Genomic DNA, 72,089 nt, shown 5'->3' on the forward strand with positions numbered 1-72,089 from the left:
TGTGGTTCTGCTCTTACATACCTTTCACCTAGGGGCTGTAGTCTCATTGATTAAATGTAAATATCAACTTCTGGTAAAGAGAAAATATCTGCTTTTCAAACAGGAGAGCTCTTTGAGAGTGATCATCTATGATTACAGTTAACCATAGGTTTCTTTCCACATTTGGTAAGCCCCTCGCCCCTTTCTCTTTCATTGGCTGAGGAGACAAATTGTAGGGCAAAAAAATGGAATATGGCCAGTAAGGAGAAGGTGTTTGCCCAGCTTAATGCCTCCATGACAAAACAACTAAAAGTTGATATTATCAATGGTTCCTATGGACTTGAAAAGTTCGATCAGTTTCTCCAAAAATTTCAACTTATTTGTACCCTTACATTTGGTTTTCCTAGAATGAGAAACATTGTTGTGAAAACTAGATGGTTTGATAGGGACTACAGGTTCTTGAAGACCCAGAGATCAAGAGCCTACCAGAACTTTAAATGTACCAACTCTTATTACTCTCTCACCTTTTCTCTAAAAGCTAAGAAGCAATATAGGGCTGTACTTAGAATGAAAAAGAGGCATATAAAGCCAGGACTTGGTCCAAGATACTGCAGGTTTCCATTAATCATAACAACAGATCTCTCTGGATAATAATTAATGGTTCCATAAAGAGTTCAGCTGCCTGGTAGGGGTGTGCATAACAGGAAAAACAAGCCAAAATTACAAACAAATTTTGCTGGTTCAGCTCACTGTAGTGGATTCTAGAACGTTGAACGAAATGTGGGAAACCAAGCTGTGCGTTGTTTTCAGGCTGGGCGTTTCAGTTCAGTTCTTACTAGTGGGCTGGCAGCAAATAGGCCAGTATCATTATGGAGGGAAGGGGAATGAGCCAATTGAAAACAAAGTCATCTGTTAGAGGGGGGGGGCAAAAATGAACATATTGGGGAGGGCAGTTCAAAGGCAATAGCATTTTCTTTCAGCCAATGGAAACTTAGGAGGAGAACTGCCACTCTACTCCTTCTAGCCCATTGCCTTGGGGGGAAGGCAAACTTTTTTTCCTTGGCCAGAGAGTGGGTGGGGAGGGAGGACAGGCCTCCGGTAGAGCAAGCAGGAGTCCCTCTCCTGCAGTAACAGGAAACAGCACTGCAGGATGCCAAGGTAATTGTGCAGTGCACAAAACTTAGTGGGTTGATGGAAGGAGGAGGAGGAGTGCTTTCGCTGCCATTCTGGGGCCATTGAAAGCAAAGCCGGCTACCTCAGAGTGCCATTTCTGTCTCTCCCCCTCACCCCAGTAAGAACAGTCAGGGAAGCAGCAAAGCGCATGTGTTGCCACTGCTGAAATTCAAGATATATAACAGTAACAAAACAGACAAAACCCAAAATGGTCCTGGGGCCACTGAAAACAAAACATTAACGGCAATGGCTTCATTTCAAAACCCCGAATTCGGATCTAAAATGGCAACATTAAAATTACACACTCCTGCCAATTTAGAAATTTATCCACGGGGTCTGGGAATATTATTTTGAAAATTTGTTCAATGATCTCAACTCAGAGCCAAGCTACAAGTGACACCATACACAGGTTGGACACTTGTCAGCTTACCTCAAGTTTTGATGGGAAATGTAGGCATCTGGGTTTTACAGCTTGGCTCTCCATTACAGCTACAAGACCAGGATGCCTACATTTCCCATCAAAACTTAAGCTGACAAATGTCCAACCTGTGTCAGGCGTCACTAATAGCTTGGCTCTAAGTTTCAATTAATGATACTTTGGAGAAGCCCGGGGAGGATCTGCCTGTTTGGGATCTAGTAATACTGGACAAATTGTTGGTTAACCAATTAAAGACTGGTGAAGTACCTTAACCAGATTTGGTGACACTTGATCTTTAAAAGCTGATGGTGGTTGGTGGTTGCCCATAATTGCTGCCTTGTTTAATACTGATGAAAAATATTCTCTGCAATTCACCTTATCACTGCAACATTGTAAGCTAGTCACAGCTTTTGAGCTACTATCAAAGTCTGCCCCACATGAAGTAGTTTACAGTAATGGAACTGGACATGATCAGAACATCAATAACAATGAAGAAACCATGCTTCTCAAGGACACACAGCAGCTGGAAAACCAAGCTGAATTGGCCAAAAGTGATATGTGCCACAAAGGAGACCTGTTTCAGGTGGTTAGCTAAGTTGTTCTATAGTAGAAGAGCAAGATTTGGGTCCAGTAGCACATTAAAGAATAAGCACAGACCTATCAGCATCCCAAAGCTATAAACTTGTCTTTTTAGGGGAGTACAATTCTATTCAAAACAGACTGACAGATTTAAAGCATAAAAGCAAGTTACAGCTGTTTTTAGATCGAGGCCAGTAAGACAAAACCAAATGCGGTAATATGAAATCATTAGACACATGATAAGTAGTAATCTTCATAGCTTGAATTTCTGCAAATGGAAACTAATGGATAAAGGCTATCAGCAGATCAGTTGTTTATCCACATTTGGAAAAAGTATCAGGGAATAAGACAGAGCTATAATTGGATCCAATGTGCCATGAAAAGAAAGAGTTTGGAGAAGTATATCTTCCCTGCTTTCTCCTCCTGCAGCAATCCCCTGCAGAGGCCCTAAAGCCATTGGTAAGTATCAGCGGATCCTCAAAGACACTCTGACATGCAGTGTATCAGGGTGGATTTGATTTAAATTGAATCGATTAAATCATGATTTAAATCACAATTTAAATCACTAGTCAGTAAGACTAGATTTAAATCATGGTTTTCTGCATAAAGACTCCTCACACTTAGCTTCTTGTGCAGATCTACTCCCAACAATCTTCTATTTATTGAATTTTTTGAAACTTAGCACTTAAGAGGTAAGGGATTGGTTCTGTGTACAAAGATGTGCAAAGGAACAATGGGATTAAGTCTTTTTTCAACTGTGTATGTTTATTTTATAACCTTTTGCTATAAAGATGAGATGTGATTTCTGAAGACACAAATTCAGTTTTGAGAACCTTAAAACCAAGCATCTGTGATAGTATCTTCTAGATAGAAAAACTGCCCGATAATCTTACAGAAACCTCTCGAAGAGCATGAGCTTGACATTGTGAATGGATTAATGGAATTCATTTACCAAAAAATTTAAACATTCCATTTTATGTAGCTTCATGCTAGATAAAAACTAATCCTATATAGACCTTTGAACTAAAATGTATCTTAAATAGAAAATTATCTTTAGATAGATTTTTCCTCAAAAAAACATTTTATTTAAAAATCCGATTTAAATTTTAAAAATCCAATTTTTAATTTTTTTAAAAAAAATCATTGATTTTTATCCACCCTGCAGTGTAGCACTGCAGCAAGGAGCAGGAAATGGGTGAAATCTCCCCACTAGTTCTGATCTCACATGAGTGGAGCAAGTGTGGAGAAAGAAGGTTGCTTTGCTTCCATAGAAAGATGGTAAATTGTGTCACAACAATAGCAGATGTCCTTCTAAAAACCTACTTCGTATGGTTATAGTAATGTACAACTCCTTTTTTTTTGGCCTAGGGAGAACTTTCCACCAAGGGCTGACCTTTTCTGTCTGCTCAACCGCCCCTGTAGTTGTTTGAGATATTAGGGAGAGCTGCAGCCTGTTGCTGTTTTGTTGGCTATTTGTTTGTTTGTTGGGATATTTTGTATTTATTAGCTGCCTTAAATAGTTTTTTTAAAAACAGGAAGTTGGGAAATAAATAAATACCATAGCTTAATCTTGTATGCAACTATCACTGCTAGAATATACTATTGATAATCCTGGAGAATGTCATTTATTCCAGCAATAATATCATGAAAAACAAATTTCTTGAGTTTGCCATTTTGTCAAAACTAATTATATTGGCAAAGGACTGTGGCAAGGAAAGCATTCGGAACTGGATGGCATTTGTTAATTACTGGCAAAATAAGGTGCCCACAGATACCTCACTTATTTTTGATTTATTGTCAATAATGCATGCCTTGATTTTTACACTTTATGAAAATTTAATAAGATGTATTTTTTTAAAAAATGAATCCCCCTCAACACCATCTTTCATCTGCAGTTGCTAAAAGTAATGTTCAGTTTAATTTGGCAGGATAACTAACCGAATTGTGGCTTTGACTGGAAGCTGGAGTGGCTAAAGATTTCTTTTGAGATGTTGAGAATATTGAACTGAAGGAAATAAATAGAACAGGAATATCAATAAGGAACTAGAAAACTCAGTTAGATGCCACAAGATGAAAGAAGGCAGGGCGCTGGCATGTGCAAAAGCATGGTTTTTAATGAAGTGAAGACGGGGATTACCTTCCTGGCAATTGCAGATTTGAGAGTACCATTAACAGAAAGCAGATTGTCAGTTATCTAGTTTTATTATTATTCTTTTATTACCAATGAATTGTTATCTGGGTTTTCATTCTTATTATCTCAGGCCACTTCGGAAAGAAGAAGAGAATGTAAAATCCATTTCTAGTTCCAGAATGTGAAAGTAGTTATATAAGGCAACAATGGATTTAGTTCTGTTTTCCAGTGGCAATGGGTTATCTGGAATAGATTTAGAAAAGTAACAAATGGAGGACCTGACTGATTCACAGAGAGGAGAATCCTATCCTCCCTCCTGCTTGCCTGCCAGACCAGCCAGTTTTCATCCAGCCTGCCTACCTGCAGTGCTGCCAAAGCTCCCCCCTCCCCTGCCTCCCCCTGGTCTCCCACAGTAGTGAGGGGGGTAGCAGCTCCTGCTTTTCCTCCTCTGCCTGTCCACCTATATAGAGGCAATGTTGGCAGAGCTCGCAGCAGCAAAGGAGGGTGAGCAGTGGTGGGTCCTGACCTGCACCCCCCCACACACACACACACCTGCCTACTGTGCTGCTGCCTCAATGGGGGCAAATCCCACTTCTCTTCCTCTGCCTGTCTGCAAGGAAGAAGCAGCAGGTGGAGGGGATGGCATTGGCAGCCTCAAGTATTAGAGAGGGCAGGGAAAGTAGAAGCTCCTGCTCCTCCTCCCCCACCTACAGTGGTGCTACCTCAGCAGTGGGGGAGTGGAGTTGGCAGTTCCTGCCCTCCCCCAATCCCCACCTGCCAAACTACCTCTTCTACCTGCAATGAACTAAGGCACTTAAATAAAGGTGCATTGTCTGAGCTTCCACAGACAGCGGTCCCCTGTTTTAGGAAATTTAAACTCCCATTTTTTAAACATTTCAGGTTGGCCCCAGACCATGGTTTTAAGTATCTGCAGTTGAGGCCATGTTAAGAACTTGTGGGAGGGAGCATCCATTTCCCCCAGTTTTGATTCCCCCTCTTCCCAATAGGCATGGGCACAAATTGAAATATGAATCAAATTTCATGACGATTGGGCTGATTCATGTATCGTGAAAATGCATTTCGTGGGGCTGCATTTTTCACAAAATCCACAACTTTTGGGGCTGATGGTTTGATTCATGAGTGCTTCATACTGCCAGACAGGCTGGTGCCGATCCATTGATTCCCTAGGCAACATAGGCCCGGAATGTCTGCAGATCTTTTGTTGCCATGGAAACTTCAATCTTAACTCACATAACCTTGATAGGCAGCTCTCCCTGCCACCCTGAGAGCTGAGCAATGCTGGTCTGTGCAAGTTTACATGGGAACTGTAGTCAGAGACTCCTTCCCCTCTCTGTTTCCCTTCTCCATTTTTAAGAACGGGATGGTGGAGTAGCAGAGGTGGCAGCAGCCTCAGCAGCTCCTTCTGCCGCTCCTCACTGCTTGCCAGCTTCAGAAACCCCTCCATGGCTCTCTACCTCCCGTCTTCCTGCTGCTCTGACATGCCTTCCCACCCACCCCCTGCCCCCAAGCTCCCCGGAGTGGATCCTGAGTGGATTCACTGTACTTGGCTTTTCCTTTGAGAACTTGGAGGTGGGGGGAGGACATGTCAGAGCAGCAGGAGGATGGAAGGACGGGAAGGAAAAGTCAGCAAAGAGAACCTGAAGAAAGGAAAGCCCAAGTAGATCCGCTCCACTTGACTTTTCTTCCAGCAGCAGCAGAAAGCAAGAGGCCAGGAGGACGGGAGGGAAAAGTCAGCTACGAGAGCCTGAAAAGAGCTACTTGGAGGGTGGCTGGAGGAGAGCCTGCTGAAGTCTCCCTGAGAGTTTGGCATCTCTGGGTATGAAAGGGGCCGTTGAAGTGCCCTGGGTTCTGACAAATCACAAAACTAATGAATCATATCATGAAACCGGACAATTTCATGGAAGTTTGTGTTCTGTGATTCATGGAACACGACGAAACATGAAACTCTCTTTTAGTTTTTTCCTATTTTGTGCCCATCTCTACTTCCCAACCTCTTCTCTTAGCCTCTCTCTCTCTCTCTCTCCCTCTCTCTCTCCCCCCTCCACCTCTTACTTTCTGTCGCTATCTTTCTTCCTGTCCCCTTGCCAACTGTCTCTCTTTCTCCCCCACCCCATCTCTCTTTCTCTCTCTCTCTCTCTGTCTCCCTTTTTCTTACCTTATTTCTTTCTCTATGACTCTACACCACATCTGCTGGCATGGCCAAGCTGTCCCACTCACATGGTGGTAGCAGGTGGGTATGGTGGGTACCATGGTAGGAAACAGCGGCAGGTCCCATCGCAGGGATGGCTCCTCTTCTAGTGGCATGGCAGATGGTGATTCTTCCAGCTCCTCCTCTCTGCCCACAGCACCACCCCCTCTGAGGCTGGTGAGGAGATACGATCTGGCAGTGGCAGCAGCCACTCTGTGCAAGTGCAGAGAGGTTTGTTGTGGGGAGGATTAACCTCCCCATCTGTTTGGGATAAGTTTTTAGACATCTGGATTGAGGCAGGTTAGCGCTGCTGGCGTTATTGGATCTTTCAGCAGCATTCAACACGGTCAACTATGAATTGTTGATCCACCACCCTGCTGATGTGGGGACATGAGGGACTGCCTTAAAGTGGCTTGTCTCTTTTCTCCACGTTTGGGGGCAGAGGGTGGTGCTAGGGAGAGGGTGTCTGCACGCCAAGCATTATTATGCAGCATCCCCCAGGGGGTGATTCTTTCCACATTATTGTTCAATCTATATGCGCTCCCCTCACCCAGCTGGTACGGCGTTTCGGACTGGGTTGTCACCAGTACACTGATGACACCCAGTTGTATCTGTTGTTGGGTGGCCAGCCTGGCTCGGCTCCAGAAGCCCTGATAAGAGCTTTGGATGCCATGTCCAGTTGGGTGAAGCAGAGCAGACTGAAGTTGAATCCCATGAAGATGGGGGCCCTGTACTTGGGCCATGGAATGTTGGAGGGGGGATCCAGCTTCTGGCCTTCGATGGGGCACCACTTGTGCCCGTTTCATTGGTCAGAAGTCATGGCATGATGCTGGAATCCTCTTTATCAATGGAGGACCAGGTCGCGGCAGTTGCCCAGTCTGCTTTTTTCCATCTTTGGCAGGCCAGGCAGCTTGCTCCCTGTCCCTCGACCCATGACCTGGAAACAGTGATCCATGCAATGGTCATCTCCAGATTGGATTACTGTAACTCACTCTATGCAGGGCTTCCCTTGAGTCTGACCCAGAAATTACAGCAGGTCCAGAATGCTGCTGCCCGTGTCCTGATGGGTGTGCCTTTCAGGACATGTGTAAATCCAGTTCAATAGCAGCTACAGTAGCTTTCCATGGAGTTCTGGATCAGGTTCAAGATTTTGGTATTAACCTATAAAACCCTAAGCGGACTGGGACCAGTATATCTGAGGGACTGTCTCTTTCCATATACTCCCCAGAGGCTGCTGCGATCAGCTGGTAAGCACCTACTGGTGGTCCCTAGCCTCAGGGAGGCTTGATTGGCCTCAACCAGGGCCAGGACCTTTTTGGTCCTGGCCCCAACCTGGTGGAACTCTCTGTCTGAGGACACCCAGGCCTGCCAAGATCTTATCTCCCACAGGCAGGCCTGTAAGACAGAGAAGTTCCACCAGGCATATGGTTGAGACCATCAGGGATTCCATCAAATGAGCCTCTCTCTTGGTCTCCCCCATGTCTGTAGGGGGGTATTGACTATCTACCCCTCCATATATGAGCAACCATGCGTGATTAAGCTGCACCTCCACCTCTGTCAGATGCTATATGGTGTTTTATACAGTGAGCAGGTGTTTTATTAGATGGCTGTGTTAAACTATTGTGATTTTATATATATATATATATTATTATTTTAGGTTTTTAAGCAAATGTGGGAGCTGCCCAAAGTTTGCAGGAAAATCTCTCTGCAGATGAAGCCATGTTGAGAATTAGTTATATTGGTATTAAATACAAGAACTCAGGCAACACAATGAAGTTGATGGGTAATAGATTCAGGATAGACAAAAGGAAATACTTTTTAACCCTGTGAAGGATTAAAATTTGGAATTCACTGCCAGAGGGTTAGTGAGGGTTATAAGCATGGACGGCTTTAAAAGGGGATTAGATGAATTCATGGAGGTCCATCAACGGCTACTAACCATAGTGACTAACCTTCATATTCACAGGCAGTAAACCTCGGAATACCAGTGCTGAAAGGCAACAGCAGGGGAAGGATATGCCTTGTTGTTGGCCTCCTGAGTCACTAGATAGCCACTGTGTGAGACAGGATACTGGGCTAGGTTGTTCATTAATCTGATCCAGCAGTGCTCTTCTTATGTTGTCATGTCATATAATTTAGGTTGGGATAAGATTTACTACTGATATTCTATAGTATCTATAATGTGTATGATATGCTCATTTGTCAATTTGTGATGCTTAACCATCAAATGCTATGGGTTGTATCCACTTTATGTTGGAAGAGGGAGGACAGGTGATCTCACTCAATGTTTCTCCTTTATGCAGGTTCCACCCCCATTACTTTTCATTCACAATAGTCTAGTAACCACCAACATTAGCTTTCAGAAGTCCAGGATGCTGCTAGATAAAGGAAAGGGCAGGGACTTATCCTATGGCAGAAAGCCGGCAGGACCCAGCTCCATATTTCAGTGATAATGAACCATGTTGGTATCAAGGGTTTACAATTTTCTGAGTTGGTTTATCCTAATGGGCCACTATTCATCTTCTTTCATTACTCAAGAACAAAAAGGAGAAAACTCTGTTTCAAGGCAGATGTTCGTTTCACACAAATTGATGATTTGGGGTAGGGCCATAGCTCAGGAGTAGAGCATCCCATTTGCAGACAATGGGTCCCAGTTCAACTCCTGGCTTCTCCATCTAGAAGAATCCAATAGTAGGTGATGTGAGATCCTGGAGAGTCACTGCTAGTCAGATTAGACAATACTGACCTTGATAGACCAATGGTTCATGTATAGGCTAAGATGAACCACCCAAGCTTAGAAACTGCACAAACATTACTAGAAATAAAAGTTCTGCTTCCCTTCTCAGCTGTGCTAGAAGCTATAAAGAATGCTACTATTGGAGCTGTGAGTGCAGAGGCAATCCCATTGTATTTTATTACAAGTACTTCTTTAAAAGCCATTACAAATGATATTGCAGAGGGAATTTTTTATTGTTCTCCACTGTATTACATACCAGTTCAAACAACCCTCCTGAGAGCAAAAACTGTCTAGTGCCAATCTTCTTTGTCGATTCCCCCAGTTACAACAGATGAAAATTATCTTGACATTCTGTGCATTTGTCGGGATGTTTTCCATTGCTGCTGTTGTAACCTCCTTTGAGGCATCATGCTGAACACAGATTCAATTTCTGAAGCACCTGGAGGGAGTGTCAGCTCAGCATTAAGGAACCATGCCAAAGCTTTACTCTGGTAAAGTAGAACAAAGAAGAGATTCAAACTGCATTGTTAGTCAAGGAAGAAGAAATGTATCCTTAAACTCTTGGCAAGAAGTAATGAGATTTTCAGTGCATGCTTAAAGTTTGGAATGCTGAAAATAAGAATTGGAAAGGCCAAAACATTGTGATTAGCCCCTGCGGAATTCAGGTAGTGCAGCGTTGTTTTTTGGTTGTTTGTTTTTGCCGTGTCATTGTTTCAATTCTTTGTGGGAAAATAATTTTTAAAAATCTTTTCAGTAACAAATCGGTGAAAACTTGGGATGGGGAAGTGTTTTGAATCTCTAGTAAAAACACTCCCTGCCCTACGCATTTTAAAGTTCTGATGGGGTGAAATGCAAGTGTACTACATTTCTTAAATTCCACAGAGAATCCAAACACAGCTCCTGCTGAAAGAAGAGGTTGTGGGTCCAATCTAGTATGCCAAGCCAAGAAAAGTATGTCACAAAATCCCATTCTAAACACCCTTCAGTGGCACATTGGCTGTTCTAGCTGACGTAGAACCACACTGGAATATGGACTATAAGAGCGGAACTACAAGTGACAAAAGGCACAGATTGGACACTTGCCAGCTTCTCTCAAGTTTTGATGGGAAATGTAGGCAGCTTGGCGGAATGTTGGACAAGTGACAGTTGAAAAGTCCATTGGACAGCAGTCAGAGAGTCAAGCTGCAAGACTAGGATGCCTACATTTCCCATCAAAACTTGAGGGAAGCTGACAACGGTCCAATCTGTGCCTTTTGTCACTTGTAGTTCCGCTCAGAACCATGAATGGAATTATCATAGAGTTCTGGTCCTTCACAGTTCCTAGAGTGTGACAGGGAGAACTTAAAAGGATGGACTTTTAGGTTGGGGAAGTCCATTGAGTTCTTGTTTGAACTGAAAGTGATGTGTATGTCTTATTTAGCACAAGAGCAAGCACAATTCCCTACAAGTCTGAAAGATACTCTGGTAGCATAGGCCAAAAAGATAACGAAATATGAAATAGGAGCCCCATCACCTTCGAAACTAACAAAATGTACTGTGTATAAAAAATGTGGCCTAGAAAATGAGGGGAAGCATCTTGAGCGAATGTAGCCTAGCAAAACTACTGGTAAATTCTTCAAAGGAACCAGGGCATCAAAAATGGTCAGACCTTTAAGAGACAATCCAGAGCACCCAAACCTATTTTGAATGGAACCAAATGTTTCTTTCTATGTACTTGTGAATGGTCACTGTCTGTATACTTTTGAATTTTGCATAACAATGTGACAAACGATACTTTCATGCTTTTGAAACCCACATTTCACATTCCCCTCCCCCTCCTCTGATCGTATATCTACCTGGTGACTGAGAACTTATTTCATGCATCTGACAAAGTAGGCTTTAGTAATTCAGTTAGTATTTATGGTACCACAAGACTCCTTTTTGGTTTTGCTGAAATAGAATAACATGGCTACCCTATTGGAATTTTGTTTCTATTGATAATACTGGGTTATCTTGTTTAAGTCTATGTTGCTCTGAAAAAGTACTCAATGGGACTGTTGCTGGAGACATGTTGGAAGATAAAGGGAATTCCCATATTGACTGGTGCTGGAAGAATTAATTGGGTACGATTCCATAAATTGTGTTTTCAATGGATCAAACCATCATGCATATTTCAGAAGTAGCTCATGAATTTGTTTCTGCAGCTGGGGCTCATTAGAAAGATTCAGCTGTTGGTATGCACTTGTCTGGCATTTTCAAACAACTTACTGCTGTGTTTCAAATCTACAAGCCCTTTTCTCAAGCTGTTTGGATTGCTTTATGGTTACCACCACCATCCACTTCTCCCATTTTTCAAAGAACTAATCTTCTTTGGGCTCATGCTTTTGAGCACCTTCTCCTCCCAGTGACCTCAGTGGGAATGATTATAGATGTTTAGCAAATCTCAACGTGCAGCTTCTGATTTATTGGATAATTTTGCACCTGAAGAAATTCTGTTTCTTGGTCAACTTCACTGAATTGGTTTATACAATACAGAAGCATAAACAGCTTATATTTGATCTGTTACTATTTTTATTGCACTATTAAGCCATCAAATCAAGTGACAAATATTGCACTATTTATTAACATCTTAAGTTAATGATTAGGGAATCTGCATGGTTCTTGCTCTGTTCTTGCTCTAGTCACAGTGTGCTAGACAGACAAATACTTCTCAGCTCTTAAATTCAGCAAAAAATAAATATCTCCACTAAGGAAAAGATAATCTTTTTACTTTTTGGTTGCACCTAAGCATCAGGTTTCCCTATATCAGACAGTTTGCTATGAAGGGTTGGGTGGCATTTTTGATTACTTAAGGTTACCTCCCACGCACACACTTGCCTCTGTTTCCCAGTGTCTATAACAGTGAAACCATCTCTTGGAAACGTTCTGTTTACTTATTTTTAGAGGAAAGTGTGAATCTTCTAATTTACATGATACAAAGTCTCCAAGGCCATCGTGAGGATTTGCAATGAGTCTTCTGGCCTAGATGTATGCAGGCCCCATTCTGATTGCAACTGCACTGAAAGAAGCCGCTTCAGACTCCCCCTCCATGCTATCAGGCCAGTTTTCTGAAAAATCTGGCATTAAGCAAGGTCAGGCTTGGTTAGTAATTGGATGGGAGATCGCCAAGGAAGACCAAGGGTCACTATGCAGGAATGCAATGGCAAACTATCTCTGTTAGTCTCTTGCCTTGAAAACCCCAGCAGGGGTTGCCATAAGTCAGCTATAACTTGATGGTAATTTCCACCACTACCATAGTAGATTTTACTCCAATAGAGGGAGTTACCTGTTTTAGATTATCATCATGATACATTGCCTGTCCCAAGTCTGCTAACTCCAAGTGCTGCTGTTGAGGCTTCTGGACAGGCTGCAGCCAGCATGACATGGGTCAGCCTCTCTCTGCAGCCTTCCTTGTTCCTGAAGTGTTAGTTGTCAATGTGTTGTTGTGAAGATGTTCCTACCTGAATCATACAAGTCACTAGTAAACCTTGCTGGAAGGGTATAATGTGGATGTGAGGCAAGGAGGAAGCCATTGAGACAGACTCAAGTTGCTCTCTCCCAAGCCTAGCTTGATGAAAGAAAACACCCCCCCTCTCTGAGCATACTGCAACTTATAGAGAATTTGATGGAGAAGACAAGAATTTTCATTATACAGGCATAGGAGTCTACAGAAGGAGCTTTGTTACATAATCCATTAGTCACAAAGAACACAAAAGAATCACAGACATATTAGGAACATAGTGTGGATGTATATTTCCAAACTTACCATTCCAAAGTTTGTTTAGTTGCACAAAGCAATATCCCTTGTGGTGGTTGTTTCCAATGCTAACTTTAAAAGAGCATGTTGTTTAATGGGGATACCAGGGAGTTGTGGAAGAACAATGAATGCTGAATTGGTACAGTCACAGCTGCAGGTGTCTCTTAATATGAGCTGAGGAAGTATTTATAACTGTGCCTTCAATATAGAAAAACATCTTACATCTTCCAGGATTCTCAGCAAATCTCTCCATCACTATGTTATGCACAAACTTGTGCCTTAGGTGTCCCTCTCGCCAATCACAATAAGAGACACACACACACCACGGAGTCCTGTAGAATGAAGCAATATATGATTGTTTAATTTAAACAATGGAGGAGCCCATTTTCACAGGAGTAGGTGGTCTCCTTGTGTCCAGAGCTCATCAAAATTACAATAGAAATACAGGCAATTAATACTTTCAGATAATCATAACAATATTACAGTATTCTAATATATGATATCTTATTGGCTCGTAACATATCTAGGGTCAGTTCTGATTTGAAGATGCAATTCTGGGCTGGCCCCTCTATTTGGGGGAATTCCAATCTTCACAGGGTTTTTTTTTCTGCCCTCATTTTGGAAGGACACTGTCTAACCTTTTACCTACTTTCTTCTTGGCATAATACTTTCAAGGGCACCAATGAGTCTCAATCTGGTGGATAGGAAGGGATGTTTTCCTATTCGTGCCCTTTTCCCCAGTTTCTTATCAGCTTTAAGGAAGATAATACCACAGGTGGCCAAAACCAGCTTGCTGCGTCAAATCAGTTTTCTACAAAAGGCTCTCTGGTACTGATTTCTATTGGAATCTATAGAATAATATAACATATAATATAAGTGCAGCCCTAAAAGCAGTATATCAGTTCTTACAGAGTTTCAAGTCTTCTTGTTTCAAGTGTCAAATTCTTACAGGTTACATTACAAGTAGTACTTTGGCTCCTGAGCATAGAAAAAGTGCAAAGTATGTAATACTGAAAAAGCATAGGTTTAGTATATAAAAATAAGTATATAAAAAACCTCCAAATTTATATCCATCAACTACAACATATAGGTGTACAGTTAACTTGTTCTTATGGTTTCTTATATATGAGTGGGACCAGTCATAGATTATCAGGTGCAACAGCATATATTAAAAACAAATTTGTAAGTGTTATGAATGGAGATTGCAGAATTGGACTTACAATGGGCTTCATTATCCTTTAAAAGCTGAGCACATCTCTACTCAAGGAATCATGGTACAGAGTGACTTCTCCATCAAAGTCTGTGTGACAGAGCAAGCAACCAACTATTGGTAACTATTGTACTTGCTTTAAAATTGGTGTTCGGAGTTATGATTGGCAACTGTCAATGTTTGACAACTGTCTCTTTGAAAACATACAGAGATAGTTACAACAGGGCCATTTCCACACAGCTCCCCGCTGCTCATAACAACCCGGAAGATCGCGCAAAAAACGTGGAAGATCGCATTTTCTCACACGAGATTTGCGTGACGTCACGTGATGTTGCGCAAATCTCGCGCGAGAAAACGCAATCTTCCGCATTTTTTGCACGATCTTCCGGGTTGTTAAAAGCAGCGGGGAGGCGTGTGGAAAGGCCCAGGTTTCCATAAGTGAAATCTGCATACAGATAGTGCTATACTTTCAGAGCTTTTTAAAAAGTTGAATATAAAACTTCAGCACACATATGTCTTTTATTTTTATTCTTTTTTCCCTTCGAGTCAGAGTTTGCATTTTTCCCCTTCAACTATGTCATACTTTCGTTCCTTGATATGCCATTCTGTGCTCTGAACTGTTCCAATGGGACTATCCTAGAGAAACTGTGGCCTAACACCTGCATTAGGGATCCATGTTTAAACCCATGCACACATGGAACTCTTAAGCAAGCAGGCTGCTCCATTTTAATGGCTGCATTTTTCTCCTCTTCCTCAAATTGAAAGGGATGAGGCATTCCTTTTAAGTGAAGACAGATCCACATGCATGAATACACTCCAATACTAGTCACAAATCACTAGATCAACAAATCACTTAAGCCTATAAAAAGACTTTAGATTCATAAGATTTCTAAATTGCCTTGAGAAGATGACTGTGGAGAATGCCATATTGATCTTACACACTGAGGAGATGTATAAACGATAATTCAGGGTTCCTTTTTGTACCAACTAGACATTCCCCTTTCTTGCAACAAATCTGTTTCTGCCTTCTGCTGATCCCTGCATTTCTCTCTGGCATTCTAAATGAAAACCTTTTCCTCAGTGACCAAAATGGCCACTTTGGATACCGCATGAGTGATGTTTTTAATTTCTCTCTGTTACTTCAGACATGTATTGGGGAACAAATGGCTATAACTGTATACTTATGAAGACATAAATAAGCATGCAGCTTGCACTACCAGCATCTAAAGTAAGTAACATTTAGTAAATCAGGTGGCTCTTAGTGACCTTGGAAGTGACTAGTGAACCATGTAAGCTAGCACATGAGAAATGATATTAAAAACACCATATATTTCCCACTCAACCAGAGACTGAAAGCCAATCTACTTATAAACTGCTTGCTTTGTTCTTTCCCTCTACAACTGCCAAAAGAGTCATCTTTCTATACTTTCCCTAGCCATGAATACTCTTACTGTATCCAATTTGTATAAATTATGTTTAACATTTATTCCTATGCTGATGTACTGTTGATTCTAACATCACCCACATGATATTCTGACTTCCAAATGTACAGATAAGCATGGCATAATTAAAATCCCAGCAGTAATCGTAATCCTGCATCCCAATTCCCTGAGATAACAAGAAGTGAAGCCATGGAAAGGGCATGAAAGCATCAAAAGACCCCCTTGAGGAAGCTGAATCTCCTCAGTCTGCAATCAGCAAAGAACTTCCCAGAGCCTCATGGTATTACTTGTATCGCAAGATTTGGCTTGTGAACTTTCTCCTCAAGCACAGCATTTTCCCCTCAGCATATCTTGCCACCACCACCCCACCTCTTCCATGGCTGCTGTAATGTTTTGACATGTAAATAGTTTATATTTTATTTCTGCTGTTTAATGTGGGGTTTTGAATATAAGTTTACTGTGTGAGTTAGGTGTTCTATGATTGGACAGTAGCTATACCCTACAGGGGTGGAGTGAAGTGCAGTTTTTGTCTGAGAGCCAAGCTACAAGTGATGCCTTACACAGGTTGGACACTTGTCAGCTTACCTCAAGTTTTGATGGGAAATGTAGGCGCCCTGGTTTTACAGCTTGGCTCTCCATTACAGCTGCAAGGCCAGGATGCCTACATTTCCCATCAAAACTTGAGGGAAGCTGACAAGTGTCCAACCTGTGTAAGGCATCACTTGTAGCTTGACTCTGAGTTGGAGGGAAAGTTTTTCAGTTAGTCTCTGTGTGTCTCAGAGAGAGTTTTTTATGTCTAAATCATAAGTGATTCCTTCTGGTTCAGTCTGGTTCAATTTGTGTGGAAGTCTGAGTGTTCTACTTTGTGGAACACAGCCTAAGTGGCAACAGGGGGAAAGTCTAGTTGTCAGGATAGATCTGTGGAAGCCTGAGAGAGTTTGTGAGTCTCTCTACGCGAGACCTCTTACATGAGGACACTCAAGTGAAAGGAGTCGCAATGTTAGCCACCTCCCTGAAGGGGAGGTGAAATTGACAGCCTTAGGGGAGGCAAAGATGAAATAAACAAATTCTCTGAGGAATGATCTTGTGTGCTCTAGAGATGTGAAACTGACAGAGCCACACTTTCCAGCTAACATTGTGTCTCTCTTCACTTGAGCATCCTCGTGTAAGAGGTGTCATATAGACAGGCTCTCAGTTTGTGTGGGTGAGAGAGGAAAATTATTCTGTGAGTGAAGAACAGTATGGAAAATTAGTCTTTGTGACTAGGTCCATGAATATACCTTTAAGAATATATAACTATTTTGAAACCATCAAGCTTATGAACTTATTCTGAAACCAATACACTTATCAATACTCTGTACTTATAAATCAATTCTGTTTCTGGTTAAGCAAAACACCTGTTTCATCTGGAATATTGGATCCCTTTTTTTCCTCACAACCACCCCCACAAGCTGACTGTTCTGTCATACTACTATCCATCTAAGCCTTCCTATAATACCAGTTAAACTGAAAAGAGCAAAGGTGAACACCTTTGTTGGCAGTGAAAACCTTTTGGGAACACTGAAAAGTCAGGGAGGCAGCAATATATAGGTCACACACAGGGGGAAAACACCACAGGTTGTGTCAGTGATAGGACTCAAACCCCAAAGGAAAGGTATTCTTGATGTAAAAAAAGCCTGAGTAAAGTAGAGAACACCTGAAGCTCTGTATGTGTGGGGGGAAAGGAGTGCTGGTTGTGACCAGGGCCCTCCTGAGGTAAAAGTTTAAGGTAACATAAGGAAGAGCTGAACTAAAAGTCCAAGGCTGGTTTTAAAAAAAAAACAACCCTTACAGCTGCCATTTTCTGTGATGAGCAGTATATTTCTGTTATCTTGTCATGTTTGTGGAATGCTCTTACCTCTTCTCTACTTAGCATCCAATCTGATGATTCTTGGCGCCAGCTTCAGAAATGGTTGTTTGCCTGGTGTTTTAACTCTGCTGTTCTATTTCTCAGTAGCTATGTTAGTCATATCCTCACCTGGCCAGTAGTGGACTACTACCAGAAAATGGCTATTCCTCTCTCTATTAAAGAAAGGCAGTCAATTTTTCACAACACTTTTTGTTGGAGGAAGGGAAGGAAGGGTGAGTGACCCTACCGTGTTTCAATGAGCTAGCTACATGTGTAATTTAGTAGAGCTGTCAACATGTATTACTGGAAGAATCTACCATGTGTTTCTTCATTTGCTTGTTTTGCACCACAGGCACAAAGACTAATGTTGCCACAACATAAAGATAGGTGGAAAGCTTTTGAGACTGTTTTCTAAATCCACTTAACTACATAATGTAACATTGCCTTTCAAATGTTTCACTAATGTTCTCTTCCGTTGTGTGACAGAATGTTAACTGCACCCAGATTAAACATCACCATTGAATGAATGCTTTGAGTACATGAAATGTCACTGCAATGTATACATGCATAATTGAACAATAAGAGTTTTCATCCAAGCTCTGAAACAATTATTCTCTTTTTATTCTTTAGAAATCAGAGTGCTTGCAGATTTTATACTCGGTGTATTCTATTATCTCACTAGTGAAGTTAAGACCACAATCTAAGAAATCATATTACTTGTATGCCTATAAGAGAGAGAGGTAGATGCTGGATTGTGTTATAATAGTAGGCCACTGACCATGTTTGCATTAATAATACCAATCGATTTATATACCACCCTTCAGCACAACTTAACACCCACCCAGAGCAGTTTACAAAGTATGTTATAATTATCCTCACAACAAAACACCCTGTGAGGTGGGTGGGGCTGAGAGAGCTCCTGGAAGCTGTGACTGACCCAAGGTCACCCATCTGGCTTCAGGCGGAGGAGTGGGGAATCAAACCCAGTTCTCCAGATTAGAATCCTGCTGTTCTTAACCAATACACCAAACTGGCTCACTGGTTTCTAAGTAGGGCTGCCAAGAGCTACCATGGGCATAGACAGGTATAAATGTTTAGGATGGCATAGTGAGGGGGCAAGTCTACTTAGAAGTAATTCATATTTATTCATTGGGGCTTAGTTCCAGGAAAGCATTCTTAGGATTGTAGCCTTAGCTATAAATAAAACCTGATTAAGAACTGTTCTGGGTTCTTGTGTGCTAAAAGTGTTACAAAACACACAGTCAGGGTAATTAGCAGGTACTCCTAAAAGTATATATTGCAAGTCAATTTCTTTTTTAAAATTTTCTTTATTTAAACTATAAACTATACACCATAACATAATAAACAATAAACACAGAGAATAATTTCATGTCACCATTTCCCAGGTGGTTAACTACCTTACCCTTTCTAACAAAATATGTGCCAGTTGAACAGTAGGGCTGAACAACTAAGGGTATTTTTACACCCTTGGCATATACCAGTTTTTAGCATTACCTGCATCTGTAATAATGTGAATGTACATTCAGTTTTAAAAGTTTTTTTCCTATATTCATAACATTAGTAGAGACAGTTCCACCCCCCGTCCAGAACATGCCCCTCCCCACTTCTTAATGACCAGCATTTCTCTGCTTTATAAATAAGAACAGGGAGAAATAATTTTTCTCCTGAGGTTGAAAAATGTTCAGGATAAGCAGTCTATCACTGTGAATTATTTACTGCAAGAACCAGTAAGAATTTTTAAAGAAGAAAATCAAGTGGTTTCAAAGGAAATTAACATCTCTGTATTGGGGGCTATTGATTCCCTGTAAGAACATAATACAGAATCAATTATCATTACTCTAAACTGAGTTCCAGTTCATAATTCTTTGATGCCTAGTACAAACAACTTTAAATGACACCCCAGGACATTACCCATGACCAAATAAAGCAAATTCAGATATCTTTCAGTTGAGAAAGAAAAATATACATAGAGCTTCTAAACAACCTGCAGGCATTAAGACCCTGGTGAATCAAGCAGACTTTTGTTGTTGACCACCCTCAGCAACTGCATTTAGCTATCATGACTAAGAGCAATTTATAGATCTAGTCTCTGTGGTCTAATCCCCTTTCAAAGTTATCTGAGTTAGTGAACATCACTGTATCCTGGGGCTGTGAGTTCCACAAGTTAATTATGCAATATGTGCAAAAAGTATTTCCTTTCATCCATACTGAATGTACTGCTCACCTGCTTCATTAGGTATTCTTGAATTTTGGCATTTATAGGTTTTCTTTGTCCACTCTATGCATATTATTAATATTGCAATCCCAAAAACTGAATAGCTATGCCTGTTATTACAAAAACTCATGGCAGCAGGGCCGGCGTGCCCATAGAGGCCAGGTAGGCGGTGGCCTCAGGCGCGAGGGCCCTGGAGAGGCACCGGAGGGGGTGTCGGGGCGGAGATGTGCACCGCGGAGCTGGCGTGGCTGGCCCACAGCTGCTGCAGCCAGCCAGCCCTGTGCCACTGCCGCCGCCACCACATGCCCCCAGCCGGGTGCAGCAGCCACGAGCCACTGCTGGGGCGGCATGTGGAGCACGGAGCAGCCTCCGCCCACCACCCCAGTCATCCACCAGCGAATGCCCTGGCTTGCGCTGCGCGATGACATCATCGTGCAGTCCATGGCGCGCACACTGTGTGCGCGGGAGGGGGGTTGCCACAGGCACCAGAGACCCTAGTGCCGGTAGTGCATGGCAGTGCAGTATCAGTAGCAACCAACAGGGCAATTCTAAACAGAGTAATACCCAGCTAACCCATTGATATAAAAAGTAATATTGAAATTTATTTATTTATTTTAGATGTTTATCTCCTGCTTTTGACTCCAATGGGAACTCAAAATAGCACACAATATCATTTTCCACTCCTCCATTTTACCTTCTCAATAATGACCCTGTGAAGTAGGTTAGGCTAGGAGAGAGCAAGCTTCCATAACAGAGGGGAGGATTTGAACCCGAGCTTCCCAGATTCTTGTCCAGCACTTTAACAACAACATGGTAGATCGCAGCACTAAAAAGCAGGAAAACATCAGATTGTTTGTAACATCAAGTGCAGGACCTTGATAATATGTTGTGGTGGCCAGTGGTACCACAATTCCTCAGTTGAGAAAACATGCAAAGGTTGTCACCTTTGGTGTCTAAACTAGTTCTCCTTCTTTGCCTTTAACAATAACTTAACTCAGAGGGATACAGCACATTACCCCTGGCCCAGGGATGTTTCACTTGCTGAGTTTCTGTATATTACTTTAACAGTGTTTTCCTCTATTTCTCAGCAGATATTTAAGCCACCTTTAAGCACTTTTGTAGTACTAAAGTCAGAAAGATACAAGCTGCTTTCAGGAAAAGCAACTTTCAGGGTTTTTTCTATGCAGTTTAGGAAAAGCTAGACCCCAAAAAGGAATAAGGTAAGTGCTTTGTTGTTTGATCGCCCAGTATTCCTTGTACCCTTTATCTTCCAAAAAGTTTTTGTAATAAATAGTTCCTGATTAAGCGCAAAGGTGTCTCAGATTATGCCAGCCGATCCCTCCGCAAAATAAGCCATCTAACAAAAACCCAGGAGCTAAGCTAGTAAAAAGTTAATAATCCAATGAGAAGACCTCAGTGGGGTCAAATGCTCTGGATTGTGGCCTCATATTTCAGTCCTGAATATCTACTTTCATGCCATTTAACATGAATTTTTGCCCGATGGTAAGATTAATGTGGCCAGATGTAAAGGGGTACTGCAGGGATAGTTGCCCTAAAATAAATGTGTAAGAAAGAGATTTCAGCAGGTTCATTCTAGTGAGACAAGCTACACCTGCTGGATTGCCTGTGCTCTTCACTATAAAAGAGGACTCCAAACCTCCTGTGCAGGGCCAGTGATGAGACAGTGAATTTGATGGTCTTGTAGTGTGTTTATAATGACATATTGACAACACAACCATGTTAGTCTCCGTTACAGGTTGTAACTAGGGGTGTACAATTCAGGTTTCTGATTAAGGATAAATACCTGAAATGGACCTGATTTGTAAAGATTTGGGATTTCCGAATTGGGCCCAGCTTGCTGGCCCAGATTCAGAAATGTCAAATCAAAGCTTACCAAAGCAATTTGGGTTGCTTTGGGAAACTTCAGGGTATTTTCAAACCCTGTGGCTGGCTCCAGCTGACTGCCAGAGGAGTTTCCCCCGTGGGCTAGCTGAAGTTTAAAGGGCCCTTTCCCTGCCACTTGCAGGCAGCAGGGAAAAGGCCTTTTCTGCACTTCAGCTGGCCTGCAAGGGGGGGGAATTGCACCATAGGCCAGCTGAAGTTTAAATGGCCCTGTCCCTGCCACTAGCAAGTGACAGAGAAAGTGCCCTTTCCATGCTTCAGCTGGCCCATGGGGGGAGGGATCTCCCTGCAGGCCAGCTAAAGTTTAAAGGGCCCTTTCCCTGCCACTCACAGGGAAAGGGCCCTTTCCGCGCTTCAGCTGGCCCATGGGGGGATCCCCCCGTGGGCCAGGTGAAGTGCAGGAAGTCCCGCCCCTGCTTATTTTACCCAATGGGAGAGGCAAGAGAGAACCCCTCCTCCCCCTCCCATCAGGTGAAATAAGCGGTGGGGCAGGAAGTTTCAGTGTGCTCCGAATCTTCATGGAGCATACCAAAGCAGGGCAGGAAGCAGTTTTCGAAGCAGCTTGCTGCTATGGAAATTGCTTATTTCTGATTCTTTTTCCTGCTTTGGAAATTCCGAAGTGGGAAAACCAAATCTTTCTGTTCCTGCATATCCCTGGTTGTAACTGGTGGTCATGTTGTGCCTCGAGCATTTATGTATTGGTGAATCTACCCACTGGTATTGTTGCTGGTGGTGTAAGGCTATATAGAGAAACAGCTCAAACTAAGACTAGTAAAGGCAATTCTGCCCCTCCCCCGCCCAAGGATTGGGTTGATCAATAATGAAACATTGAAAAAGCCACTAGCGAAAGCAGGGAGTAGGAAAAGTCTAGAATACATCTCTAAAATGGAAGTGAGAGACAGAAATGTTCTTAACGGAGAACAAATTGCCCTAGATTTCTCTGTAGAAAATGCAAATAGGGTATCCCAAAACCCTGGGGGTAGAGAGTGTCCTCAAGTCATAGCAACTCCTGGTGGGGTTTTCAAGGCAGGAGATAACAGAGGCGGTTTGCCATTGCCTGTCTTTGCAACCCTTGAAAGGAAAGCTTGAGTTTGCTCTCACAGAAGTCACACTGATAGGCTCTGCAGAGGCTTTCTACGGAAGACATTTGCTAATTTCTGGAAAGATCCAACAGAGTGAGAACCCAGGGTAAATACATTCCAAAACCCTGGGGATACTTCAAGTGAAGGAATCAGAAGTTCTTGAGGGGGTCTGACACTTATTTCAGATAGTAGTCATTGCTACTTTTAGCTATGCCTGTGAGTCTTATTTAGAGACGGCAGAGGTAGCCTCTCATTCATGTATCAAGCTGCATTTGCTTATTGCTCAGGGACACCTCTGTAGCTGTTAAGCAATATGTATAAGCAGGCACACACAATGCATTCAAATTCCCGCAGCCTTTTTGCAGTTAAACTTGAATATGTTCAAAACCAGAACTTTTTGGTCTTGCTGTGAGTTTTGCTCCCTGCTATTGAAAACTCTCCCTCTCACACATAACACATCTTGCAACACCCTAGAATTTAGGCTAGGGACACTGGGGGAGAGGGAGAGCTCTCTTGTCTGTGAACGGATTGTTCAGGGTCTTTGGCCACCCATATCAATGTTTATCACATAGGCCACTAACTTCAGTGTTGGATCAGAAGAGATTATTTTCCATATTTCTCAGTTAATAACATTTTAGTAGTCTGTACCACAGTGAAAACTACTCTCTGAACTCTAATTAACTTGTAATGTAACAAATGTCAAAACCAACTGTGCCACCTATTATGGGGGAAAGTAAAGCTGGTCGTAATTCCTGTGTCATATGGTGCTCGCACTTGATAAATCTGTCTTGCGTTTTGGCCCTGCTCTGATTTACTGCTATTTCCAGATGCCAGTAAAATCTCTCTACACATTCAGCAATTCAGAAGCCAGATGAATTTGAATACAGTATTTATTCATCCATCTGCATGGAAGGCAGAAGCTATTCTTGAATGCGTGGGCACTTGTGGGGGGAGATACAAGAACATGGTCTGATTGAGTTCTTAGGTATAGTTCTATAGAAGAACTTTTTTGACCATTATGCCACCCCTTAAAATGTAATGGGACTGGCTTGGATATTTGTATTAAATCAATAGTTTCAAATGACACCTAACTAGTAATATTTACTTAATGTTGGTGGCAGAAGTTATTCTTTTTTAAATAGTTTTAAATAGTTTAAATAGTTTTAAATAGTTATTAGTTTTTTCAATAGGGGTAGGGGGAAGGGGGGAAGCAAAAAGCAAAAAAGTATTGTACATTCTGCTTGAAACAGCACTCTACTTATCTACATTTTTCACACTGCTAATCACTCAACTGTGATTATTACTAGTTAGAAATTACAATATTGCCTTCATATAATTACTACATTCAAGTCTTTATATTTGTTTCTCATTCAGTTGTAAAAGGGGGTCCATGGTGCAGCAAAGTCTTCTTCCATTTGTCCTTTCATTAGTAAAGTTAGTTTGTCTAGTTCTGCATTTTCAATTATCTTCACTATTAGCTCCTCCTGCTGGGGTATTACTGGTTGTCTCCAATAGAATGCTAGTAAAATTCTTGGTGGCAGAAGTTATTCTTGAATGCATTTCGGGGGGGGGGGATAGAAAAGCATGGTCTGATTGGGTTTCTAGGTACAGTTCTGGAGAACTTTTTTGATCACCCTTTAAAATGTAATGGGACTTGGCTTGGATATTTGTATCAAAGCAGTCGTATTACATGGCACCGAACTAGTAACATTTGCTTAAAGAACATTTATTTAAGACTTATTAAATTAAAAGAAGGATACTATGTTTATTCTGACCCTAACAATGAACTCTACTTGAAATATCTGTGGCACCAAATTGAACAATAAACCTCTGAGAGTAACCATGGATTCTCTTCATCCTTCGGAATAGTTTACTGCATCTAGGGATTTTGACAGTAATATCCTTAAACAGCAAAACAAATTTCATTAAACTACTATATTTCTAAATGGGTAACATTTATTTTTAAGCATAGCTAATGGCTCAATTTTGATGCAGTCCCCAAAAAATTGAGTGGGCAACCAATACCATAGACCGTTTGAAGGACCCATCAAAATGGCCACTGCTTTTTGAGGGTAAATAAAGTTAGGCAATTTCCTTTCCTTGCCAGCAGTGACTCACCACAACACTAACAGCATCCATTGCATCCATTCTGGCTGCACCACGCAAGAACCACTTCCACAGCATGCATAGGAAGTTAATATCTCCTCCATCAATTAAAATCTTACACATGAAAAAGTCCCACACAGAAGTGCTCCTCACCGTGCATCCAGGGTCAATCAGTGGGGATGGAAGGATTAGCCTGGATCTCAAATCTAGATATTAATTAATATTTTTGGCATTTTATAAGTTTTTCAACTTGGTAAGAAAAACATCTGTCAATTTTTAAATATTTCATACTATACCTTTCCCCTTTTTGGTGCTTTATTTTGTTTTCATGTTATTTTTGTTATAGCTAGGGGCCACAAAAGTTGGATGTGCCCCAGGTATGATTGCCAGCCTCCAGGAGCAGTGTGGAGATTTCTCAGAAGGACAACTCATCTCCAGACTACAGAGATCAATTCTCCTGAAGAAAATTGCTACTCTGGACGGTAGACTCTATGGCATTATACCCTGCTGAGGTCCCTCTTCCCCGTACGTCATCCTCTCCAGCTCCAGCTCCAAATCTCCAGGTATTTCTCAACCCAGAGTTGATAACAGTATGCCCAGACTTCTATGGACCTGAGGCCTGCATGCATTAATGGTAACATGGTATTCCTTCTCCCTTCTTCTGGCCATGGGCAGTGAGGATTTCAGGAGCAAAGAACAGCAGTTCACCAACAAGCTGTAGTTTTTCCACCTTTGACAGTGAAACCTGATCCTATTTCTAGTGGATAGTAATACTCCCTTCCTCAGTCTCTAATTATTTTTCACAGTCAATATTCATAACAACCACAGCTGAAGTGTATAGGAAGTTATAGAAATGGCTTCCGCAACAGAAAGGCAGAAGATTAAGAAGCGAGACTACAAAGTTAAGGGGTTGGGGCCAGTTTCAGGTTTTGGAAGCCCTCTGTAAGATGCTTTCATAGGGACCTCTTTCGGTTGAGGCCCTCCTCCACACCTTCCTTCTCCCTTCTCTCTTTCCCAAAATGCAGGTACAAGATATCAATCTCCCAAGTAGTGGCCTAGTTCTGAAAGACATGAGCCAGAAGGTTCATAGGAGAGCAGCAGTGCAACTGCTCTTAGCTGTCATCATTACTCTCCATTGCTCATGCTAGAGAAAGAAGCAAGAAAACAGCCAGGGCATTAAGTTATAACTTGCTCACCCACCCATACACCTTCTTTGGGACAAAAGTGGCAGCAACAACTTCTACCTGCCATAGCTACTGTGACTCCAGTTGGTCCACAGCTTCTGTGTTCCGCAGAGAAGCAAAGAGAGGAAGAAGAGGAGTTGTGTGGAGTGTGGCAGTGACAGAAACATATTTGCATGCATATACAGACATACCAAAGGCTTAATCCATGTAGTGGCCCAATCTAGAAAGCAAGGGAAGAGAGAGCAAGCAGCAATGCCTGGCTGCTGTGCAGGTCAAGTGTTAGCAGAGTTGCACATGGAAGAGTGGCCAGTTAATAAGTTCATGGCAGGGACAGGATTAAAACGGGTAGCTTCCTGTTTGTAATTCAGCCTCTTAGCAGAATCAGTTAAGAATTATCCAGATGCAACCTGTTTGAAGAGTTATATGGGAATTACAATTAATTCTTACACTTTGACCGATACAGGCTTGAGCAAGCAACCGCTTCTTACATGTATCTCTGACTGAATTTCTTGTAGCTATCCTTCATTCATTCTTCCACACAACGGTATTGCTATTTCAAGTTTTTCTCATGTTTTTGAAGCTGAATATATAATCTCACAATAAGAACAACAGAACTACCTGTAAAATGAAGACTCTAGTGGTTGTTTTTTCTTGTTTTTCCCAGGAGTAACTAAACAGTCGGCCATGAAATTTCACCACTGAAGAATGGGAGGAGCGATGGTTCAGTAGTAGAGCATTTGGTTTTCATGCAAAAGTTCAAGGTTAAATACCTGGCATTTCCAGTTTAATACATTGGGTGGTAGCTGATGATGTGAACGATCTTTACCTTGAGGCTCCGGACATCCACTTTTGTCACAATAGACAAATACCAATGGCCTGATTCTATAAGTACAAGGAAACATCATGTGTTCAGGTGAGCAACTATAGGGAGTTGTTGGGTCCACAATAATCCTGAAAAATCATTTGTCACAATAAATATGTTAACTATCACTCTATTTGAATAGGGAAATTCTGAGTCAGCACCAGGTTTTAAATCAGTCTGTCAGCAACATCTGGCTTTAAGTCAGAGCATCACACAAGTACACAGCTTGGAGCATGAACAAGCTCAGCTTGTTAATCAAGTGTAAGCAATGCTTTGGAAACAGTAATTCTCTTCAGATTCTCTCTCATTCTCTCTCATTTCAGCTCAAAGCAATCATTCAAGTTTTATTGAGTTGAGAGACTGTGTACTACGAACACCATTAAACTATACAACAGCATTTAGAATATGGGTTTTATATTTTATATCAGTGTCTCTGTTACTGTGTTTCCCCAAAGGAAAAATAACAAGAAACTGAACACCTTTCTTGAGGTTATAGTTTAAGGGCATATGTACACTATAGAGTTATACCACTTTAATTATTATAGGTCCCTCCCCCCCTCCAAATGTATAGATATATGGTACATCTTTATTTGGAATACTGTGTGCAGTTCTAGTCACTGTATCTCAAAAAAGACAAAAAGGTTATTACGGGCAAACATACAGAAGAGGGCAACCAAGATGATTAAGGGGTTGGAGCCAGGGTCATATTTGGGAGGGGACAGGTGTCAGAGCCTGTTTAGCCTGAGTAACGCCATGTTTAATTCTGTAGTGTTTAGTCTTCTTTCCCTCTAGGCCCCAACACCTGCAAGGAGCAGAGTCCATGGGAAAGGCAACTGTCTTATCTGCCTGCTCAACCTTGGACAGCTCCACGTTCCTCTGAGAAGCTTTGCTGTGTGAACTCAGGGGGGAGGCTGGGCTCGGGGAGTGTGAAATGTAACCACTTTCGTTTTATGATTCCTTCCTAACAACATTCTGGTCGGCCAGGATCTCGAATCCTGGAATATGTACATCTGGACTTGAATGCTGTCTTTCACAATAAACCTTTTGAAATCAAAAGACCTTGTCTTCTTGCAGAAGGGAGTGAGGCAGACTACCAGGTCTGTAATGACATATTCTGACAACAGGGGCCCTGCTAAAGAGAGGGTGGCAGGCACGGCTGCTGACTGGGAGCACACGAAGCTAGCAGCAGCACAGGCAGCTGTGCAGGAGGGCTGGGAGGCCACAGGCATCCAATGGGCAGTAGATTAGACATATTCACAAAATATATTCACAAAAAATAGCTCTATCAGTGACTACTAGCCATGCTGGTTCCACTCACCTGTAGCTGATGTTCATTGAGTGATTACACAAGAGTATTGCACCTGTGCAGGCCTGACACAGAAGATTATAGAGCTCTCAGAAGTGCTTTTCATGAGCGCCCCTCCCCTCATGTGCTGAAAAAAAAGAGCCTTTCCAATGAACCAGGAAGGCTTGGGAAAATGTGCTGAGATAAATTGTTACAAGAGAGCTAAACAGAATGTCCATTCTCCCTGGTGCCCGAGAGAACTGAGGGAGGGCACTCCCCCCTCATGTGCACAAAAAGGCCTGAATAGCCCTGAATAAAGCTACTGCTGAGCACAACAGTGGTCTCATGCTCCACAGCAGCCCGATCTGGGCCAAATTGGCCATAATTGGTCCCAATTCGGCCCAGATCAGACCCAAATTAGCCCAGATCTGGCCCAAATTGGACTGGATCAGGTCTTTGTGAAGTGCAGCAGTACTCCTGTGCTTCGCAGCAACCCAAATCAGGCCTGAATCAGTCCAGATAGGGCCCCTGCAGAGCACAGGAGTGTTCCCAGGAAGCCTGCAGCCCAGGCGATGACATCACTTCTGGGAAGTGATGTAATCGTGCAGGCTGGGAGTGCGTGCTCACACTTTGCATGTGTGCAACCAGTGAAGAGAAAGGTACATGCCAAGACTCCCACCTCCCAGGAGGTGGGGGGACCTGGCAACTCTTAGCTAGACCCTGAGTCTATTCTAGCTGTATCTGAAGAAGTGAGCTGTGTCTCATGAAAGCTCTAATCCTACAATAAATTTTGTTAGTCTTATAGGTGTTATTGGTCTCTTGCTCTTTTCTACTACTACAGACAAATTAACATGGCTACCCATCTTGATTCACAAATAGATGCCTTCATACTAAAAGAAATACACAAGTACATTATGAAAATGTAATCAAAGATTGCTGATTGAAAGAATGCTACTGATTATTAATATGTGCACTGCCCTCATACAGGGCCTACTTCAAAGGGATTACAAATATTTTATATACTAACTGATACTCACAACTCTTTTCTGTAAATTGAGGTGTAAGAACCCAAGGTATAATTAATCCTCTCATGTTTGAATTGTGGCTACTGAGAGCTAGAAGTTTAGGGCTAAGAGATTTCTTTACTGCAGCATTCCAGTAACTGCTGAGAGTGTACCACTCCTTCAAGCTACTGCATCAGGCATGTAATTGTGGGTCTCTACACCTCCACCCAAAGATACAAGGCATGGTTCCATCATTTATGTAAGGCACCTTCAATGCTTAGAGAAAACAGAGAATATATATATATATTTAAAACAAGCATATCAATAAATAAACGCCAAGAAAGTACATCTCAAAGAGACTACACTCTTCCTGGTAGGCAAGAAAAGGAACCTGAAAGAGTGGGATATCAAACTGTCAAAAGAAAGGGAATTATATCTGTTTTATATTGTGTTTGATGTGTTGGTTTGATGTTAGATTATATCTTCCTTAATGGGAGAAAGTCAAATAAAGTTGAATTTCTTGTGGGAATTCACCAAAGAAAAACTCTAATTAGAATATAAGGTAAACAAGACTGAACAGTGAAACAGAGGGAAATACAAATATCCTTTAGTCATTGATTTCTCTTTTTATGAGCTTAGTTTTACACACGGAGGCCAATACTCACAAATCTAGTCTCCCAGTCAAATTTAGGCATCCTTTCCCTATCAAGTTGTATTTGATTCAGCTCAATAGTGCCCACAAGCTACTGTTATAGGGACTAGAAGCATTAAAGCAAAGAGATAACAAATTATTCAATACAACATATTTTGTCCAATAGTCAGATTTTTCACAGATGAAAAATTTACAGTGCAATCCTAAGCAGAGTTACTCCAGTCTAAGCCCACTGACTTCAATGGGCTTAGACCAGAATAACTCTTCTCAGGACTTCACTGCCTGTCTTGATCTAACCTTTTGAACAGTCATGTGATTTAACACTGATTCAGTGTAACTGCAGCACTTTGTAGCATGAAGAATGATGCTTAAATATTTAAAAAAATATGAGTACCAAAAATGAAGACGCTTTTAAGACCAAGGATCCAAAAATAACCAGTTATTTTTGTCTGTCTCAGGTTTCACTCAATCTCACCAGGGGCTGAGTGTGAAAAGAGGAAATAATACTGTTAATGATTTTTTTCACCTGTATGCACAAAATTTAATGGCTTATACTTGCTTTTGCTTGGGTGTAAATATTTTAAGAGTTCTGCACCATTTGTTACCCAATATAGTTTTCAGTCCATGTATTACTTTTTAAAAAATCCTGCTCTTTCAGAAAAGAACAAGTACTGTATGCCTAGCTTTTCTTGCATCCACTGTTCAAAATTAATGTTTTATTGTATTTGTTTTTAAGTTAAGAAACACACACTTTCTCTTAAGTCAGACCTTGGTCAGTCTAGGACAGTATTGTCTACTCCCTGGGATCTTTCACATCAACTATTACCTGACCAATCCTTTTCACTGGAGATGCCAAGGACTGAATCTGAGATTTTCTGCATGCAAAATGTATGCTCTGCCATCGAATCGTGACCTCATCTGAAGGATCCAAGGGTAGAATTTTCAAAATAAGTATACAATATAACAAAATTCAGTTTGGATTTGGCAAGTAACCATGGTTCAGTGACAGTGTTATCTGCTTTGCATGCAGAACATCCAAGGTTCAATCCCTGGCATCTCCATTTACAAGAAGCAGGTTGAACAGCAAGATTTGAGTCCAGTGTCACCTTAGAGACCAACAAGATTTTCAGAGTGTAAGCTTTTGAGAGTCAGAGCCCCCTTCTTCAGTCAGGGAGCAGGTTGTAGGTAATGTGAAAGACCCCCTATCTGAGACCCTAAAGAGCTAGTCTGAGTAGACAATAGTGACTTTGGTGGGCTAATGGTCTGATTCAGTATATGGCAGCTTCACATATTCATGGATGTGTGTTCAATGAAATGAATCCAAGAAACATAGAGTTGGAAGGGATCTCCAGGGTCATCCAGTCCAACCTCTGCACAATGCAGGAAATCCACAACTTCCTCCCCTCCACACACTCTCAGTGACCCTTGCTTTGTGCCCAAAAGATGGCCCAAAAAACGCCCTCCAGAATCCTTTACCAAATTGGCCTGGAGAAGATTGCTTCCTGACCACAAAATGGCGATCAGCATTACCCTTGGTGTGTAAGAAAGGGCCGTAAGAACTAAGCAATGATGTAACTCTTCCTGCCCTCCCTCTCATGATCTGCATAGGTTCACAGAATCAGCATTGCTGTCAAATGGCCATCTAGCATTTGCTTAAAAACTTTCAAATAAGGAGAGCTCACCACCTCCTGAGGAAGCCTGTTCCACTGAGGGACCACTCTGACTGTCAGCAAGTTCTTCCTAATGTTTATCTGAAAACCCTTTTGTTTTAATTTCAACCCATTGGTTCTGTCCCTACCTTCTGGGGCAATGGAAAACAACTCTGCACTATCCTTTATATGGCAGCCCTTCAAGTACTTGAAGATGGTTATCATATCACCTCTCAGTTGTCTCCTCTCCAGGCTAAACATACCAAGCTCCTTCAACCTTTCCTCATAGGACTTGGTCTCCAGATCCCTCACCGTCTTCATTGCCCTCCTCTGGACATGTTCCAACTTGTCTATATTCTTTTAAATTGTGGTGCCCCAAACTGAAAACAATACTCTAGATGAGGTCTAAGCAGAGCAGAGTAAAGTGATACTATCAATTTACGTGATCTGGACACTATGCTTCTTTTGATACAGCCTAAAAAGGCATTTGCCTTTTTAGCTACCACATCACATTGCTGACTCATATTCAATATATGGTCTACTAAGAAGACCCCCTAGATCCTTTTCGCACATATTGCTTCCAAGACAAGTCACCCCCTTCTTATAATTATGCATTTGATATTTTTTCATTGGATTTAGTTATGATAATGCCCATTTTCTGCTACCTTTGTGAACCTCTAAAACAAAGAGATGGGCAGAAAGTCACTTAGGAGCGACTTACTACTCTCCCAGCAGTTAAAACAGATCTTCACTCCTCTTGCATTTTCTTATCCTTCTCATTAAAGCTACTGCAGCAGGAAGGTGATGCTGTAGAGTTCACCCTCTGAAGTTGCCATTTTCTCCCAGGGAACTGATACTCTGTAATCTGGAGATCAGTTGTAATTCCTGATCTCCATGTCCCGCCAGGAGGTTAGCAACCCTAGAGAGAATTTGGCAAACCAACCCCCTTCATCTTCTCTTTTGCTGATGTTTTGCATTGGCAAAGGAGGTATTAGGAGATTTCACCTGATTCCTTGTTCTCAGTTCAGTGCCATTTACTGTGGTGCACTTTGTTCCTGAAGACTCTCAGGTCCTTAGACAACAAGAAGGCTGCTGGAAGATTCAGATGATGGAGAAAGATTCTCTGCAACTCCTTGTAGGAATTTTTCTGCTGGCTCTAACACCACAGTTTTAGTGTCAGTCATCATGTTAAAATTGTGTGTAATGTTAAATAAAGATTATTCTTGAACTGATAACACTTTGAAATGGAGAACTTTTGAGTTTTCAGACCACAGCCTCAGGTTAAACAAAAATCCATGACGATATTGAGTTAGATCCAGCCAGCTTTTACCTCCCTTACCCCAAGTCTCATCATATGTACTTATCATCCATGCAGGTCCTATGATCTCCAGCTTAGCCTTTTTGGTAATCAAAAGGTACCCCTGCCTTCCTTTTCCCTCATTGGGAAATGTGTTTGGATCCAACCTGCTCTTCCCTTTCCAAGAAAAATTTAACATTATCATGAACTGGAAGACATATTAAACAGTAGTCTTGTGACACCTTAAATTTTTATTCCAGCATTAGCTATCCTGGACAAGTGCCCACTTTGTCCCCATACATCTGAAGAAGTGGGCACTAGTCCACAAAATCTAACGGTGGATTTAGCAGGCTAATACAGATACCCCACTGGAGCAAGCTTCAAGTAGGGAGGGGAGAGGGTCATGAGTCATCATGGCTGAGTGGTAGACCATTTGCTTGGCATGCAGAAGGTCCCAGTTTCAATCCCTGGCACCTCCATCTGAAAGGATCAGATACTAGGTGATGTGAAAGGCCTCTGCCTGAGACGCTAGAGAGCCACTGCCAGTCTGAGTAGGAAATATTGACCTTGGCAGAACAATGATCTGATTCAGTATAAAGTAGCTTCATGTGTAGGGTTGCCAACTCTGAGTTGGGAAATACCTGGAGATTTTGGAGGTAGAGTAGGGTTTGGGTAAAGGAAGGAGCCCAGCATGGTATAATGCCATGTAGTCTACCCTTCAAAGCAACCATTTTCTCTAGGAAAAATGATTTCTCTAGTCCAGAGATCAGTTGTAATTCCAAGAGTTCTCCAGGCCACAACTGGAGGCTGGCAACCCTAGCTTCAAGTTGCTTCTTACCAGCTTCCTAATGAGCAAGCACTGAAGGCCAAACTAGATGTTGCAGATCAAAGCTGTGGACGCTGCCACCATTTTAGAGCTGGATTCAGGAGAGAGACAAGAGCTCCTGGTTCCCACTGTGCTATAGGCCCAATCAGGATCAAGCCCTTACAGCATTTTAGAATGGCCCAAATTCAGCTCTAAAGGTCAGACTCATGGATTCTGTAACGTCTAGTTTGGCCCTTAGCTTATGCCAGGCAAGAGCCTGACAGCCATGCATTCTCAACTTGGCCACTGACACACAATCAAGCTAAAACGTGCAGGTTTTTAAAGAGTTGGGTCTGGGTTCCCCAGAACAACTCAAGCTCCCTGCAGCTACACGGCAGTTTTGAGGAATAGCTGTCAAAAAAAAGAGGGCCTAAATCACCTCAGAATGTTTCCGTGGGCGGGGAGGAGGGGGGCTCCCCCCTCAAGCTATTTTCCCATGTCCGAATAACATGGGGGAGGGTTTTTTCCCTGTTTTTTCTGCTCCAGGTGGAATATTCTATGCACATGGAGCAGTAAAAGCCAGGGGAGAAGAATCTCCCCCTGTGCTATTTTGACATGGAGAAATGGTTTGAGGGAGGAGGGAGGAGCACCTCCTCCACTCACAGAGGCATTTGGGGGCTGTTTGGGCTCTCCTTTATTTTTAATGGTCATTTAGTTTTTAACTGCTGTATAGCTGCAGAAACCTGAGTTCCCCAGACCCAACTCTTTAAAAACCTGCACATTTAGCTTAACCCACAGACTTTCTTATGTCTTGGAATTTGGAAACCTCTTCCTATGGGCACAAGGAAGCAAACCTTTCTTTTCTTTGGAAACATAAACAAACAGCATCTCTTCCCTAAGGCAAAGAGCTTACTCTGCTTATCTCCATCTCTTTGGTGCAGAAGGTTCTTTAAAGGAGTCCAAAAGGCATCACATTGGTATCTGCAGAGAGCATTCTTTTGGAAGCAGCTTTTGCATCACAGAAGAATGCTTGAAATGGAAGCTTCCAGCATTTTGTACACCCATCCAACCCCATTGCTTTGTGGCAACCATTTTGCAGTACCATCCAACTCTAAAACTGCCCTCAGGCTAAGCAAGGTTAGAGATCCCTGGAGCAGAATGACAACTATACCATGATATTTCATTGACATTGAAGAAGTAAGACAATCTTAGTAATGATACTCCACAATTCTTCTTGTTGAGCCATTTGATATGCCAACCTGCCATCTTAAGAAACAAGAGTGGTCAATGCTGAAAGAGAAATAATTGCCTGTCTAAGTTTCCATAGTGATGTACTTCCATCATGGCCTGAAGTGCCTTTTTTGAGAGAGTTAAATTTAGTTAAAAGGGAAAACACAGGATAAGTAAACTAGAAAATAAGCTCATTTAGAAAAGAAGTTCGCACCCAGGCTTAGTTTCCACATGAGTAGGAAATCAATTATTTTCTGAGCATGAGATTTATGCATTTAATTTTAAAGATAATCTACAACGGCAAAAAAATGTTAACAAGGAAAAGGATACTGAGTGCATGCTGCAAGGTGGGCTATAGTAGTTAAGACTGGCCTTATTGAATCTGTTGTGAAGGAGGGAGATGTTTGGGTAATAAAACACAATTCATAGGCCGAGCCCAGGATGGGTACCCTGAATTTTATATTATTTTTCTGAAGTTGTTTTAATAGTGCTGTTTTTAGAATTATGTTTTTCTAGCATTTTTATTGATTAGTAAGGACATAATACTGAGCCCTCAACTAGGGTTGTTAGCCCTGCAGCTGAGGTGGGGAATCCTCCACCCCAGCTTCCCTTTTCTGCCCCCCTCCCCTCAAGCAGCAGCAACAGAAAAAAAAATAATGCCCATTGGGCTAATGTTGTGATGTCACTTCCAGAAAAACCTGGACATTACATCAGGCCTCTCTAAGAACCACTAGAAACTCTATGGTTAAACCATAGAGTTTCCATGATTCCTAGAGAGGCATGCTGTCACTTCTGAGTTTTCCTAAAAATGAAGTCATACTGGCAACTGTACATCACACTGAAAAGATGACTTGGGCTAAGACCTTGACCAAACTCAAACTGTATTTAAAGCACCCTATTGAACAAATTCTGTCCTGGAGCTGCAGATTTCATTAGAAACTGATAAGTACAAAAGATGGAACACAATGTCAGTTATGAGAAAATCTAGTTTATGACTTCTTATGTTACTAACAGTGCCATCCTAAGAGCACTTTCCTGGTAGTAAGCTCCATTGAATAGACCTGGGTAGGATTCTGAGTAGACTTAGGATTGCGCGCTAAGCCACTTTCTCCTTGCCTGGATCCCATGCTGCTCCAATATATTTGAACAACAATTAGGTAGGATAGCTGGATCACATAGGAAATCATTCAGAAGTTGTTATACTTCCCTAGCACATAGGTGCTACAGTACTGAAACAATATGAGGGTGATTGTAGCTCTGAGAAACAACCTCCACTATTCTTAGGTTTGCGCCCTTTGGCTAATTAAATGTATGGTTCCAACAAGCTGACACAGAGTTTAATGAACTCTGCCAATTATAGAAATAAAAGGCTGCCAGTGTGTAAAGAGACTATTCCATCAGGAACAATCATATTAATTCACCAATCACATTTTGACAGTTCAGCAGACAAGATGGAAGCCTGCAAGCTTAGTGCAAATCAGGGACATTGCTTGCTAGTTAACAACACTACATTATCTTAATGCAATTGCATTTATACCATATTTTTGTTCTATTTCTTCTGTATTTTCATTCTGTGCTATTCTCTGTTCACAGAAATGTAAATTTTCCTTTCACCAATTTGTTTGCTTTTGGGGGATACTTAAGAATTAGGAATTAAGTTGTCTCCAAATGTCTACGGATGTTGGTTTTCTTTGAGGCTCTTAAAATATACAGGTTGAGTCTTTTCTTCAATATGAGCCTGTGGAAATATTAAGGTGATATTAAGTTTATTTTAGGAAACTAACAGTGGTTTTTCCTCTAGATAAAAGAAAGTTAATTACTGCCATCTAAAGGGAAGAAGTTGGGGCTTGTTTGAATGTTTTGATTTCTTTCAGGAGCTGTAATGTCTGTGCATTCTCCCTCAAATAGATTGGGTGCATCTTTTGTAGCTTTTCAGCACACAAGCCATCTTAACAGAAACGTCTTTCCTTTATTTCCTTATCACAAAAATAAATAGTAATCTGCTGCATGAAAGGCTTTTGAAGGATGGCAGAATTTCAAAGGTCTTCATATTTATTTGATTTTCTCCCCAACAAAAGTCTCCGTGTTCCCAACCACTGTTCACTGACTCTGGCTGATGGAGAGCACAGCAGAATCTAAATCTCAGTGGGAATTTGATTATTGTATTTATAATGTTTATAGAACCTTTTAACAGAACCATTCCAGGGATGGTTGTCTTACTCTTGTGCTCACAATAAAATGGACAAACTTAGTCAAAGGATGGCTGCAGACAAACAGGAACTAAACACAAAGACACATCCAAAGTGCTATCCTTTTTTCCCCCTCAGGAAACTAGGCTGAGGTAGTAATACATACATCTCTTTCTCCTTGTGAAGTCTGTAAAACATGAAGATTTGTTGAAAATCACATTAAACAAACGGGAGGATATTAATGAGCATATTATACATTTCCTTTCCCCACCAACTTTTGCCAGTATATATTGCTAAAAGACATATGGTTGTCACTCTTGCACATTTGTAGACTATATAAGCCTTTTCTATATGTTACAGTGAACACACTTGCATCCTGCCTTCGCACGCATCTGTTTGTTCATTTTACAAATGAAACCAGTGACCAGTACCTGTGACAGGGGGAGACGGCTGAGGGATCCCACCCACCTGGGGCCAGGAGGAGCATAGCAGATCTGGAAAGGCAGGGAGTGCCCCATGTGAAACCAGTTTGTACTAACAGCCCATAGGCCAAACACAGCCAGCTGAAATTAGCAGCAACTGGGAAAGGTGGGGCAGCAAGTCAGCTTGTTAAGGCAAGCCTTAAAAGTGAAAGCAAGATGCTCATTGGGGTAGCTGGTGGAGTAGTCAGGGGAATTTTGTGTGCCATGGGGCAGGAAGGGTGCTGCCAACCACTTCCTTACCCAGTTTGTATGAATGTCTGAATAAACGGCTGTGGTAGAACTTCAGAGTCTGGCAAGTGCTTGGGGGACATGGGACATAATGGAGGACCCTTACCCAGCTTGCTATGGGCCTTGGCAGGGCCTTTTTTCTGGGAAAAGAGGTGGCGGAACTCAGTGGGTTGCCCTCAGAGAAAATGGTCACATGGCTGGTGGGCCCGCCCCCTGATCTCCAGACAGAGGGGAGTTTAGATTGCTTTCTGTGCCGCTGAGCACTGCAGAGGGCAATCTAAAGTCCCTTCTATCTGGCGATCAGGGGGTGGGGCCACCAGCCATGTGACCATTTTCAAGAGGTTCCAGAACTCCGTTCCCCCATGTTCCCCCTGAAAAAAAGACCTGGGCCTTGGTGCTCTGGGTCACCTGAAAGTTGCCCAGTCCTGTCACAACCTGGATAAATGTGTGGTTTCAATGTTGAATGTAACATAAGAATTACTGAACACACATCAAGAAAAATCAAGTGTATACTGTACATAGATCATACATGTGTTCACTGTAACCTGTGAACAGGGCTAGTGTGGAAGTCTTTTCCAGTGAGTCCTGTCTTCTCGTGATGTGATCAAAGTATGATAGCCTCAGTTTTGTCATTTTAGCTTCTAGGGAGAATTCAAGCTTGATTTGATCTAGAACTAACATATTTGTCTCTTTAGTTATCCTTGGTATCCACAGAACTCTCTTCTAATACTACATTCAAATGAACCAATTCAGCCCACCTGGACGGCAGCACGACAGTTTTGACAGAGGCCGCATTTGCAGCCCCGGAAGAAGGAAAGGCAGGTGGGTATTTCCTAGGCATCCGAGGGCTTTGCTGGGTGGGCAGAGCTAAAGGCATATTTGCCTGCTCTGCCCTTCCCCAGCACTCAGTTGTCTTTGTTGCTCACCCTGAGTTGAGCACACTTCAAGCTGAGCTCCTCTGAGGCTGGTTTTATTGAAGGCCCTCAGGTCTAGGCAGCAGTAGCTGACTTGGAGAAGCTGAGCTATACCTTCCTGCTACCTTCAACTCCAGCTTGCTACCATCAAACTCCAGGATGAGAGCCAGGGCCCAGCGCCAGTGGTTTGGCAGTGACCCCCCCTTATTTACATTTGGGGCTTGTTGTCTATCAGTCAGGAGGGCTAAAGCAGGGTGAGGCCCAGCCCCTGTAGGCCTCTGTCCTACCTAGGCTTCTCCCCCCCCCCTTTTCACTCTGTTGGTAGGGAGTTCTTCCAGTAGCAGCAGCAATAGGCTTTGCTGTAGGCCACAGTGGTGAATTGCAGCCATCTGAGGGGCAGATTGCTTCATATACTATTGCCATGGGCTTAACGGTGGATGCTGGTGCCCCCCCTCCCTGTCTGGCCTTTTCCGCCCCCCCCCTTTACACTTTGGGGGCCTTCTGGCCTTAGCAAGCCTTGTTACTTGAGGGAGGCTAGAACTGGTAGTGTGGGCTGGTGGCCATCTTTTATTAGGGCAACTACAGAGGTGTGGTTATCAGTGGCCATTATGTGATGCTGGGGCAGCCATCTTTGTTTATGGCATCTTATTGGGCAACAGCCATTTTCTGTGGTGGGCAGCCATTTTGTGGGTCACCTCATAGGTGGCCATTTCACTTCTGTACCCGGTTTAACCATTCTGCCCTAGAAAGGCCAAAGAAAGCCCAAAGGCAAATAGCCAGCAAAGAGGCAAGCCCCTGAAAGTGCTGTGCTGGTGCTGTCCTCCTCTGATAGGAGTCCTTTAGTAGTAAAGTTGCCAACTCCAAGTGGTGGCTGGAGATCTCCCAGAATTACAACTGATCTCCAGGCTGCTGGGCTCACTTCCCCTGGGGACAATGGCTACTTTGGAGGATGAACTCTATGGTATTGTACCATGCTGAGGTCTCTCCCCACCTAGAGCGACACCCTCTCCAGGCTCCCCCCCCCTCAAAGTCTCCAGGAATTTCACAATTTGAAGCTGGCAACCCTATCTAGTAGATGTGATATAATGTATTGTATCACAGCCCATGTACAGTCCAAAGGGGTCTCGAGGCCAGGATCAGGTCGGCCCAAGAGGCTGGAGTCAGCTGCTCTGTCCTCTGTGGGAAGTGTTAACAAGATTTTCTGCTCTTGAAGGACCTTCTGCCACAGGTGAGCATGAGGAAAGGGACATGCTGGCGGTGGAAAGTGCAGCGATGGACCCAGATGCTTGCTGTGGAGCCAGCAGAAGGAGGGTGTATGCTGGATAAGTTTCAGAAGTGAAGGCAGTGGGGCCATAGCCCCGGTGGCAGATGGTGCTGACATGTATGTGGCTTTAGATCATCCATGCTGGCCTGAAGAGGACTGCCTTATAGCGTGATGGTAAGCACACTAAAATACAGCGGGCATATGCATGGCTGTGGGGGCCCTGGTTCAGCCTCTGTTCCTATACCTTTGGTGCTTTACACTCAGGCAGAACCCAGGCTAGTGTCAGACTGTGGCTAGATAAGGTACTCTCTGCAAGATTCCTTTTAGAAGCAAGAATAAGTCCAATGTCTAGCAAAGGAAGTTTTATTGCAGAAAAGGTCCATTATAGTCCACTGTCCTGAATAGGAGACTCAGGATGGTACATGATCATTGTTACCAATGAAGAGCAAGCATAGGATACAGAGTAACAATACCCATCTGGAACAGCCTCCCCCCACAGTTCTCAAAACAACATCTTTCAGTCCTGGGAAGCTGCTCTCCTTCAAGGCCAATGCCTGGTGGAACGGTGTTAGACAAAACAGTCTCCTCTGGTGGGAATGCTGCCTGGGAACTGGTGCACCTGAGGAGAAAACACTTAGAGACTAAAAGCATTAGAAAATGGAGTCAGTATAGTTAAGATATATACTGGACCTGACATTTCTGCCCCCCTTAAAATAAATCCCCCCCTGGTTTATATGGGTAGCGAGTATGAAAAGCTTTGGTTAATCTAGGAGCATGAACATGTGCAGAGTTCACCCATTCATCGTAACCAGAATCAAAGTCCTTCCACCTAATGAGGTAAAAAAGCTGATTTCTCTTGATTTTAGAGTCTAAGATTTGTTGCACCTCATAGTGTATTTGGTCGTCTATTAAAGTTGGAATGGGTGGAGCTTTGATATGCCATTTGTTGTCGGTGGGAGCTTTCTTCAAAAGGCTGACATGGAACGTATCATGCACATGGCGAAGGTTCTTGGGCAATGTTACAGCAACAGTCACTTTATTTATTACCTTGCGCACAGGAAAAGGTCCTAGGAATTTCAGAGCGAGTTTGCGGCTTGTCTGAGCTAGCTTTAGGTTCTTTGTGGAAATGTACACATGGTCCCCTGGTTGTAATTCCCATTCGGCCACACGATGGCGGTCTGCGTACTTTTTGTAATCCAGTTTGGCTTTTTCAAGGTGTCTTTTAATGATAGTCCATTGCTGCACTGCCTCCCCCCACCATGAGGACACATCTGGCAATTTAGAGGAATGGAGAGGGGGTGCGTCCAACGGGAAGGGATTGAAGTGAGTTCCATATACAATCTTGAAGGGGGCTTCCCCCGTTGAAGCGTGTACACTGTTGTTATAGGAGAATTCTGCTAGAGGGAGGAGGTCCACCCAATTATCTTGTTGGAAATTGATGTAGCAACGAAGGAACTGTTCTAATATTTGGTTTGTTTTTTCGGATTGCCCGTCGGTTTGTGGGTGGTGGCTTGAACTGATACCTTGTTCAATATTCAACATTTTCATAAGCTCCCGCCAGAAGTTGGCAACGAACTGTCCGCCGCGATCCGAAATCACCTTGGACGGAAAAGAATGTAATTTTACGATGTGCTTTAGAAACAGGTCCGCCAGTTTTCGAGCGGAGGGTATAGCGGTACAGGGTATAAAATGGGCTTGTTTGGAGAACAGATCTACCACAACTAAAATACAATTATGTCCTTTCGAGGGAGGTAGATCTGTGATAAAGTCCATGGAGATTATTTCCCAGGGCCTGTTCGGTGTTTCTAATGGTTGCAGGAGACCCGGAGGTTTCCCCTTCCTGGTCTTTGCGCTGAGGCAAACAGGGCAGGAACCAACGTATTGGGAAATGTCTTTGCGCATGCCCGGCCACCAGAATTGTCTTTGAACTAGGTGTAAAGTTTTTAGGTACCCATAATGTCCAGCAGTGGGAGCATCATGACAGCGCTGCAAGACTTCCAGCTTAAAGCTGTCTGGGACATACAACTTGCTCCCAGCTAGCCAATCCCCCTGTGGGGATTGGGTTAGTTTGTTTCGTGGCGCCTTATCCCCCTCCTTCTCCACTTCAGCTTTAAGTTTCGATTTCCATTCTTGGTCGGCCGGGAGGGGCTGCTTAGCGCGGCTGCGAGTAGTCACCACGCCCCCAAGTTGCTTAGGCGAGAAGACCGTGTCGACAGTCTCCGCCCGTTTGCTCTTATGTTGGGGCATGCGCGACAGGGCGTCCGCCAAAAAGTTAGTTTTGCCCGGGAGATAATTGAGGGTGAAGTTGAACTTGGAAAAGAATTCCGCCCACCGCAATTGCTTGGCATTCAGTCTGCGTGGGCTTCGGAGGGCCTCCAAATTTTTATGATCTGTCCAGACCTCAAAAGGGTATCTCGCCCCCTCCAGCCAATGCCTCCAGTTTGTGAGAGCTGCTTTCACTGCAAAGGCCTCCTTCTCCCACACATTCCAATTCCTTTCTGCCTCTGAGAACTTTCTGGACAAGAATGCACACGGCCGTAATTTCCCATCCTCCCCCTTCTGCAGCAAAACCCCCCCTATCGCCGTATCGCTGGCGTCGACCTGTACTATGAAGGGGGACTGTTCGTTAGGGTGGGAGAGGATGGGTTCTGTTACAAATTGCTGTTTTAGACATTCGAAGGCCATTTGGCACTCGGGGGTCCATTGCAGTTTAGCCGAGGGTTTTTTGGCTTGGTCCCCTTTATCTTTGGTTTTCAGCAATTCTGTTAAGGGGAGTGTGATTTGGGCGAAGTTCGCTATGAAGTCTCTATAGAAGTTGGCAAACCCCAGGAAGGATTGCAGTTCTTTACGGGTGGTGGGTGTTTGCCAATCCTGGATCGCCTGTACTTTGGCTGGATCCATTTTCAACCCCTCTTGTGAGATACAGTACCCAAGGTAAGTGAGTTCGGTTTTGTGGAATTCACATTTGGACAATTTAATGGGCAGTTTATTCTTCATTAAGGTGGCCAAGACCTTTTGTACCATTTGAACATGTTCTTCCTCTGTGTCAGAATAAATTAAAACATCATCAAGGTACACCACCACCCCTTTGTATAGAAATTCATGTAAAACTTCGTTTATCATGGACATGAATACAGACGGGGCTCCCGTCAATCCAAAAGGCATAACTAGGTATTCATATTGTCCGAGGGGCGTATTAAATGCGGTTTTCCACTCATCCCCTGCCTTGATACGAACGTGGAAGTAAGCATCTTTTAGATCTAATTTTGTAAAGATCTTACCTTGGGCCACGACGTTGAGAAGGTCTCGGATGAGCGGTATAGGATAGGCGTTGTTGGTGGACACTGCATTTAGTCCTCGGAAATCCGTGCACAGCCTGAGTCCCCCATCCTTCTTTTTCACGAAGAGAACTGGAGCGGCGTGGGAGCTCGAGGCTGGGCGGATGAACCCTCTTTGGAGGTTGGTGTCGATGAATTTCCGGAGCTCTTCACGTTCATGGAGACTCATGGGATAGAGTCGTCCTTTAGGCAATGAGGCTCCGGGTAGAATTTCCACCGCACAGTCCGTTCGTCGGTGCGGGGGTAGAGTGTCAGCTTCCTCCTCCGAGAAAGCATTTAGAAAAGGCCAGTACGGTTCGGGTATTTGGTTGACTTCTTCTTGGGTGAGGAGGGCCTTTTCTTTGTAAGTTGGGTCTTCGCCCCAGTTTTGATTCCAACGGTGACTTTTACAGTTGGCATGGTTGAAGGTAATACATCCTTGAGCCCAGTCTATGTAGGGATTGTGATCACATAGCCATTTGCTGCCCAGAATTAACGGGTACTTGGCAGTAGAGCTGATGACAAAGGACCTCTTCTCCCAATGTTGTCCCATGCCTGTGATCACCGGGATGGTTTCAGTTGTGACCGGATTCATGTTGGTACCATCCATTTGTTCAAAAATTACTGGATTCTGTAAATCCCGAGTTGGTAAGACCAGTCCATTGACTAGAGCTGGGGCTATGATGTCTCTTGAGCAACCCGAGTCAATAAGAGCTTGCACCCGAATGTGCATTTTCCTCTCTGGGTTGATTAGAGTCACTGGCATGAATAAAATGGACCCAGGTGGCCGGTTCCGTGCAGGGACGGGCTTGGGGCGGATCTGTCGTTTGGGCCCTTTTACGACAGATCCATCTCGTTTCCCGACTGGGGACTTTCTGGGTTGACTTCTGTAGATGGGGAAGCGGGATCGTATTCCATAACTTCTTCCGCTTCCAGCCCTCTTTCTGAGGCTGGCCTTTGGGAAGCGCCGCGGCCTCTGTTTGCACGTGGGGCTGGAGTCGGGCGTTGGAGCGTAGGGAACGGAGCAAGGGTTGGACGCCGTAATTGAAGCGGAGGTCTTTGCACAGGTCGGTAGGGGCATTGTGCTGCAAAGTGACCAGCCTGTCCACATTGCAAACACAGCCCTTGTTGCCATCTAGCATCTCTCGCTCCACGAGTGGCGTAGCCCGCTCCCCGAGCTCCCTTCTGTAGGGTCAATGGTCTCCTTTGTCCCGTTTGTTGTTGTTGCTCAACCAAACGGACTTCTAAAATGCGATTCTCCACTTCGCAAACAAGTTGAACCCAACCTAACAGCGTAGGGGGATTGTCTTGCATGAGGGCTCTGTCCAAAAGTCTCGGATTAAGTCCTTGTTTGAACAGAATAATTTTTGTGGACTCCTCACACCTGGGGCACTTGGCAGCCAATTGTCGGAATTTCGTGATATAGTCTCTCGCTGACATGCTGCCCTGCTTAATGGCCTGCAATTCTGTTCGGGCCCTGGTTTCCTCTAAGGGGTCTTCATATTGTGCTCTAATAGCGTCTACCAACCCCTGGAGAGTATCAAGTTCTGGGGCCCCAATATTATATAGTCCTACATACCAGTCTGCTGCTTTCCCTTGTAAGCGGGAGCCGAGATGTTCAATTTGGCTGGCCTCGCTGCCGAAGAGGTGTCCCCACCGGTTGAAGAATTGTAAGACTTGCACTAGGAAAAAGCCCAGTTTGGAGGGATCCCCATCAAAAGTGGCGTCCAGTTTCACCCAACCCATTGGGAGGTCTTGCCTCGGAGCCGGTGCTGGGTAGAAGTCCGCCGGAAGCATCAATGGCACTTGAGGTATGGGGGGACCCGGTTGTGCTGGCGGTGCTGGTTGCGCTGGCGGCGGCATCACCGGTTGAGCCGGGGGTGGCGGCCTCGGCTGGGCTGGCGGTGGTGCTCTCGGCTGGGCGGGTGGCAATGCCGGAGGTGTTGGCCGTAGCGGTTGAGGTGCTGGTAGTTGAGGTTGGTGTGGCGGAGTAGTGATCGGCCGCTGAGGGGTGGGTTGGTGGGGTCGTAGTGGTGTAGGCCCCATCGGTTGGTTCGGAGGAGGTCTTAAAGGCTGTTCCAGTGGCAAACGTATCGGCTGCAGCGGCGGGGTTAGTTGTGGTCGAAGCGGAAGGGGCCGCAGCGGCGAAGGCCGAATGGGTGGAAGGCCGCGCGGGCTTGCCCCTCCCGGCGTTGCTGTTTTGGGAAGCGTCGGCTGGTCTTTAGGCGCTGGTAGACCATTTCCCGGAGGTTGTCCGACGGGAACGGTTTCGCGCGGTTGACCAGGGGCTCCCTCCCCGGATGGAGCCGCGGGTGCCCCCGCTTGGTCCGGCCGGACCGTTATAGGGGAAGTATGTGGGGGTATCACCGGGGTATCACTTGGCTTTTCCTCCCCTTCCGTAGGCCTCTCGACAGGGGTCTCGTCTGGCGGCGCCTCCGCTCCCGTGATCGGAGGTTCGATGGGAGCGTCATCAGATGGCACACTCGGGTGATCCCTTCTCGGTGGAATTTCCCGCTGAATGGGAAGTTCCTTGGGTTGTTCTCCCGATTCGCCAGGATAGGTGCCCCCCTCGCCGGTAGGTGACGACCGCTGCTGAACTTCCTCCATCGGATAGGAGATGACACTTTGAAGGGTAGCTATCTGGATTGCCATCTCTTCAGGAGACAGTCTTTCTCCTGCCCCCATTGAGGAAATTAAATGAATGGCGTGAGCCAAACTTTCTTCCATATCCATCAGCTTAGCTTCTAATTGTTGTATTCGACTTGGCCCTGGTTGTTCGCCCAGGGAACCTTCATTCGCTGTACTCACCGGGGAGAAAGGGCCCCACGGAGGAGGGTCTCCTCGGACTATTCGCGACCTCGCGGCTAGAATCCCCTTGGCCATACCCGTCACGGCCGAGATGCTGGTATCTACCGCATAGGTGCGACCTTGTATCTGCTCCCAATTTTGTTCAGGGACTTCCGTTGGCTCTTTCCACGGAGCAAGTTCGGAATAATCCCAACTCAGGGCTCCACGGCGAGACGTGTCCCCCTCCATCTGCTCAAACGTCCGGTTCCAATATCGCCATGGTTGGCTGCTATCTAGTTCCGGAACGGTTTCCAGGCTTCGGCGCCCGTCCATCGAGACTCGTGGATGGAGTCCACCTGCCCGGCGCTCTCTGGTTTCTCGGGGTCTGGCTCCCCACTCCGACGGGGTGGGTACCGAAATCAAAGGGAGAGCGGTTGCTTTCGGCCTTGCCCCGAGGTTGCTTTCAGTCTCGTTCCGAGTACTGAAGTCGATGAGAGGCAGGGTGGAAGTGGACGCTCCGGTTCCGTTCCCGGTTGCTCCCAGCTCCTGGGAGTCTTGGGTTTGCACCGGTTGATTGTCGGGAGACGCATACGGATCAAACAAAGGATCCCTGTCCGGGACAACCTTGGATTCCGCTGGGCCCGACTCAGACATGATTGGTAACAAAATGTCAGACTGTGGCTAGATAAGGTACTCTCTGCAAGATTCCTTTTAGAAGCAAGAATAAGTCCAATGTCTAGCAAAGGAAGTTTTATTGCAGAAAAGGTCCATTATAGTCCACTGTCCTGAATAGGAGACTCAGGATGGTACATGATCATTGTTACCAATGAAGAGCAAGCATAGGATACAGAGTAACAATACCCATCTGGAACAGCCTCCCCCCACAGTTCTCAAAACAACATCTTTCAGTCCTGGGAAGCTGCTCTCCTTCAAGGCCAATGCCTGGTGGAACGGTGTTAGACAAAACAGTCTCCTCTGGTGGGAATGCTGCCTGGGAACTGGTGCACCTGAGGAGAAAACACTTAGAGACTAAAAGCATTAGAAAATGGAGTCAGTATAGTTAAGATATATACTGGACCTGACAGCTAGCACGTCTCAGGCCTTGAGCTAGCCATGAAGCAGGCAGGTTGCCAGCCAACACACATGGTTGGCATTAGTCCCTGTGACATGGCAATGAGTCAAAGGTTAGGCCTTAATGGGCTCGATGCCCCCCCCTTTTTGTTCGGTACCTGGATATAATATAAAGGGCATAATGACTTAGCTAGTGCTGCATGGTTGCAGTGTGATGAGGAATTCAGAGTGTGGGGACCGACCTCAAGTCTGGCTTACCCTGGGATAGGATACACTAGCAGCTTAGGCTGCAGGTGATGTCTCCTGCAATACCAACACGGGGGATCGCTTTGACAGCGGTCACTTTGTTCATAGGGCTGCTGTTGATCCTAGTATCTGTGTCCCCGGTGGTGCAGTCCATTCAACCCTGGATGCTTTGTTGGGAGTTCACCTCACAAGGGGTAGTGCTAGGAAATTCTGTAGATCTGGCCATGAACGCCCAATCTGAGGTGCCCCCCAACACCTTCATGGCTTGCAAACATCAGGGGCATGGAGGTAGGCCTGGTGGGAAGCTGAGCAGTGGTCTCAACAACAACAAACTGGAGAGGGGACCTGACCCATAAATCTGTAGGTTCTTAGTGGTTGCTGGCTGTATATTCCAGGCACCAGGATTCCCCTCTATTTGCTAGTGAGTTTCACATGGATGTTGGATCCTTGTTCAGGGTCCTGGTACAAAGTAACAAGGGAGTGTGCTGAGGGCAGGGTGCTGCCCCCCACCCTTTTGATGCCCCTCTTTTTCTGCATATAGGTCCTTTGACCAGCAGTCAAGGTGGCTCGGTGATGTGAGGTCTGCAATTAAATGGCAAAATGTGACATTGAGCCTGCCTTTCACTCACCATCTCAAAGATTTTGTCTCATTGGGTTTCCCTTCATAGGGCAATATCATAAGGGCAATCTTACAGTCAGGGCTCTTCGGAGTGCTCTGTCTTTTAGTGGCCTTTGAGCACTTCAGCCCTTTTTGCAAGTAAGGACTCTGCAGGTTCTGACCCTTGCGAGGATTAATTGTGCCTATAGAGTGATGGCACCTGATAAAGAGTTTCTTGGGACCCCCACTTGAGGCCATAGGTTCTTCATCACAGGCTTAAGTTTTGTAGGGGTATCAGGGAGGATTTGGCAGTGTAGGATGAGTTAAGTTTCCCAACTGCTTTAATGGGCTTGCCTTTTGGAAAGAGGACCTGCTCTTAGAGGCAGAATTTTCAAGTTAGCTCTGATGCTTCTTGGTTTCCAGATCTTAGTGGTAGTGTTTTGTGGTAAGGGAGTTTGTCTGCCACATTGTTCATTTTTGGTGTAACAGTTCAAGGGGCAGTCCCATGCTCTCAAGTCACCCCCCCCCAAAAGAGTTACACAGACCATTTATGCTCTTGTGCTGCAGTTTAGGTGGCAAGAGGGGGGGTCACCTGGGTGACCGCAGGATCATGGCATGCCCATTTCCTATAGGCTTACACGGACTTGCTGCACTCCGGCCGGTAGTGGGCTTAATGGCTCAAGGGGAGTTGTGGTCCTCTGCCTCAGGTCGTCTCACAGGGCATGTCCACCCAGGCAAGTAGTGGCCTGATGCCTTGAGGGTTGGTGCAGACCTTCACATCCTGATCATTCACCTAGCGGGTGATGACCTTGGCTAACTTTCCTTACAGGCTCGTGGAGGCTTGCACTGCCTAGGCAAGTAGTGGCCTGATGCTTTGAGGGGAGGCCGGACCTCTGCCTCACATCCCAGTCATTCACCAGGGGGGTGATGACCTTGGCTCACAGGGCATGGCCTTTTCCTTACAGGCTCACACAGGCTTGCAAAACCCAGTCAAGTAGTGGCCTGATGCTTTGAGGGGAGGGGAGGACTTCCACCTCACGTACTAGTCAGTCACCTGGAGGGTGTTGACTTTGAATTACAGGGCACGGCCCTTTCCTTACAGGCTCACACAGGCTTGCACTGCCCGGGCAAGTAGTGACCTGATGATTGGAGGGGAGGTGCGGTCCTCCGCCTCATGTGCTTGTCATTCGCCTGGGGGGTGTTGACCTTGAATTACAGGGCACGGCCCTTTCCTTACAGGCTTGCACCACCCAGGCAAGTAGTGGCCTGATGCTTTGAGGGGAGGTGCAGACATCCACCTCACGTACTGGTCAGTCGCCTGGAAGGTGATGACCTTGGCTCACAGGGCATGGCCCTTTCCTTACAGGCTCACACAGGCTTGCATCGCCCAGGCAAGTAGTGGCCTGATGATTGGAGGGGAGGTGCGGTCCTCTGCCTCATGTGCTGGTCATTCACTGTGTGGTAATGACCTTGGCTCACGGGGCATGGCCCTATCCTTTCAGGCTCACACAGGCTTGCAGTGCCCAGACAAGAAGTGGCCTGATGGTTCAGGGGAGGTGTGGGCCTCCGCCTCACATTCTGGTCATTCGACGCGTGGTGATGACCTTGGCTCACAGGGCATGGCCCTTTCCTTACAGGCTCACACAGGCTTGCATCGCCCAGGCAAGTAGTGGCCTGATGATTGGAGGGGAGGTGCAGTCCTCTGCCTCATGTGCTGGTCATTTACTGTGTGGTAATGACCTTGGCTCACGGGGCATGGCCCTATCCTTTCAGGCTCACACAGGCTTGCAGTGCCCAGACAAGAAGTGGCCTGATGGTTCAGGGGAGGTGTGGGCCTCCGCCTCACATTCTGGTCATTCGACGCGTGGTGTTGATCTTGTCTCACAGGGCATGGCCCTTTCCTTACAGGCTCACACAGGCTTGCAGCGCCCAGGCAAGTAGTGGCCTGATGGTTCTAGGGGAGGTGCAGTCCTCCACCTCCTGTTCTGGTCATTCACCTAGATGGTAATGGCTTTTGGGGAGGGCTGGGGCATTATTGGTTGCCTCCTATCTTACCGAATTCGCCAACCTCTATAGAGGTGATGGGGTCTACCTATTGGTTGCTGGCTGTGACATATTCCTGGATGATTTACGGCAAGGGCTCAGGTTGGCCATAAGCCACCTGTGGGGCACAAGGGCCTAAGCAGAGGCTTGGCCCTAGCGGTGGCAGGTTAGGATGGGGAAATGAGTGGGACGGTGACCCCCTTGGCACATGCCCATTGGTGAGGAATTGGGGTCTGTGAGGAGCGACTGGTGGGCTCCACAGCAGCCAGTTGCGAGGGCAGACTGCCACGTGGCTCCCCTGTACAAGTAAGGCCCTTCTGCTGTATGGCAAGGTGCTGCAGGCTTGGAGGGGGAACCATTTGGATGACCAGTCGGGTACCAGCCATGCGTTGTATGGCTTACCCCTGCAGCAGTGGGGGCTCACCCAGACAGGTCAAGGCAGAGGTCATGGGTGACCCCAGGGCTTGACCTGTACCACTAGTTAGATCCCTTGCCGTATTGACAGTTTATGTTGAAATTAATAAAGTGGCCCAATTTTATACCCAAGCTTTGTGTCTGCCTTTTATTTCAATTGGGGTGGGCAATTTTCTTCCTGTCAGCTTTTTTCAGTGTCCAACTTATCTTTAAGGTTAATTTCTTTATTCAGAGGAGTTAGCCGTTTTAGTCTGTAGTAATAACAACAACAACTGCAATAACATTTGATTTATATACCACCCTTCAGGATGACTTAACACCCACTCAGAGCGGTTTACAAAGTATGCTGTTATCCCCACAACAAAACACCCTGTGATGTGGGTGGGGCTGAGAGAGCTAGAAGCTGTGACTGGCCCAAGGTCACCCATCTGGCTTCAAGTGGAGGAGTGAGGAATCAAACCCGGTTCTCCAGATTAGAGTCCCGCACTCTTAACCACTACACCAAACTGGCTCTCACTCCAAATTGGCTCTCAAACCAATGTAGCAAAATAGTAAAGAGTCCATTAACACCTTTAAGGCTAACCAAGTTTTTTGTAGCATAAGCTTTCGAGAGCCATGGTTCTCTTTATCAGATGCATATGACAAAAAGAGCTGTGGCTCTTGAAAGCTTATGCTACAATAAAGTTGGTTAGTCTTAAAGGTGCTACTGGGCTCTTTACTAATTTCTTCATTGTCAGCCTTGAAATTGCGGAGTTCCTTGGTAGTCCTACTTTTGTCTTCTTGATGTTTAGCTGTAGTCCTGCACTGTAACCTTAATCAGTAGTTGTTTCAAGTCTCTGCTATTTTCTGCCAGTAACGTGGGATCATCTGTTTATCTCAAATTGTTAGTGTTCCTTCCACCTATTTTCATTCCACCTTCATCTAAATCTAATCAAGCTTTCCATATACACTCTGCATACAGATTGTACAAGTAGGAAATTAAAATTCATCCTTCTCTGACACCTCTTCCAATTGGAAGCCATTCTGCTTCCCTGTATTCTGTCCTAATAGTAGCCTCTTGTCCAGAGTACAGGTTGCACATCAAAACAATAAGCTGTTTTGGAACACCCATTTATTTTAAAACCGTCCATAGCTTTTCATGATCCACATGGTCAAAAGCTTTGCTGTAATCTATAAAACATAGGCAGATTTCCTTCTGAAATTCTCTGGTATGCTCTAGTAACCAATGTAAATTTGCAATATGACCTTTAATGTCTCTTCCTTTTCTGAACCCATCTTGAACATCTGATATTTCTCGTTCCATATATAGTGAGAGTCTTTGTTGTAAAATTTTGAACATCACTTTACTTACATGGGACATTAAGGCAATAGTCCAAGAGTTGCTGCAGTCTTTGGCATGAATGATGGAATCCATTCATATACCTCAGTTCAACATCCTGTGAGCTTTCAATTCTACCAGAGCTTGCAAGTCTAAAGCAGCCATGCTCTAACATATGTATTAATAAAGGCAGGCCCATTACGTTTGCAACCAAAGATATGTCCCTTTGATTTGTCAACCACTGGGTCTGGTTTTAATATTAAAGCTTCCTCCATGCTCCCATCCAAAATCCCATAGTCTGACTGGAATTTGAGAGAGAAATCTCCACTTGTGCATTTCACTATATATATAGATATATATCTGATTAAATTACCTACCACAGCTTCATGAACTAGAATGATGTGTAATGTGGTATTGGAATACACACCTTTAAGGGTAACTACCTTAGGCAATCAATTTGCCACTGTTTCTTCACTATTTTGCTGGAGGTTGGAATTGGCACTGAGAGAGCCATAAGGACAGAAACTGAAAGGAGAAAAGTTCCTTTAATATGCCCGCTGAGTTAGAAGCATGTATGAGTCCAGTAAGAATGCCTCTGGTTATATGTGTGTAATACATTGCACGTATATAAGTTTACAGTGAGGAATAAAAATGATAAAGGCTTTACTGAAAAATTACAAGCTCTGCTATAAGTTTACAATGCAGATTTTTCACTTTTCCCTTTTATTGTTCTATTTTGCCTTAGTGGGAGTTAAGGCAGAGAATGGGCAAACAGTTTGAAAGGGAGTTAATGCAGCTCTATCCTACAATGAATGAAAAAGAGGTCACCAATCTGCAGAAAGACACAAGGGCCAAAGAACAGTGTTACCCTGATTGTACAGCCCACATTTTAAACCTACAGCAGCTTCCACCTTATGCTGAATAGATTGTCTGATGCATTAGTCATAACTTGAAACTGCAGTCTTACTCACTTCAATCCAGATTTGAGAGGATTCAAAACTGTTGTTATGGCTTCTGGAAAAATCTGAATATGCAAGTGATCCTATCTCCTAAGATAATATTGCTATCCATAAGTGTTTGTATACATGCGTGCACATGTCCTTATGCCATATTAACAAAATCAGTACACGTGTTGAACCACACACAGGTTTTGGGATAAATATCTGGGATGTCCAGTCTGTTGTATACAGGGCTCCCAGTTCAACACAGTATTCCCATTCAGAAGGAACTGAAATGCTTAATAAAAAAATACCCTTTATTCTCATGTCAGGATACTGAACTGAAAGATAAAGTATCAAGAAAAGCAAAATGATACAATTTTATGACATGACAAATTATATAGAGCAGCCACATAAACCTCGTATGTTTCCTACATGTGTTGCTCTCAATAAGTGCCCAATGAGGGATGCCTGTAAGGAAGACTGGCTGGTCATGAAGTGAACCAACCTGGAACTTGGCATGGGGAAGCTAAAGGGAGAAGAGGGAGAAAAAAAGTCATACATTGACAGTGGTGAAAAGAATGGTCTGGCGGTGTCTGGTCTGGGGTTGATGGAAGGTGGTGCAGGAATAGAACTGACGACCAGGTTCAGAAGTGGAAAAGGTGCAATAGTGGTCCCAATTACCATGATTTCAGAAGTGACAGGTGTTCAGGAACTACACTGACTGCAAAGGTGCAGAGCTTGAAGTATCCTCTTTATGCATCTAGATTTATTAAGGTGTGGATAGGAGAACCATCATGATTGGATTGTGGATAGGACTGGATCTGGACTTCAGAACTTGACATGGCATTTCTGGGTTTGTGATGAGTGAAGAATGATATGTACCCCGGGGAAGTGGTAGTACAAATATAGACATGCTAAGTGAGGGGACAAGGTACAGAAGGACAATTTAGGTGACTTAGCAGAACCGAGTCATTGAATATAACTTAGTAGAAGTTTGACTCCACCCAGAATCCTGTTCATAATTTCCAATAGTCTATCAAATGTATATCAACTTCAGTACTTCCATATCTTGCTTTCTCTAGATCCAAGAGCACATGCAGGACCAATTGCATTTCTTTCTTGGGGAAAAGATGGGGCTGCCCTGCTCTGACTTTAGTAACTTTCATCTGATTTGTCTCCTTAATTATTAATAAGCTTGCGGTTCAGTGAAATCCGATTTTCTGTCTGTCATCTTTTTTTCTGGAAGGAAGAACTCAAAATAGGATTTCCAACATATGCTGTGTATCCTCACCTCCTGCCTTATCTCTTGCATCTTGTTCTGTGGTTGTTTTTCCCCCTTCGCTTTGCTCTTATTGATGTTATCTTTCACCTACCATTATTTCAATGCCTGATTCGTTCCTTCCCTATCTTGTCTTGCCATTAGATTCTTTCTTTTCTTGCTTATTCAATTATTTTGACTCTCCTTCTTTGGAGTTAGATTCCAATGAAAATAAGGCAGCAGGAGGCAGTTTTTAACAGTGCAATCCTAAGGAGAATTTCACCTAAGTCCATTTAAATCAATGGGCATAGAAGGGTGTACATCTGTTTAGGATTGCACTGTGTTAACAGCCACAAGTCAGTCTGTGCACAGTTACTCATGCTAAACCCAGTTGAAATCAGGGTGATTTAGAGGCAGCAAGTCGTCTGTGCACAATCAGAGGCTAAATGGAATGTACTAAATGTATAGTTTCTAAGTTAGTTGAGGTTCACTGGGTTAAAACTTTCCTTTATCACTCAGACTTGTCTTCTGCTTCTTAGTAACCACTTCATGAGGTCTAAAGTGATGATTCTCAAAGGATGAAAAGGGCTTCTGTAGAGTGATGGAAATAAAGATAGATACATGTTATCAATAAAGACCTCACTGTTCACTGGCAAGCAGGAACTAGATCAAGAGTCAGTTTACAGTGAGTGAGTGAGTGTTTACATAGGCAAAGCAGGAGAACAGGACTTATTTACATCCAGGAAAATCCACCCTTGCCTCTTTTAACAATTACATCTGTCTTCACTTGAATAAGTCACCAAGGAAAAGGTCAGCTTCTTTCCAGTGTATTTAGAGTTATGCCAAAAGACCAGATGCTGGCTGTCTTCCTCACTGTTGGTGCAATATAGAAATTTGTATGCCCAGTCACTTGTGTTCACACATAACCCTAGTCTGATTCTCCATGGGAGGGGCTGCAGATCAGTGGTGGAACATGTGCTTTGCATGCAGAAGGTCCTATATCTCCACTTGAATGGACCAAGTAGAGGATGATGTGAAAAACCTCTACCTGAGACCCTTGACAGCTGTTGCCAATCTTAGCAGGCAATACTGAAATTTTCAATACAGAAACAGCTCATGCATTCAGCCAGAAGTCAATGAGCGATAAGATATAAATGATACATCTGCATCGACATACCAATCCTTGATTTGAGTCTAGTGACACCTTAAATGACCAACAAGATTTCCAGGGAGTCAAAGCTTTTGAGAGTCAAAGCTTCCTTTCTTCAGAGAGATTTCACTCTCAAAATCTTATATCCTGAAAACCTTGTTAGTCTTTAAGATGTCACTGGACTCAAATCTTTTGTTCTACGGCAGAACAACACAGCTACCCACCTTGATTATGCTTGGGGAAGGCAGTGTAGCTCTTTACCTTGACTAGGGCCAAGTCACAGAGGAAGATGTCATTAACTTCCCTTCGTGTCATAAATCTCAGTCTTGCATACACCTGTGATCATATGAAATTAGAAATACCTACATCTGATATCTATAGAGTATTGCTAGGATTTCTGTTACCCTTCCTGGTGGCTCCCAAAATACCTGCCAAGATTGCAGTAAACAATATGGTCTGCCTATATATGTATAGAGTTTTGTGTAACATGGAATAGTTATTTCTACATGATAGACCATGGTAGTCCTATGGTTTGACTCAATATAAAACAGCTTCATATTGATGAGAAAAAGACCCATGTCTTTGGTAGCTTGATCAACATGGAGGAAAGGAGATTGGATGGGAATATAAGAGGTACACAGAGGCCTCCCGTCTCTAATAATTTTCTGGTGCTCTACTTTTATGCACTGTGAGGTAAACAACAGGCAGATATAGAGCTTGTAGTGAACCCACACAAGTACCTCGTTTACTACTCCATGAAGAAGACTTGTGCCAATAATACATACTCCTTTTGTGTTCCCTTAATTTATATTAGAAGAGATTTGTTTTTAAACATTATGTTCTGTTTAGTTTCCATTTTTTTTGTCCAACAGGCCTTGCAAAAGATTCCAGGCCTTGAAGTCTATGACAATGTTTGTAATCCCTGATGTTTATGATCATATAAGTTGTTTCATCTCTAGGCAAGGGATAACACTACGAAAGAAAGTTTGGCATTTTCAAGGTGGAAAAAGCAAACTATCACAGGGAGAAACAAAGCAGGACCAGAAGGTCAGTAAAAATTTTATTGTTCAATAGGTAATAGAATCCTAACATGGCAGCTGTAGATTAGAGCTGAATGAACAATTCATCACAAAGAGTTTATTCAGCAAGCCAGTTATCTCCACATTTGCCACAATAGATTCAGGCTATCATGTAAACTGCTACGGTTGTTGTACATTTTCTTGGTGAATTATTTCCAAAGTGACAATTATGACACAGGTTTTGTAAGCAACACCTTGCTACTAAATATGGTGGAAACGCAATTTGCAGCATGACAAAGCTCATGATAAAATTTGGAAATGTAATCATTCTCCAAAAATAAAAGAGATTATAAATGGGGAACGACATTGAGAATAACCAAACTTTTGCAATGGGAATGCCTTTCCCCACTAGTTGTTTGGCTTGCAATGTATTTCTACCTGGTCCTGTCATAGCCCTCCTTTTTAGAAATGCATCATGTGTCTCCCTTTCTGGCTGGCTCTTTTCTGGGACATGGCATATAGTCCTAGGATTGTGTGAGCATGGTTTGGTTTCAGTCTTCCTCCCAAATTTTCCAAGTAGTGGCAAAAGGAATACCTTAGCATTCTGTGCAGAGGAGTTAGCCGTGTTAGTCTGTAGTAGTAAAATCAAAAAGAGTCCAGTAGCACCTTTAGGACTAACCAATTTTATTGTAGCATAAGCTTTCGAGAATCAAGTTCTCTTCGTCAGATGCCTGATACAGAGACTGGTCAAATACAGAAGAGCAGGAGAGAGAAGAGACTAACAGAAATGGTTTGTTGTTGCCTACCACTGTAACCATGGTCTTCTTTGGAGGTCTCCCATCCAATTACTAACCAAGACTAACCCTGCTTAGCTTCTGAGATCTGACAAGATAGGACTTGCCAGGGCTATCCACATCAGGGTGGTACTAGGTTGTATACTCATTGGAAAGGGCATATATTAGCTTTATTGTTCTGCCCTGGGCATGAGACTGATGGTTTGGTGGGAGGTCTGGAATTGTGTCCTTTGCAGTGAATATGGAAGTGGGGGACTTGAAGGGGTTAGTTCCTTCCTTTCACTGCAATGTCTATCCCAGTGTCTATCCCTGGACACTTATAGATCTAATAGGCTTCTAGAATGCTCTGAAGGATTTTGGGAGTCTCAAAGGCAACTCCACTGAGCCTTTACTGGGGCTATAGATAGGATTGCTCCTGACAGCCTTTTCCTCTCACATCAAAGAACATAATGCCCACGATATACCCAGGAGCTTGTAGATGTGAAGCTTGTTAGGAGAAAGTTTGAGCAACGTTGTTTTTTACAAACTGTGGTAGGTGACTCCATTTCAGCAACCTTTTCTTGGCTGAGATTCAGTACATTTTGTTTTGGCTTGGTTTTGTAGCTAAAATGTTGAAATTTTGTTTCGGATTACTTTGATTAGTGTAATTGTTTTAACTTGGTTTTATTGGTTTTCTGCATACTTCCTTTTTTGTAAGCTGGTGGAATGCTAAGAGAAGCAGGATACATTTTTTAAAAAAATAAATACATATCTCTCAGGGCTACTGAAATTTATTAATGTATAGAGAATACTTGCCCTGACCTGAATGTCCCAGGCTAGCTATCAGGTCTTCAGCTTCAGATCTCAGAATCTAAGTGGGAGTAGCCCTAGTTAGGACTAGAGATGGACACGAACAGCAATATGAACTAAAAAAAAGCCACAAACAGCCCAATCAGCTGTTCGCGAACAAGCTGTTCATGAGGCCCCATTCTAAATGAACAGGTGGTCATTGCAAGCCTCGTTTGTTGCTGTTCGTCAAGCCAGACAGTCTGGCACTTGCAATCAATTCCCTTGGCAACCGGAAGCAGGGACTGCCTGAACTCTGTCTGAACTCCTGCTGTTGCCCTGGAAACCCCGATCTAAGCCAATTTAGCTTGATAGGCAGGTCTTCCTTTCAAGTTTGGAGCTCCAAATTTGTTACAAGGAAGCAGAGAGCAGGGGGGAGGGGGGCTCTCAGCTCTGGTTTTGCAGACAGTGAGGGAGAGACAGTTGCTGTTGGCATTTTGAGAGTCAGGAAGAGTGCATTGGAGCTTGAATTTTCTTTGTGTGTGGTGGGATAGGGATCTACTTCTTCAAGTTCCAGGGCTGCTGCCAGGCTCTGGGCCAAGCTTAACTGGTTCCTTTCCTGCTGCCTGCTCAGGAAAGTTTTCTGGGAGTGGTGGGATAGGGATCTACCCCTTCAGGTTCCGGGGCTGCTGCCAGGCTCTGGGGTCAAGCTATTATTTATTATTGATACATTTCCTGCTGCCTGCTCAGGTAGGGTTTCTGGGAGTGGTGTGGTAGGGATCTTGATGGCTGGAGGAGGGCCTGCTGGCCCCCACAAACAATGAACATGTTCATGAACAGGTCATGTTCATCAGTGTTTGTGGTTTGTTGTTTGTGGATGGCAATGAACAACTAACACCATGGTCGGGTTTTTTTTTCTGTTCATGCCCATGTCTAGTTAGGACTTGGGTGAGAGACCACCAAGGAAGTCCGGGGTCATTACACAGAGGCAGGCAATGGCAAACCACCTCTGAACATCTCATGTCTTGAAAACCCCTTGAGGGAGGCTCACCATAAGTCGGCTGCAACTTGACGGCACTTTCCACCACCAGAGAATACCTGCTGAGACCCTTGGAACCAGAGAGATAGCTGAATAAAATGCTGTGATAGAATGGGCTTTTAAATGAAAGATTTACTAAATGCAGCACCCAGACAGCAGAAGAAAAAGGGTTAAAATACTGCCTGAAGAAAGAACAGTTGACAAGCTGCTCGCCCCACTCTGTGATTGACCAGTGAGAAGGCAACAATCTGTGCTGACAGTTTGGACTCTGACCAGGAGGGTCAGTCTAGTAATCCTCTGTGAGGAAAAAGGAAAAGTTTGCTCTAACTGAGACAGTTTTAGTTTAAACAAGACTTTAGTTAGAGTACTTAAGTGTGAAAGCCAGCACTGATTTACACAGACAAGTTAGAACTGGTGGTGGTGTTGGCAGAGGAAGTGGGTGGTAAAAGGGATCACCCAAGTGATCAGAGTTATATCTTTTGGTGAAGAATAATTCCTGCCCAGTGTCTAAAAAGGAGGTTTTGGCTCTAAGGAGGACCCTAGGTCTGATGTAGAGGGGAAAGAGTGCTGTATTGAAGTCAGAACACCTAAGCTGTAAAGTGAAATGTAAGAAGAAACCTTATTAAAGTAAACTTAGTTTGAAACTACCATCCTCACTTTGTAACTACTGAAACTAAGGTTTAAAAAGATTGTTTGTGAAGTATTTTGTTCTACAATCAAAATTTACCTCAGCTTTACTTTCCCTGCCTACATATATACCAACCCTGCCTGTTTAATAAACCTACTTTTTCCTTTTGAACTTTACTCAGCCTATAGTGCCATTTCAGTTAAAGAAGATGTGGACTGTTGCTTCTCCCCTACCAAATATTTGGGCTGGAATATAAGCCATATATATATATATGTTTTAAAGTGTGGAACAAAAAAACCTTAAGGTTATACCCAGAGACACTATCCCAGAGGCTGCCCAGCCACGGCAAGCAATCCTGACCATGTCCCCCCTCTCTGTGATTGGCCAGTGAGAACGCAACAATGTGTGCTGACAATTTGGACTCTGACCAGGAGAACCAGTTTGGTGTAGTGGTTAAGAGCATGGGACTCTAATCTGGAGAACTGGGTTTGATTCTTCACTCCTCCACTTGAAGCCAGCTGGGTGACCTTGGGCGAGTCATAGTTCTCTGGAGCTCTCTCAGCTCCACCCACCTCACAGGGTGATTGTTGTGGGGTAATAATAACATACTTGGTAAACCGCTCTGAGTGGGCATTAAGTTGTCCTGAAGGGCGGTATATAAATTGAATGTTGTTGTTGTTGTTGTTGTTGTTGTTGTTGTTATGTTGGAGAGAAAATCTGCCACACGGTGGAGGAGTTAATGAGACTTACATCATAAATGTCAAGTAGGGTTGGGAGGAAGGCTTCTGTGTTTCCATGCATCTCCTTCCTCCATGAGAAATCAAACCAAACAAAAATGTAAATAATAAAAAAACCAGGTTTACTTTGCATATTTTATGCCAGTTGCAAGAATTCAGGGCACAGAAAATATTTTTAAGCACTAAATAGTCCAGGGTACAATGATGAGGCTATCAGAACAAAATTTTATCAGATACCTTTGCTACTGTGAAATAGAAAATTTACTTGGTTAGATTTCTGGTGCAAATCTGATTCTAACAGTGCCATCCCAAGAACACTTCCCTGCTCTATTGAATAAAATAGCACTTACTCCCAAGTAGACATGCTTTGTATTCCTTCCTAAGAAACAACAGCAATGATACAAAGTCAAGATTGAAAACAAAATTATCTTTCTTTGCTTTCTAGCAGTCATTCATGTCCTCCTCCTAAATCCCTTAAATTTCCAGGATACCAGTTTCTCTTAACTACTTTGCACATAGTAAATTATAAGACTAGGAAACATATTATCAGCTGTGAAACAGTGTAATTAGTCTCTTTATGGATGTGCAGTTTGGGCTGGCTAGAATAGGAGGGGAAAACCCAGTCACCCACTACAGATGCTGTTATGAAAATGACAGGTCATTTATGGCCAGAAAAGGTTGTATCTGATAATTTGTAGGAAACATTAGCATATAAATGGCTGTGGGATGTGTGAAATATTATCTGAAGAATTCTAAATCTAAATTACTGAGATGTCCAAATGAGAATTTAGTATTTTGTTACAGTTATATGCTGATAGTTGTACAGGCTTACACAATTTGTAAGAATGGCTCTCATTTGTGAATGGAGTTATTGTTAAAATATATTGAGACTTGTTGAGTCAAGAGCATAGATGACTCTTATGACTCAATGACACATGATCATATGTTCAAGGTGACTGAATATCCTGGTCAAAAAAGCTGAGGTCTGTGGACTGAAATTCCTTGTAGCAATTTGTTCTTTTTTCATCACAGTGTCTGATGGAAGTCAACAGTCCTTTCAAATAGAAAAAGGAAGCTGAGTTTTTGTTTTAATCCAAACTGGATTTTAAAACATTATAATCACGTAGACGTGACAGTTAGATAATTCTGATTTGATCATAGGGGTTACTTCTAGTGAGTTGCAGAGAGGTATTTGGAAAACTGGAAATTTAAAAATAAAACATGATGGTGTTGAACTTAGTATCTAAGAGAATATAAGTAAAACAAAATGGTTCAGGAAGGCATTTCGGCTAGTCCTACTATATAAAAAGACTAACCATGTTCCAGACAATTCACTTCCTACCCTGGAATGCCTCCAGAGGGTGCTGTCATGGAGGGAAACCCAGAAGAGGCAACCCCATCCCTCTCAGAGCATGCCGAGGTGGGAAGCCCAGGCTGGGATTAGGCGTGGATCAGGCGGCAAGTCCAGACCCCACCTTCACCCAGCTGGGATCAGGAGCGGAGTAGGTGGCAATGCCTTCCCTCCACCTTCACTAAACTGGGATCAGGAGCGGAGCAGGGGGCAATGCCCACCCCCAGCTTTCACCCAGCTTGGATCAGGTGCAGAGCAGGGGGTGATGCCTGCCCCCAGTCTTCACCCAGCTGGGATCAGGAGTGGAGCAAGTGGCAATGCCCCCCCTCATCACCCAGCTGGGATCAGGAGCGGAGCAGGTAGCAATGCCCACCCCCCTGCCTTCACCCAGATGGGATCAGGAGTGGAGCAGGTTACAATGTCTGCCCCTCTCAGTCAGCTGGGATCAGGAGCACAGCAAGTGGCAATGCCCCCCCCACCATCACCCAGCTGGGATCAGGCACGGAGCAGGTGGCAATGCCCACCCCTCACCTTCACCCAGCTGGGATCAGGAGCAGAGCAAGTGGCAATGCCCCCCACCATCACCCAGCTGGGATCAGGCACGGAGCAGGTGGCAATGCCCACCCCTCACCTTCACCCAGCTGGGATCAGGAGCAGAGCAAGTGACAATACCTGCTCCCCCTTCAACCCACTGGAATCAGGCACAGATCAGGCAGCAATGCCCACCCCCCCTTTACCCCATCGGGATCAGATGTGGAGCAGGCAGCAATGCCCGTCCCTTTCACCTGGCCGGGATCAGGCATGGAGCAGGAGGCAATACTTGCTCCCCACTTTCACCTGGCCGGGATCAGAACTGGAGCAGGTAGCAATGTCTGACCCCCCCCCCGCCTTCACCCAGCTGAGATCAGTCACAAAGGAGGAAGCAATGCCCACCTGCCCGCCCTCCCCTTTTCTATTATAGCCCATTGTGTTTTTTCCCACAACAGGCTTTGTTACTAGTTTAACATAATAGTTCAGGAACACATGTTTATAAAGGGAACGAGACTGCAGTCTTTGATCTATGTATGGTATGTATTACCTGTTTTATGTATTATCAAGCTCTTACTGCATTGTTTTCTACTTCATAAATTTGTTTTCTGAATCACTTGACATACTATGTCTGATACTTTTTTTTTGCACCATCTCTAATTTTATTCTCCTTGTCCTATTGTATAGCTTCTTAGATCTCTCATGCTATTTGACTACACTGTGAAATTATCCTTGAGGCTCAATGAGAAAAGTAGTAAATAAATAAATACATCATTTATTTATTTATTTATTATATTTTTATTCCGCTCTCTTGCAAAGCAGGCTCAGAACGGATTACATTAAGGTAGAAAAACAGGTAGCATAATAACAAAAATAATTGCTGTTTATAAAACCCAGTGGCACTCACATTGTCCCTCTCTCACCAAAACCCATGGGGCGGGTGGCAAACTGACAGATGTTATACAGACTGGGAGGCCAATGTCCCCCTCCTGTCAAGAGGCCAATCAATAAAGGGGGGTCCACCTACCTCCCATGATTTCATGACTTGATAGGGCTCCTAACAAATTTCGTAACATTGCAGTTCTAAGCAGAGTTACTCCCTTCTAAAGCCATTGAAGTCTGTTTAGGATTGCACTGAAATCTCCGTAAAAGTCCGGTAGACTGTCTAAGATGTTTTTGTTTTCTATGAAATGGTCCCTTACAGGGATCAAGGGGACAGAAAGTACTGGAGAACATAACTACTCTGTAAGTTATATTCTGTAAGTAAGAAGCTGTAAATAATGCTAATCAATACTTTCATTTTGTAAGTTACTTTGAAAACTTTTAAAGTTGAAAATAGACTAATAGTGTTGCCAGGTCTCCTTAACCTCCTGGCATGGTGGGGAGGGACCTGGCACTTACCCGTTTGTTCTTCTCATGCGTGCTTTGTGCACACTCCTAGCAGGCTCAATGACATCACTTCCAGAAGCGACATCACTGTGGCCATAGGGAGCACAGCCATTGCGCACTGTCCCAGGAGACTTCTTGCCTCCCAGGCACATTCCCCGGGGCCTTTTCCTCCCACCACTAGGTCTGCAGAAGCTGGGAACAGGGGATCCCCCACCCTAAAGACTAATGTGTTATATTAATTAATATACACAGGAACAGATGGGAGAAAATATTGGCTAATATGTTTTTCTATAAAATCTCATTCTTGCAACTAATGGGTAGAATTCTTTGCAATATTACAATGTTTTAATTTTCAGCTTCTCATTTAGTTAAGTGTGAGGAAATAACATTATCCTCTATAACTCTGGGAAAATGTATCAGGATCTTGTAACTATTTTGAATCAGATTTTCAAATGACTGCTGTAGCTGTAACGAAGAGCACTTGGCATCAATGGGGGGGGATAACCCATAGTGTTTACAGATATACGTGTGTGTGTGTTTCTATCAGCCAAGCTACTGAAGATGTATAACTAGCAAATAAATTCAAATGAGGCTTTTCGTATTTTGATCTGAAATTCTGATCATCATGAAAACAGTAAAAGATGCAGAAAAATAATATTGAGTTATACATGGGGAAATTAGGAATTGTGACGGAGGGTACTTTTTGATAATGAGCATGGTTGATAGTCATACTATTTGCATATTGTTACAAACATTAATTAATGCCTTTTTCATACTTTCATACCAACCTTCTTTAATCGGTTAGATTAAGTGTTCTCACTGATTTATGATTAGAAGCAGAGAGAGTGAGAGAGAGTTTTTTTCTTTCAGCACAAATTTTATTTAACTGTAACTTTAAGAGAGCAATCTTAAACAGGACTACTTGGAATTCTGATCAGGCCTATTTAGTGGGGCTTACTCCCAGAAAAGCATTTAGGCTTGCCCCTTAACTTTTCCATATTATATGCCCAAGGGCTTCCTTATTCACTCAATGGAAGAGGACAGCTTGCTCACAAAGAAATATGTTCCAAACTTCTTTGTCCTTTGAAATCAGTGGGGAAGCTTTCCAATTCAGTGGTTCATTGTACATGTTGGAATACAATTGGGGCTCTAGATTAGGACATGTGGGCTGAATGCCATTGCGTGCATTTTTTTTTAGCCTAACAATATTAGGTTCATTAGAGAAATGCAAAATAACTATAAACATAAATGCAAGGAACATGGTATTTCAGAAATGAAAGCTGTGGCTCTCAAGAGTTTATCAAATGGACTTGGTTGCATTTTAGGTTTATTAGGAACCAAAATCTACAATTTTGCAATTGATTGCAGCCATGTAGCATTGAAGCTTGGCCCTAGATAGCAATAACTGTGATTGATGCTTATCAAATCTCCCAATCGTACCATGAAAATTGGGTCATGCTAACATATCTAGTATAAGAGAAGCTGAGTACTCTGTATTTCCCCATTTTGCAAGGTTGTTATAAGTGCAGATAGATAGTCTTTAGTAATTAATATTGCATATGTGCATAACTAGGGGTGGGAAAATTCCCAGCAGCTCATACTATAATTGTGTCACCAATTAGGAGCAGCATGCTCAAAAAGATGGCTTTTTATTAAGAGCTCTAAATTGGATCATTTATTTTATTCTTGCACATGTGTGTTCTTGCATTATCACTTGGGGATCATACTGCTGGTATGGGGGAACGCACAATGTTGCTCTGACAGCCATGTGATACTCCTTCTTTTCCAAGTATATCATGCATCACTATAATGCCTCCCACCTTGCTTTAGGTTTATCAACACTGGGCCACCTCTCATTAAGGCGGACAAGAAAGCCGCTACAATTCTAGGGCTGTTTAGAACAACCTTTTTAAAAGGTTACATCTGTTTTAAGCAATCACTACAATTTTTTAAAATTGTGAATAGAATAATAATGCCAGAACAAAGGCGCTCAGTTTGACTAAAGTAGGAATAGGGAAATTTCATATTAGAAGCCCATTATTTTCAATTGTTGCACTAGTTGCTAGAACCAGTCTAGTGTAGCGGATAGAGTATCAACCTAGGATCTGGGAGACCCTGGGAGCTTGCTCACTTTGCCATGGAATCTTGCTGGGTGGCTTTGGGACAGTCACAGTCTCTCTGTCTAAACTACCTCACAGGGTTGCTGTGAGGATAACATGGAGGAGAAGAGAACAACTTTGGTTCCCTGTTGGGAGAAAAGGTGTGGTATGAAGTATATAAATACATGAACATGTAACTACAATGAATATTCATTAATAAGGCCTACATCATTTTACATAAATAGTTGAATCCTAAAGGAGGTAATGGAGGCCCTGTTCTATCCAGGTTTGAGTTACCAGAGAATATCTATTTGTGATATTTCCCTTTTTGTAATATTCCTAACTTCAAGCGTCTTCTATCATCTTTTGCCCCCATATCCTAAAATAATGACTCCAGATGCAAGATATGAGAGAACTAAAATTTGTAAAAAGGTCTGGACTACACCTATTAAATTTACCCATATTTGTGTGTGTTTTCTGAGAAGCTTGCCAATTGGGTTTGCAAGCATTTGGGCAGCCCACCCTGGCTCAAAACTCAGCATGGTTAATATCCACTCCTTGCTTCTCCTTACCAGCATAAAAATTGTGCCATCCATTAACTCTAGCACCACATGCCATGCAAAGTAAGGGATCAAGAAATGATGCATAGCTCTGAGGGAATTATTCCTCCTCTCCCAAACCCCCTAGGATCATTCAGCCAAGAGTGGCTGGTTTGAGTACCTTCCCTTGGATCCCTCAGGATTGCTTGTCAATCTGAAATAACAAGCATCAGCCTGTACTAATCCTGCCAAACCGAATTGGGCTAACTAATACCCACAAGCCCTGTAGGGAATAATGCCATAGAGTCCACCCTCCAAAGCAATCCTTTTCTCCAGGGGGACTGATCTCTGTCATCTGGAGATCAGCTGTAATTCCAGAAGATCTCCAGCCACCACCTGGAGGCTGGCAACCCTAGGGTGGGATCTAGACTAGTAGACTGTTTATGCTATGGAATTCAAACACAGAAGAGTATAGCTGTAATCAACATCAGTCATTACAACTGGTAGGAAATATAAAGTCTCTGGATTTTTCAGGCCTAAAATAAATAGTGAGAGTCTGGCTTTGCCTAACCAAAAGAACATTTCCCTCTGCTGCTTCCCTCAAAGGTCCCCTAGTGAGAGCAGGGAATCCCCCCTCCCCTCCACCCCCTACCCACTCTCACCTGGCTGGCGAGAGAGGGGAGGCAAGGGAACTAGCCTCCTGGGCATGCTCCCAGGGCAGTACAATGGCATCATTTCCCATTTGGGGCCTCAATTGGCCCACTACAAAGAGCAGGAGTGCTCCCAGATCCTGTGCGATGATATCATTTCCTGGAAGTGATATCATCACGCCGCCCCAAGAGCACATTGCATAAATACACTGAGAAAGGGGAGTGCCAGTCCCCCCCCCCCTCCAGCTCACCAGGAGAGTAAGAGGACCTGGCAACCCTACCTCAAAGTTTCCACTTTTCCCAGCTGCCACCATTGACCTTTGAGAACCTGAGGTAGATAACACATCTGAGTATATTGAGTATCTGAGTGTATTGAATTATGTTGATTTTAAGTGCTGCATCTGGAATTGAGATGGTTGTAATTATATCTGTGCCATATGAGGTGGTATTTTACCTATTTATATTTATCATATGTTTTTATTTTGTATGTAGATTTGATGTTGTGACCCGCCCTGCACCTGCTTGCAGGGAGGACGAGCTAGATATATAATCAAATCACCCTGCAAACTGAGATTCCTCTATGCTGCCCTTAGACTTGTTCTGACCTCAGCAGCTGTTGAAAATTTGATAGAAAGGCAGAGCCAGAATGACTGTCTGGCATTATATTCTTCTCAGTATGCTACAGAGGCTTTTAAAGAGAAACAAACATTGAAAAGTATCAGTTCCTATATCCTGATATAAAAAACAGAGCATGTAGTGTATTGCCATGATTAATTAATATATTTCAGGTACCTAATAATAACATTGACCTGCGTTCACGTTATGAGTACATTCTCCAAGAAGCAGAAGCTATAACTGACACTTCCAGGGTGTGCACAAAAATACATCTGTTTGTTCATCGTGTGTGGAAAGAAAACTTTCTTTCTTTCCCCTTTTCAAAAGTTATTTTTGCTGTTCTTCTCGTGACTTCTTCTAATCCTGTAAAAAAACATAAATAAATACGATTCCAGTTTTATTTGGAACTATAATGCACCTTTTTCTAATCTAGTATATAGCCTAGGATCTAGTTTGAGAATGTGCTTTTGCTTAGTTTATTCTTATATCACTTCTGGTAAGCTGTAAATGCTCAGAAACTATTAGGATATAATTCTTATTTCTGTACACAAAGACATGTTTAGTGTCTTTATCACTCCTTTACTTTAAATCTGTAAAGTGTCTTTAAGGATTAAGCTGAGTAGTATAATGCTGCATTATGTACTATCCTTTTTTAGGCTTGCTCTAGAACACAGATATTTAAACCAGTTCCAAGCCACCTTGCTTTATTCGTGTTTTGTAATGAATTACATGAAGAATTTATTACAGATTTCTGAGAATATTTATTCCCTTGTATTCTGCTGCTCCACAAGATGGCATTTTGTCTTGCTCGTAGGTCTGAGAGCATCTGTCTTCACTTCTGAGATGCTTTATCTCATTATTTTATCTCCCCCTGTAAAGTGCTTTAAGATGCTTGTATGAATGAGGCAACATAAAACTAAATTGAATTCAATTGATCATTTTAGTAAAAGTATGATTTGAGAGTGTGGAAAGATGACTTCTGTAAGAATTTTTAAAGGTTATAACTTTTGGCAGTAAAAGCAAGGAAATCCAAAGTTATAGCTGTCACACCAAGTTTCAATCATCCTGTTTTATTAGGTGTGGCAGTGATCTAAGATCACTGGAATGGGTAAAATGGGACGTCTCTTGCAATCCTCAAAACATATAGAGGTGAAATGCAAAAAAGGTTCATTTTCATTTTGTGAATATATCACTGCAACACAAGATCAGAATTGATATTGATTTCTTCCTTTAAGTTTTCCCTTAAGTTTCCAGACAAGACTTTGGGTGAGTGACAACTGACCTGACAGTCATCATTTACACAGATATGATGCCAGTCCTAGGTAATCCCTAGGTGTAACCCAAATGGCTTACATATGTTTACCTGCCAGGTCTAGGGGCATCTCCCTGAGGATGTCCAGGGTGCAAACCAGTGCAAGAAGGTTAACTTTCATATTGGGATCTATTCCTATATATACAGGCATCCTAGATCTTAGAATAGTAAGTGATAGAAATGGAGAATTTGCACAATTATTAGAAAGGAGGGACAATAATCTTACATGGTAATGAGGTTTTGTTACTACCAGATAGACAAACAGGGGAATGATTGTGATGACACAAACTTCATGATGGAGTAATTTAGGCTTACAGGACAGACACTGCTAACTAATTCTAATGAGCCTATAAATCTGCCGTGTGTGTGTGTGTGTGTGTGTGTGTGTGTGTGTGTGTGAGAGAGAGAGAGAGAGAGAGAGAGAGAGAGAGAGAGAGTTAAAGAAACTATACCACCTATCCTGTATCAGAACATTCATGGGTTGATTCAGTAGAAACTGAACAGCTACGGAAATGTTCTCTGAGTGCCTGGTCCTTACATTAATGAACAAAATTACCATAGACACATTTTGAGGTGCTTAAGGGGATATAGTTATACTAAAATGTGTATGCATAATATATAAAATAGAGGGATTACTAGGGACACCTGGTACATATTTCAGTTCAGATCAATTGTACTGTGAAACTCCAGAGCTGATTGGAAATTTGGGTTATTAGAGTTTTGGTGGGAAAAGTTGGGGTGCAAGATTGACATCGAGGGACAGATGTCCAGAGGGAGACTGGAATATGAGTAAGGAGATATTAATGGGAGGTATGTTTCTGTGATAAAGATGCTTATCTGGAAAGGATAAAACTTGAACAACACCATTTTTGTGAGGCACCATAAACTAAATGGAGAATGCAAGAGAGACAAATTAATTAAAGTTAACTTGTCCCTTAAGGGTTAGATATACAAGACTGGGTGGTATATACACAGAAAGGTTAATTAAAACAAACTTTAAACTTCTTGAGTTAGGCACTCAAACAATCTGTTGTGGCCATTGGAACCACAAAGTGAAATAAAATGTAGGCAGAATACGATTTCCATATAATGAGTATGAAGAGAAGGGGGAAAGGGTGAGGTGGAAGGGATTAAAGCCTTTGTGCCTTTAATTTCCATCATGTGCAGAGATCAAAACAGATAATATACTTAATACACTATACAATATGATACAGTGTGGGGATGTAGCAAGGGTCACAGCTTCTCTGAAGCAGTATATGTCCTGTTCATATCAATGCTGTGGCATTACAGTAAGGATGCTTTGGCATCACTATTGAACCAGGATTTCTGTAAGTGGGCACAGTAGCTATTGCATTAAAATGGCAATGGCAGAGCCTTGACAGGGCTTGAGGCTTGGAGGAGGTAGATGGATCTGACAGAAAGTTAGTCTGGGAAGCTGGTTCACCAGTGAACGTGATGAAAGGCAGAGAAGCAGGTTGAGGAAGGCTGATGACTGCTTGGTCTTTATCCAGAAGAAATGTGGCTGATACAGAGGAACCAGGCCAGGAATCTCGTCCACCTTTCCAATTTTTATCTGGGTAAGTGGTTTGTCATGAAAGGGTACGCCCAAAGTGGTCCACAGCTTCTGGATTTCATCCTATTCAACAAGTAATAATGTCTCCTCTTCCTTCTAGTCTTCTCATTCCAGAATGGCACCTAAGGCTACTGCTAACTTTACTTTTCACTTGTTTTGTTTTTAATACATATGGTACATATGGAAGCTGCTGGACTATGTTAATGGTTACATCTTTTTAACATTTGGATGTGTCGTGTTCATCATTTAATTTGAAAAACTTAATGCAACATTTGATTCATCCTTGGTTCTCATGCATTGCATTCTTGAGGACACAGCAGCTTTGATATGCATATGGAACTCCTGAGAATGGACTTCTCCATTCACTTTAGAGGAAGGAATTGCTGTGTACACACAGTGATGCATGTAGATGGTATGTAAATCCAGATTAGGGTTCAGGACTGCCAATAGGGGGAGACTGGGGGAACAAAAGTCCAGGAGCCTGAATCACCATGGAGGCTGATGGAGCAGAGCAAGTCACATGATCATGCTTTTCAACAATGTTTGGGTTAGGTTTGGGTGGCATAAATGGGGAACAGATGGACTAATTGGCAGGGATCCAACCTAGAATTTCCATAGCTGCAAGGGGGTGGGGTTGATTCCCCTTTCCCACAGGAGACTTCTGATTCCCACTCCAGACCATTGCTGGAGGTCCCCTATCCCCTAGAAGCAGCATTTCAGGGGGCATTTTGGGCTGCTGTGGGAGAGGGAATTGGCAAAATCACCAATGCTCCTTGAGCTTGTCAAAATTGTGAGCAAGATCCAAGCCTTCAAGTGGGGCCCTATGGTGACTCTTGGCAGCCCTACAAGGCTTTGGGATCTGATGTTAAGAATATATGCTTGCCTCTGCTAAGCAGTATGTTTAGCATAATGTGAAAAGTGGACCATATTTCTTATATCAGCCACAACCTATTTTAAATTCGTGATACCCATTTCATTGACATGAAATAAGATTGTATCTAAAACCAAAGAAACAGATTCAATCAACTCAGACCAGGACTGCATATAATTTATATTTATAAAGGATGTTACTATCCCTTCCTGGTCATGCAAGAGAATACATTGTAAGTTCAGTGACAGGGACATAAAGAATTCATATTTTGAAATTACTTCACTACGTTTTAGAAAAGTTGCCTTCAACCGATGCAGGCATAAATGTGTGGACGTTTAAAACATTGACGCCTGTCCTTTCCACAATATAATTAACAGACATGTTTGCTATTATTTTGTACACCGTATCCTACTGTCAATCACAAAGAAAAAAACCTTTGCATTTTATAATTCAAACTTGAGGTTTTCTGTCATTTTGAACTCTCTGAATGCTGAATGGAGTGTTTTTTTTAAAAAACCTGTATCAGTTCATAGTATCCAAATACCAACTGAAAAAAGAGAAGCGTGGGTTTTGAAGGAAAGAGGATCCTGTGATAGGCAGGATAGGCTACTGGACTCTTTTTGATTTTGCTACCACAGACTAACAGGGCTAACTCCTCTGCATCTGTGATAGGCAGGGAATCTAATGGGGAGTATTGTTTTAGACAAGCAGGGTTCGGGTGCTGTCCATGAAAAAAATAGTAAAGAGCTAAAGCTTGTCTGCTTATTATTTCCAAGTTTAAGCCTCCTAGCAACAATACATAGTAACAACCAAGCATAAAGTTCCTTCCAGGTCTGATAACCTGTAACATCTAGAATAACAGATTGAGAAGGAAATAAGTGTCATGCTTACATTCTGAATAAACTCAAATGTATTTGTTATCCCTGACTCCAGTGTGCCCATCAATGCAGCAGTACTTTAGAAGCCACAGTAAAATATCCTGATGTGTACTAGATCTTTTCTCTATATTAAAGATTAGATACACCATAAAGAAAAGAAAAAGACAAAGATAAGACAAACTCATTTGGTTTCTATGTAATGTATACAAGCACCCTCTGGGGGACGGTTTTCTGCTTTGCATCTCCT

Source organism: Eublepharis macularius, chromosome 1 (assembly GCF_028583425.1).
Source record: "Eublepharis macularius isolate TG4126 chromosome 1, MPM_Emac_v1.0, whole genome shotgun sequence".
Lineage (NCBI taxonomy): Eukaryota > Metazoa > Chordata > Lepidosauria > Squamata > Eublepharidae > Eublepharis > Eublepharis macularius.